A 71,599-nucleotide genomic window follows, 5' to 3' on the forward strand; every position below is an offset into this window, starting at 1 on the left:
ATAAAACACCACATACTTCCTCATGAGCTATAAAACATTGACACAAATGAGAGGTGATAAATTTTGAATTATTTAAAGGTAGCACTCAAGCAATTTACTTTGGAATGGCGGAGAAATACCATGTAGTAGGTAGGTATGGTGGACACAAATGGCATAGTTATTGGCTCAAGGATTTTGGATGCATGAGAAGTATTCCCTCTCGATACAAGGTTTAGGCTAGCAAGGTTATTTGAAACAAACACAAGGATGAACCGGTGCAGCAAAACTCACATAAAAGACATATTGTAAACATTATAAGACTCTACACCGTCTTCCTTGTTGTTCAAAACTCAATACTAGAAATTATCTAGACTTTAGAGAGACCAATTATGCAAACCAAATTTTAGCAAGCTCTATGTATTTCTTCATTAATAGGTGCAAAGCATATGATGCAATAGCTTAAACATGAGCACAACAATTGCCAAGTACCACATTATCCAAGACATTATAGCAATTTACTACATGTATCATTTTCCAATTCCAACCCTATAACAAATTAACGAAGAAGAAACTTCGCCATGAAAATTAAAAGCTAAGAACACATGTGTTCATATGAACCAGCGGAGCGTGTCTCTCTCCCACACAAGCATTTATTCAAACAAAAACAAAAACAAAAGCACACAGACGCTCCAAGTAAAGTGCATAAGATGTGACGGAATAAAAATATAGTTTCAGGGGAGGAACCTGATAATGTTGTCGATGAAGAAGGGGATGCCTTGGGCATCCCCAGGCTTAGACGCTTGAGTCTTCTTAGAATATGCAGGGGTGAACCACCGGGGCATCCCCAAGCTTAGAGCTTTCACTCTTCTTGATCATAGTATATCATCCTCCTCTCTTGACCCTTGAAAACTTCTTCCACACCAAACTCGAAACAACTCATTAGAGGGTTAGTGGACAATAAAAATTAACATGTTCAGAGGTGACACAATAATTCTTAACACTTCTGGACATTGCATAAAGCTACTGGACATTACTGGATCAAAGAAATTCATCCAACATAGCAAAAGAGGCAATGCGAAATAAAAGACAGAATCTGTCAAAACAGAACAGTCCGTAAAGATGGATTTTATTAGGCCACCAGACTTGCTCAAACGAAAATGCTCAAATTGAATGAAAGTTGCGTACATATCTGAGGATCATGCTCGTAAATTGGCTTAATTTTCTGAGCTACCTACAGGGAGATAGACCCAGATTCGTGACAACAAAGAAATCTGGAACTGCGCAGTAATCCAAATCTAGTACTTACTTTACTATCAAAGACTTTACTTGGCACAACAAAGCACAAAACTAAGATAAGGAGAGGTTGCTACAGTAGTAAACAACTTCCAAGACACAAATATAAAACAAAGTACTGTAGCAAAATAACACATGGGTTATCTCCCAAGAAGTTCTTTCTTTATAGCCGTTAAGATGGGCTCAAGCAGTTTTAATGATGCACTCGCAAGAAATAGTAGTTGAAGCAAAAGAGAGCATCAAGAGGCAAATTCAAAACAAATTTAAGTCTAACATGCTTCCTATGCATAGGAATCTTGTAAATAAACAAGTTCATGAAGAGCAAAGTAACAAGCATAGGAAGATAAAACAAGTGTAGCTTCAAAAATTTCAGCACATAGAGAGGCATTTTAGTAACATGAAAATTTCTACAACCATATTTTCCTCTCTCATAATAACTTTCAGTAGCATCATGAGCAAACTCAACAATATAACTATCACATAAAGCATTCTTATCATGAGTCTCATGCATAAAATTATTACTCTCCACATAAGCATAATCAATTTTATTAGTTGTAGTGGGAGCAAATTCAACAAAGTAGCTATCATTATTATTCTCATCAAGTGTAGGAGGCATAGTATAATCACAACAAAATTTACTCTCCATAGTAGGTGGCACCAAAAGACCACTATCATTATAATCATAAATAGGAGGCAAAGTATCATCAAAGAAAATTTTCTCCTCAATGCTTGGGGGACTAAAAATATCATGAAAACCAGCTTCCCCAAGCTTAGAACTTTCTATATCATTATCAACAATGGTGTTCAAACCGTTCATACTAATATTACTACCAGCATGCAAATAAGATTTCATAGGTTTTTTAATTTTCGCATCAAACAATCCATGTTTTAAATCAGGAGATAGAATAAGAAGCTCATTGTTGTCCATTATGCCAAACTAGTGTAAACAAGAAACAAAAAGATGCAATTGCAGGATCTAAAGGAAATAGCTTCGAGCACACACACAACGGCGCCGAGAAAAATACTTTACCCGAGACCGTAGTATGAGAGCCTTTTACCTTTCCTCCCCAGCAACGGCGCCGTAAAAGTGCTTGATGTCTACGGGAGCTTCTATTCTTGTAGACAGTGTTGGGCCTCCAAGAGCAGAGGTTTGTAGAACAGCAGCAAGTTTCCCTTAAGTGGATTACCCAAGGTTTATCGAACTCGGGGAGGAAGAGGTCAAAGATATCCCTCTCATGCAACCCTCGCAACCACAAAGCAAGAAGTCTCTTGTGTCCCCAACACACCTAATAGGTGCACTAGTTCGGCGAAGAGATAGTGAAATACAGGTGGTATGAATAAGTAGTAGCAACGGCACCAGAAAAGTGCTTTGCCCAGGACAGTAAACAAGCAGTAGTAACGCAGAAGTAGTAATGCAGCAGTAGTAACGCAGTAAAACAGTAAACAAGCAGCGATAGCAGTATTTAGGAACAAGGCCTAGGGATTAGACTTTCACTAGTGGACACTCTCAACATTGATCACATAACAGAACATGATAAATGCATACTCTACACTCTTGTTGGATGATGAACACATTGCGTAGGATTACACGAACCCTCAATGCCGGAGTTAACAAGCTCCACAATAATGCTCATATTTTAGTAACCTTTAGTGTAAGATAGATCAAAAGACTAAACCAAGTACTAACATAGCATGCACACTCGTCACCTTCATGCATATGTAGGAGGAATAGATCACATCAATATTATCATAGCAATAGTTAACTTCGCAATCTACAAGAGATCATGATCATAGCATAAACCAAGTACTAACACGGTGCACACACTGTCACCTTTGCACACGTGCAGGAGGAATAAAACTACTTTAATAACACATCACTAGAGTAGCACATAGATAAATTGTGATACAAACACATTGCAATCATAAAGAGATATAAATAAGCACCTCACTATGTCATTCAACAGTGAATAAGTATTCTGTGAAATATAGCCTAAGAGACCCACACGGTGCACACACTGTCACCTTTACACACGTGGGACAAGGAGTCTCCGGAGATCACATAAGTAAAACGCACTTGACTAGCATAATGACATCTAGATTACAAGCATCATCATATGAATCTCAATCATGTAAGGCAGCTCATGAGATTATTGTATTGAAGCACATAGGAGAGAGATGAACCACATAGCTACCGGTACAGCCCCGAGCCTCGATGGAGAACTACTCCCTCCTCATGGGAGCAGCAGCGGTGATGAAGATGGCGGTGGAGATGGCAGCGGTGTCGATGGAGAAGCCTTCCGGGGGCACTTCCCCGCTCCGGCAGGGTGCCGGAACAGAGACTCCTGTCCCCCAGATCTTGGCTTCGCGATGGCGGCGGCTCTGAAAGGTTTTCCGTATCGTGGTTTTTCCGCATCAGGGTTTTCGCGACGGAGGCTTTATATAGGCGAAGAGGCGGCGCAGGAGGGTCGAAGGGGTGGCCACACCATATGGCGGCGCGGCCAGGGCCTGGGCCGCGCCGGCCTATGGTCTGGGGGCCCAGTGCCCCCCTCTGGTCCTTCCCGGGTGTTCTGGATGCTTCCGTTGAAAATAGGAACCTGGGTCTTGATTTCGTCCGATTCCGAGAATATTTCGTTACTAGGATTTCTGAAACCAAAAACAGCAGAAAACAGGAACTGGCACTTCGGCATCTTGTTAATAGGTTAGTTCCAGAAAATGCACGAATATGACATAAAGTGTGCATAAAACATGTAGGTATCATCAATAATATGGCATGGAACATAAGAAATTATCGATACGTCGGAGACGTATCAAAGGGCAGGTAAAGAGGCGGCACGAGGGGCCCACACCACAGGCCGGCGCGGCCAGGGCCTGGGCCGCGCCGCCCTGGTGTATGGCCACCTCGTGGCCCCACTTCGACTCTCCTTCGGTCTTCCGGAAGCTTCGTGGCAAAATAGGACCCCGGGCGTTGATTTCGTCCAATTCCGAGAATATTTCGTTACTAGGATTTCTGAAACCAAAAACAGCGTAAAACAAAGAATCGGCTCTTCGGCATCTTGTTAATATGTTAGTGCCGGAAAATACATAAATACGACATATAATGTGTATAAAACATGTAGATATCATCAATAATGTAGCATGGAACATAAGAAATTATCGATACGTCGGAGACGTATCAGTCGCTCTTGCTGGCCCTGGTCGCCCGCCCATGAAAGATCGATACCCACAGGGGGAAGTAGGGCGGGCAGCCCAAGTAGCACTCGCACAGCGCCACGAACAACGAGATTTGCTGGACGCTGTGCGGCCCGAGGTCGGAGATCTTGATATTATAGAAGGCCAGGAGCTGCCGGAGGAAGTCGGAGGTGGGGAGTGCGAAGCCGCGATCGTGGAAGCTCAGGAAGATCACGAACTCGCCGGGCCTCGGGAGCGGCTCCACCTCGTTCACCGCCGGAACCCTCCACCGCTCCTGCTTGAACTCGGGAATGATCCCTGAGGCGACGTACGGGAGGAGAGACTCCCGCGTAACCTTCGATTTGCCCAGCCTTTCGCCGCCATGGATGCGCGTGGAGCTCGAGATGGAGAGAAAATGAGAGAAGGAGAAAGAGGAATGCGGAGGAATGAGAAGCCCTAATTCCCGGAATGTTCCTTTATACCGACGCACTCGCCCGGGAGAAGGAACGAGATCCGCCCTTCACGTTCGCTCCGAAACCGCCGCCCCGCAATCAACGACTAGGATCTGCGCCGAATTAGGCTGAGTAACCGTTAAACTAGCCGTTTGCGGTCACGTCAAGCCCAACGGTCAACTGCATGCAAATGGCTCGCGCCTCAGTCAACGTGAAATATAGCCGTTGGCTCCTCCACGTGTCTACACGACGACTGGCCAACGCCGACCGTCATACGCCGACTGGCAAACGACGACTGGCCAACGCCGACTGTCATACGCCGACTGGCTGACTAACCTTTTGGCGACTGGAGACTGGAGCTTAAGCGGTGACTTCATTTCTGGGAGCCCGATGGTGACTCACGTTAATCCATCACCGCGCCTCTTCAAGACTCGTCTCGAATCCACGCTTCATCACCACCGCGCTCGGGGACTACTGATGGGGATATGCCCTAAGGGGGTGTGTCGCCAGTCCCACTCGCCATGGAGATGAAGGCCCAAGAAGGCTGCCAGTCGCCCGAGCAACTGGGTGACTAGGCCCTGCAGCGACCGGGTGACTGGGCCCTGTAGTGACTGGGCCGCAATCCCTGGATGAAGATCCGCGCGACTGGAGAAGGGGATTGCTTGCGAGAGGGGTGGCAAATCCCGGATTAGTAGCAACTGATATGATTCGTAGTTATCTTCATGTAACCCTATATCGGGGGTGCCTATATAAACCCCCGAGCTAAAACCCTAGAGGACACATCATCTGAGATCCAATCTCCCCCTGTAAGCTCTTGGCGTAGTCGCCGACTGAGCCCCCCCCCCCCCTCATTGTAATTCTCCACCGAGCAATAGATCTAGCAGGACGTAGGCCTTTTACTCTCCGGAGGGGCTGAACCTGGGTAAACCCTTGCGTACTGTGCACCTCGATCCGCAGATGGCAATGTCTCCTTGCCCCCGTATCAATGAAGTGCTGCCCCCCGTAGCACCTGCCGTGGTCATACCCACGACAATCAAGATTTAAGACTATCAAAAAACTTACTATCAATTCATTGCTTTTCAAGAAAATTCATACAATAGTAATGAGTCCATGCCAAGACTTAGAAGTGATACATTTGGATTCCAACCATATTTTTCAATTAAGAGTCATGAATGACCTTTAGTAATATTTTAGTACTACTCAAGGGTACTAATGGTTGCACACAAGTTGCTAGCTACCCATGTCCTCAACTCAATAGGTGAAACTGGAATTTATTCCGCAAATCATTCATAAGCCAGCGGAGTTGTTAGCATCCCAAGATTATGCACCATAGTTCGTAGACAAGCTGTAAGAAATATCATAGTACTTGATTCAGAACATTACAGCTTGGCATGCATCTCAGTTACCACTAGACTTCAATTAAATAAAAAATTCCTATCAAGAGTGTTATCAAGTCTATCACTAAATCTACGGGGTTAAGTATCTTCAAAGTTAAACCCTTAAGACAATCGGTCATCATAGAAGTCATAATTGTAGACTTCTTATCATTGTACTTGTTTGGCAATATTATTTCCAAGGAAAACTCGGTTAACTAAATGAACTAGAGTAAGAGATATCACAAATAATTAAACACACAAATAAAATCTCTATTCCAATTATTTCAAATCACTCCCGCTAATACCATAGCTTTACAAATATACTAACTAGCATAAGCATTTCAGATTTCCAAAGCGGGAGACATAGGACATACTTCTTATAGGTGGCTTCACATTTCTCTTCCTTCTGATGTGTTCCTTCAAAACTCATAGTAGATCACTCTCATTAATAATATGAAAGCAGATAGACCAATGAAAATTCATTTTTCAAGAACAAGGATAAAAGGAAAAAAATATTTTATATTTTTGTTGATTTGACGTTGAGAGATAAAAATAAAAGGATTGGCGACTAAGTTAGGAAGTAAAAACAAATAAAAAGAAAATGAACTAATAATGAAAGAAAATAAAAGCAAAGTGTTGGAACAAACCAACATGAGTGTTTTAAAGGTCTTCAAAGAGTTGGAAAAAAATTACTTAACACAAATAAAAGTTCTTGAGGAACACATCCCCAAGCTTAGGCTTTTGCAAGCCCTTGTTGAGCTCATTGTGGCGGTGGAGGGTAGTTTCCAAAGTTCCGTTGGCTGCTCCAATGGGTGAATTGGGATGAAAGTTCCCCGGTGGAATCTCGAAGGTTGATGGTGAGGTTTGCTATGTTCTCAATGCTTCCTTCGAGAGCGTACATGTCCTCATAGGTGGTCAAGTCGTGGTGTGGTTGCTGCTCTTTTTTGGGCCATGTGTGTTCTTCTCCAACTTCTTCTTCTCCTTTGGGTTCATCTTGTTGTTGTAGTAGATTTTCCTCAACATGCGCATCATAATGTGAACGCTCATCCTCGATAGAGAATATGCCATTAGGCAAAGGGGCGTGATCAAGTGATCAGCTTCCAGTATGTTGAAGTAATATCCACCATTAGTTTTTCTTACCTTACCACATGCATTCAGAGTAGCAAAACCTACACGGCGAGGTCCTTCCAATGCTTGTAATTTACTTACATTGATGTTAAGTCCTCATGCTAGAAAGGTTATGACTCCCCCTCCGCATATGGAGCCATGAGCTTCAAGTGATTGGTGCTTTAGGTACATCACGAGGAGAGTGCCCAAATGTGGCCTGATGTTGCAGTTTGAGAAAACGGCCTTTGCAAGGATCATCATGTTCGCTTCATTAACTCTTGTGAAATCATCACATGCCTACAAGGTGTATGCAATAACATAGTACAAATAGCTAATAGATGGACACTTAATATTGTTACCTTGAGGGAGTGTATGAGGTACTTTCATTCTACTAAAATAGTTTAGGGGAGATGGATTCATAGCGAAACAATTGAAGCGGTTGGAGGTGGTGCTGTTGTCGAAACCAAAGTGGTGGAACCACTCATCCAGAGTCAAGTAATACTCTGTTCATCAAACGGAAGGATATACGACCGACTCTGGGTTGTTCTTCCTCCGGGATGTGAAAACTTCCCACCGTGTGCTTCAAGGTGCTAAGAAACTCGAGTGTCGAGCGGCGATAGGTGCCGGCTTCCTGAAAGACAAAGTGAGGCAAACCAACATTATTGCAAAGGTTATCAAAATTATGGCGTAGGCCTAGTTGGTTCAGAATATGGGGGAACGCCCATTTAGTAGACTTGATCTCGCAGTTCTTGAGGCGGTTCAAACGATTGAGTTGGCGTGGCTTATCGAATTCGATGTGAAACGCACCAGGGGTGTTCTCATTCGGTGGTGCGTCTTTTGCAACCACGGCGTGTGTGCAGATCCTTGTGTTCATCTAAAATTAATCACTAATTAAGTACCTTTCAATAATAATTTGTTAACTAAACAAAAAAATCTGATCCGATGATAGCAAGCATGGAATGATCCTCTACACATGCTACAAAAGAATCTCCTCAAATTTTAAAGTGTAACATGTCCGTTAAGAGGATGAAATTCATAATAATACTAAGTCTAGATTGATAATGGCAAGAGCTAGGACATGGAATTGTTGAAGATAAGTTGGGGATCGGAGGAGAAACGTACCATGGTTCGAAGGAGTGCGAGGGATCGAATAAAAAACGAGCAGATTTGAAGATCCAATGGAGTTGGTTTGAAGTTGGGTGGAGAAAGAGAGATAATATGAATAAACTAGACCATGAATGCGAGCGTTGCTGCGCCCATCCATTTTTTGAGAGAAGGGCTATAGAAATTCCTAAAAAAAAACTTAGATAATAGAAGCATCTATTTCTACATGACTAAAGTATTCAACTCTAATAGGAACTTCATGTTCTACAGATTTCAACTCTTACATGCATCTCACTTTTGAGAGAAGAGCTATAGAAATCCCTAAAAAAAACTTAGATAATAGAAGCATCTATTTTTACATGACTAAAGTATTCAACTCTAATTGGAACTTCACGTTCTACGGAGTTCAACCCTTACATCCATATAAATGGCTATGCCTTCAAGTTTATATATACTAAACAATCGAATTATAAAGTTTAGCAAGCCTGTATCTGACCAAGGAAAGGGCGGAGAAATCCATCAGCCAACACACCATATTGAATGCCTGCAAAAGCACACACATTTATAAAAGCTGAATCAATGCAAGTATTTAATAACTCAAGAAACGAAATTCATATGAGAAAATGTCCATCAGGAAAGGATGTCGAGATGAACTGATCCAAATCAAGCCCTAGCCTGCTGAAACATGAAGTTTCCTACCAAAGGCAAAACGGTAGCCATTTAGACCTTAAAACTTCTGAATGAGAGGCACCAATAAACTGAGAACATTTATTATATACGCTCAGCTGAACCCTTGTCCTTGAGTAGCTTTCCTTCATCAGTCTAGTCAGATCACAAGTATATAGGTAATATTCATTTTTCTTAAATGATAATGATTTGTGAAGATATATTGATGGTATTGTCATGGTTGCACAAGACAGGGAAAATATACTCCCTCCATCCATAAATACATGCCAAAGATTTGTCTAAATTCAGATGTATCTATACACTAAATCGTGACTAGATACATTCAAATTTAGACAAACTTTTGGCATCTATTTATGGACAGAGGTAGTATAATGAAGTAATAATTCTAGCTAGTAGGACAAATATTATTAGGTTGGCCAAATGTAAATATCTAACTGAATATTTGAAGCATTGCTGAGAACTAATGCATGGCAATATGAAGTGCAATGGTGAAACTACAAAAGTCCAAACATAACACAAACCATCATTTAGAAGTTATTTCTTGGTTTACAGATCTTGCTATTTATAGCAGAGCTACTGCTATCTAATAATATGTAAGAGTCAAGCAACAAAGATAGTAGAATCAAACAATCCATTTTTTAGCACCATGGAAAAATACAAAAAAATAAAGGTAACAATACAGAGGTAGAAGTATAAACAAAGGTGATCAACAAGTACAGAACTGTAAGATCTACTCTTGCGTCAGGAGCAGCACAATACACGTTGTTCTCTGTCCACTCCTGGCCCCGAATAATCCATGGATTTCATATGAACAACACAAATTAAAGTCAAAATCTATTAGTGCTCAGCTGTTTATCCTTCAAGGTAGAACTTTGTCTTTGCAATTTGACGGAGGTTCAATTGCATAAATTTTATAGAAAACCCGTTGTGCGGTGTAAATCACATATAAAACATCTAATTGTACTTCTATTTGTTAAAAAAACAATTACACCATTTCTTCCCCTGTGGATGGCTTGCTCTTTCCCAAATGGAACCTGGCATGCGTGGATACTAATGCATAAATTAACAAGAGCTAATACACAAGTGCTCTATGTTTATCGCATAACACAAAACACAACAAGACGGCCCTAAAGCAGATTGTTCATGGTGATTTAGAATATGCTCATACATAATTAATTAATGGTCTGCAGTGGTGATAGAACTTGTAATAACAACTCAGTTCTAACAAAAAATAAGACTAAATTGATGGCGTAAAAAATTACTCAACTCTCAGCACAAAATGCTAGACAACAGATCACCTCTACACCAGCTCAGTTTGGCCCAAGTCGCAGTTTATTGAGTTGTCAGCAAAGCCTAGATGGCACCAGAAAATGGAAACAAGATGTTGTGAACAAATTGACAGAGGTGCAAAAATGGTTATACTACTAACATAATCATGGCTAGTACATGTAAAAAAAATCACTGCTAGTAGACATCTAGTTTCAGTATTTCACTTATTATTGATGTCGAAACTCGAAACAATCTTAAGAAATAATAACAAAAGATAACCAATTGCTTGACATGTGATGTATGACAATATATAGTATACAACAACCATTATTCAGAAACAAGTGATGGCGTGTAATACTAAAATAGAGCAGAGCTTGGCATCCTAACAGAATCATGGTTAGTACACATGTAGTGCTCTAATTTCAGTATTTCAATTATTCATATAAAGAAATAATCTGAAGAAAAAATGCCAAAAGTAACCACTGGTTTGACATGTGATGCATGGCAACATACAATAACCCTTATTCAGAAGCAAGCAGCCGCATGCGATACTTAAATAGAGCAGACCATATGTAGAATGAAGAAAATTGCTTAAGCGCAGCCTAGCGGTCTCCTCTAAGCCGTGACTTATCAAAAAAAATTCAAATCCAGTCGCTCCTTGAGTTAATATAGAAAATATAGTCATTGTGATCGTCCCATTGGTAGCAAAATAGAAAGTGTAAGTGCGGTGTTCCCACGAGCTAATGAAAAGGAAAGCAAGGGGTAGAATAATTCACACATACTTGTCATACAAGCTGACCATATACTACAAAGAGTGATTATATAGGTACATCTTTCAATTACCTTCTATTTCTATTCTTATGCACAACAATCCAGGAAGATTTGAACCACACCTAGAGTATTGGCTTAGATTTTAGCAGTCACAGCAAATCGGATCTCCTAAATTAAGTGAATCACAAGCATGTGCACACAATCATGAATTGATCCTGCAAAAAGGGGGAGCCAGAATCAATACAATCTCAAGAAACACAATAAATAATATGCGAAAGATTCGCCGTTTTAGTATCTTTCGTCTAGGAAAAGAACAAATAGAAGTATAATTATGGTATACTCCAGGTTAAGTTACCTATTTTTAAAGTCTGGATTTACTTATCATTTCAAAAATGCTTTTTAGATCCTCGTGCCAAAGCTCATCCTTGGAACTGAATATTTAGAATACCATTGAACACAAGTGGACATCATAGAGGTCACCATAGATAAGGTTCTCGATGATCTCTAACATGAACAATGGGGAAATAATGTTAAACGAACAAAAAAACATTCTTTTCAATATTAGTTCCATTAGCAAGTGCTTTCTTCGTACCGTCGCTTTGAACCTTGGGCTCATATATCGATGGTAATGAAGAATAATGTTGAACAGCACGAAGAAAAAGAACTGCACTCTCAGTCCCTAAAAAACCAGGACGATGTCATGTGGCATTACCCAGGAACATTAAAATGATAGAACAAACTCGACTCCATCTGCAAGAATTAGTAAGAAAATACCTTCATCAAGACAAAGCTCCAACATGCACCATCCTCATGGTGTGCGTGGTAACATCCTAAGAAAACACCTACGGATAAATACATCCGTTGATTAAAGTTGAGAGGAAGGAGAAGAAAAAGGGGCTTGCACGACTCGAAATTACCATGATCATTACCGTGCCGGCCGTTTCAGTTACCTCAAGCGAAAGGAGAGCTGTTCGTCCGATGATTGGCCTGGTCCATAGGGGTTAGACGACTCGTAGCCCGTACAGAGGGAGCCCAATCCACAGCCTGCACGGCATACAAGCTTCGCCGGCGCGGGAGAACAAACCAAATAAGGGGTCAGCCTACTCTAAATCCGGCCAAAATAGAAGAAAAAACGGCAAGCTGCAGGCGTTCATACCCTCACGTCGATGTTTCTTCGGGAGTGGGAATCACCTCAAGGGTTTTTTGCTCCTTCGGTGCCTTACTCCTCTGCAGCGCAGGCATAGCAGAAACGGCGGCGCAAGTGTCTCTGGATCCGACATATGAAGGAGCCGACAAAATTGTCCAGATAAAAGTTAAATAAAGTAAACCAAATAGGCGAGGAAACTGCATGGACAGTATCTTTTCTTGATGTGTTAATATCTGAAGAACAAAGTGCGTTTGTCCCGGGACATCTTATTTCGGATAATGTATTACTCGCCCACTATTTGAAGAGGAAGAAAGGGAAGGCTGGGGCTTGTGCTGTGAAGCTTGACATGGCGAAAGCCTATGATCGCGTGGAGTGGTCTTACTTAAGGGCTATTATGAGCAAGTTGGGTTTTGCGGATATATGGATAGACAAAGTTATGAGCAGTGTGGAAACGGTTTCCTTCTCGGTCAGAGTTAATGGAAATTATTCCGAAGCTTTTAAACCATCTAGGGGTATTAGACAGGGCGACCCTTTATCGCCGTATCTTTTTTTGCTGTGTGCAGAAGGATTCTCAAGCATGTTAAAATATTATGGTTCGAGACATCTATCTCGGGTGTCAGAGTAGGCATTCATTGCCCATGGATTTCACATTTTTTTAAATGAGGATCTTCTTTCCGTTCGCATGTCTTCGCTATATTTAGTTTTTGTTATAGTTTGAGTTTTTTTGTGGAGTTTGTTAGTTTAAGTTACATCGGGGATTTTCGCAGACACGTCCACATGGCTTAGTGTTGCACCGCATAATGCGTATAGGACATGGTGTGGGTGCCAAACAAATACACTCTTGCAACAAAACACGCAACACCATGGAAGCGGCGCTAGTTGTAGAAGTAAGACATCAAGAGAGATTGAAAACAAAACAAAATGGATGGAATTATGCTTTATCATTTTCGTTTTCACTTGTATTCGGAAACTCCAGAAGTGAAAATGATTGAAGAAAAATACACGAAATATGATACCAAAACAAACATTGATCGATACCTTGATATTACTCCTTTAAGAATATGTTTGTTTAGGCTTCTGCTTCGTTTTTGGGTTCCAAAGTGGAAGCCTAAACAAACACCCAACAATTGATAAGCGCTGGCAAGAATCACGGCCAGAAAATGAACTAGCATGGCGTCTTGCAGAAAAGCGACGCTGGAGGTGCTTCCTGAATTTTTGCATGCATCCCGCATTGCCAATGACTGAAGTGCCCTCTATACTTCACCATATTAACGGAAAACTTGCCACTCCATATAAAGCAAAGGGTGCATGTGAAACGGAAAGACCCGGACCGGCCCCGACCTCATTTCCCATCGTTCGTCTGCTGGTTAGGGTTAGGGATTGGCCGATGTCGTTCCCCGCCGTCGACCGCCAACGTGCAAGCGAACCTCCTCTACGATGTTCCCGACCCCGCCATCTCCCGTCGTCACCGATTCGACCGGGCGCAGCACGGGGCGCACACCACGGGGCGCGATCGATCCCGTCGGCCGCCGGAGACGGTAGCACCTGGAGGCACCGCCTCGTCCTGCTTCCTCGTCTGACGTCGTCTGTGCGGGCTTCTCCGATGACTCACCGACGTCCTGCTCCGGCCCCGCAAGCTGTTCTTCACCAGCGACCATCTCTGCCTCCCTACGACACCAAGTACATGCAACGGGAAGGTGAGAAACATGATTAGCACCATGTTTATGTGAAATCTGTATGCTTGTTTATGTGAATTGAATTGCATCTGTATGCTTGTTTATGTGAAATATGTATGCATATCTAATTGAATTGCAATACATACATACATTTCATGTCTATGTGAATTGAAATCTGTAGCACTTGAAATCTGTTAAATATATTTTGCCTTATGCTTTTAGATGGAAGATAAGACACCTAAGGCACATTGGGATGCATTGTCTACTACAACATTTTGTGAAATCTGCATGGAGCAAAAGCAAAAAGGAAATAGGCCTACCGCTTTCCTTAGTCCAGAGGGGTACAACAATTCAGGTAGATAATTTGGTATTAGGACGGGGGAAAACTACATCAAGGCACAATTTTTTAAAATGGGATTCAACCAAGGCATTGGTAAGTAACTATTTGAAACTCAATAATTTTGCTTTCTTTCCTTATTTCAGATTGTGTTTCCTATTGCCTTTATGGTTCAGAATGTGCGCGAAGAGATGTATGACTTCTCCCAAGTCCTGAAGTGGGTCTCATAGCAACTTTGCCATAACCTTATTTTCTTGAATCCATTGTGAGTTTAACTGTAGTTTCACACATTTTGACTATGAAAGACAGTGGTAATATGGAGCTACTTTTGTAGCACAATTTGATGGGACTCATAGACGGATAAAAAAAATTCCGCAGTTATGCCATGACATTATTTTTTATTTGACAAGGTACCTTATGGAGCATTCCGAGGTCATGAATTTCAAAAATAAAAATTGCACAAATTTTAGAAGAAAAGGTTTACATTTGGTAGTAATCTGGAGAAAAAAACATTGTTTCACTAGCAAGGCAATAAGTGGTTATTTCGAAAGCTAGAGCCTCCAAAGGAAACAAAAGAGAATACAAGTGTTTAGTCTACCGAAGATTTTAAAAAGTTGATATAGAGTGTTCGAGTTCACATGTCAAGCCCAAGATAAGGTTAGGGCTTCACATTCCCTTAGCGGGGTGGATAATACGAATCAACACAAAATACAAGAAGAATGAATGGGAAGGAAAAGCGCGAAACAGAGTTCAATATTTACTAGATATGTTAGAATGAGCAGAACTAATTAATAGATGTTGGGCTGCTACAATTGCTTTAGCGGGGGCTGTTGTTAGTATTGAAAACGTGTTTAGTTCGTTGATTCATTCTGTGGCCTAAAATTCATCATTAACTAAATAACTATTTGGTTATGCCATTTTAGGCTTTGCCCTTACATAAATTATTGCATTGTTTGCACTAATGATGGTCTTTTTGTTCTTGTTTGTTTTCTGTTCGTACAAAAAGTCACGAGATCAAAAAAAAAAGTGAGAGTGAAAAAAGGAAAATAGCTCTCTATCTTGTTCACAGATTGGGTGTCCTATTCGAGGAATGAATGGTAGCCATCGTCATCATGATCTTTTCCGTTTCTATACATATGGAGGTCCCGTGGCATTTCCACGAATCAATTAATGTTCGGATTTGTTGATCGTAACCTTTGTGCTGAAGTGGGTAGGGAAATAAGTTCTTCATTGAAAGAGTTGGCCGCACCCTACGAGCACGAGGATAATGTTGGCTTTTTCCCCAATACCAACGGCTACTACTTCTAGCGAAGAGAGTGATTTTTTTATTCTTCCACAGCAGACTGAACTTTAGCTTAATTACCTTGGGCCCGTCCACTACCGTTAGTTGGACATGGCCGATCACGCGATGACCAGAAAATTTAAGAGGGTGGTGATGTATGGTCGGTCCGTACAAAGGAGATTCTCTGTGGCACAACGATACGGTATATATGTATTGCGTGTGTTCTTCATTGCAAAATGCAAATGCGAGAGGCACATATATTTTACTGTATGTCCCTTTGACATATCAAGCTGAAGGTTGGTACGGATAGTCAGATAGTGAATTAAAGTATGATCCAGTTGCTCTGCACGGAAATATTTCTATTAACAGGCACAACTGGTGGTTTTCAAGGAAGTTGCTGAAAGGAGAGACCGAGACAGCGCACCTAGTCGTCGCCACTTCTAAATGAAAATATATACAAAGATGCTACAATGACTTGTATGAGTAAAATTGGTGGACTTGCTATGCTACGGGGCACCAGAATATGGAGCAACACTCAAAAAATTTGAACACTTCGAAATATGGTTTTTTTTTTTTGGTAGAGGGAGCATACACACCCGGGAGCCGAATTGAATTTCCGAACGTACATGTTAATCTCTAAAAATGTCGATGTTACTAATTTTACTCTTGTACTATTTATTCATATGCTAAATCTTAAAATTATATTAGTACACTACACTAAACTAAATTCCTTTTTCAAAATTAAACCTAATCTTGAATAATTTACAAGAATGCTAAGTTTGCGTAATTGTTTAACATTCATGCATAAAAGGTGAGAACATTTGATAATACGTATTATCACATGGATTTCTACTTGTTATAAATTTATGCATTCACAAAAAAATACCTTTGTTACTCGACTAGAGTGGCTGCTTTTGAAAACTTATTTCTCAATGTTGATGAATAAACGAAATTTCTTGAATTCCAGGATTCTGAATTTAGGTCACTTGGATAAGCAGGACCACTTTGACTCTGAATCACATGTCGGAAAAAAAATGCTTCATCCAAATGTTGAATTTTTTTGGGGTGAAGTTAAAAGATGTGCATCTATTAGTGGTAGAAATATCATTTCCTTCAAATTTTCGTGCAAAGATGTCACAAAATAAGCATTTCAACTATAGGCAAAAAAAATTTCTTTTTTTCGAAAAGGGGGAAAAATCGCCCAGCTTCTGCATCTAAAGGATGCACACGGTTTTTTATTAGATTATTCGCAAACCTTACGAGAAGCAATACAAAAAATCAACCTCGAAGCCACCTCACTAGACCTACAGTGGGATGAAGAGGGTGACAATACACCAACTCACATCATCCAAAAAACTAAATGCCTACCCAAACCGCCCAATAGCAGGTGAGAAGCACATTCAGTCAAGCAGACTCTCAGCGCACGCCAACGCACACGCCACAGAAGTGCTCTCGGCGTCTTCCTCCACTCCATCTTCAAGAGAGATCATCGCATTAACCTTGCAAGACCCACCGTCGATGTCACCATGACACCAGACGGCTCCACCATCCTGTATGTATACATCATCCCGCATCTGTCGTCGATACCGTGCAGCACCATGCCACTGAGACTCAGCGCCAACAATGTGGTAGATGAACACCACTCCACCAAAAACCGCCAACATCTAGCAGCTGCTCAAAAAACGATGCCCCAAGAGGTAGAACGACGCAGGGCGCGCCGCCATCGTCCGATCCGGGAGACCCGGACCTAGGGTTTCCCGAGCAGCACGAGTGAGAGACCGCGAGACTGCGACGACGATGCCTTCAAGAAGGAAAGCGACGCTTAACGCCGCCATCGCCCGCCAATCATGGCACGGTTTTCACCGACAGCCGCAAGTCCCCTACTCGGCGAGAGCGAATGTAGAGGCCAACAAAGATGATGCCTTCGCAAGGGAACGACGCCAATAGCCGCCGCCATCATCCGCCAAGAACGAAGTCAAGGCTCGGTGTTCACCGGTGGCCCCTTCGCCGCTAACTCGTCGTCAACTAGATCTTCATCACCGGGGTAGAGGGATCTCGTGATCCGCCACCCCAGCAACCAGCCGACCTCCTCCGGCGAAGAAGAAGGCCGCCTCCACCTTCGAACCCGAGGCTAATGCCCCGGGCATCCTCGTACCGCGAGAGGATCCCAAGGTCACCCCCTCGCACCGGCGAGAAGCGGAGGGGATGGCGCATCCCACCACCAGCCGCCACCGGTGTGCCGCCGCCGGGAGGTAGGGGAGGCCGCAGCACAAGGCCATCGTCGCCCCTCCATCCTCCGACCGCCATCGCCCCGCCATCACACGGGAGGCCGGAAGTCCACCGCCGCCGCCCCACCATCACGGGAGGAAGGAGGTCGCCGCCGCTGCTGCATCGAGAAGAGGACCCAGCCGCCGTCCCCACCGTGCCATGAGGGAAGCCCGCCGCCGCCGCCACGCCCCGCGGCCTTTGGCCGGCGGCGCCACCGGCGGCGGCGGCGGGAGGAGCTAGGGTTTCTGGGAGGGAGGGCCAGGAGGGTTGGGAGTAAAACATCTGTCATGGAGTCTGAGCCGCACGTTCATCTAAAGCACACCAGGAAGTATCAATAGCACACCCTAGCCCATTCTTAAGACAATCACCACTCAATTTTGTACACCATATGGTCCAGTTGTGTTTTTCAGTGACAATTGTGTGTGCGTGTGCGTGTGCGTGTCTGCATGTACGAGGACGGTGTTGTGTCCATGCTTAAATGTGGAGACCGCACAATTGTTTTTAGTGTGAACATGTTTTACCCCCTAGTTTATCATGTGACAACAATTAACCCATTTAGCTATAATTCATTCGCATTTCCCATTTAATGAAACTTGTACCAAATTTTACCCCTTGTAAAGTTTGAGAATGTGGTTTGTGTGCCATGTTGGGATTGTTTTAATCGCTAAAGTTGGAGGTGGCTAGATTAATGTTGAGAAACAGGGTTAGCTTTGGTCATAGATTATATGATGTTCTGGCCTTTTCCATGTGAGGAGGATGTAACTGTAAGTTTGTATTATAACTGTGCAGTTAGCACTTTTCCTCGAAATCGAATAGCTTTGGTTCCAACCCATTTATTTTTATCATTAAATATAGGCCTTCTTTTTTTACTGTTCATCCTTAGTAATAGTTTACTATCGATTTTATGAATAGTAAACTTTTTGAAATTAATTCGAAAGCAACTTTCATAGGTTAACTCTTCGCTATGCGTGAAATCATCTATTTGTTTGATAAAGAAGTCAACATATTCTATTGTGTGTTGACCACCGGGAAACGAATGGATTAAGATGAAGACGGACGGTGCAATTAGCGAGCATGGGAAGGCTTGTGGAGGTTTAGCAAGACAAAGGGGATATATGCGTTCTCTCAAGCAGTTAAGAACAAGACCATACTCGAAGTCGAGCTCTTTTGCATCTGAACATGTATTCAAATAGCAGCTGAAAAGGAGTGTCAGAAAAGTTTCCTTAACTCTTTGCGCAGTTTCATCTTTTTTTAATTGCAGTAGTGAACGACTCTTAAACTTAAATAGGTATTATCTCCCCCGTCTCACAAATTGATACAAAACTGTTTGGGGTACAAGGGATATAAATAGTAGAGCCAACCGACTAAGCCTAAAACCCTAGCTTGCGTTACAAGTCTAGCTTAACCGAAACATATAATCTAACATCCCCCGCAGTGTCAACGTGGGGTTCAATCACGTTGAGACTGAAACGAATGTCATGAAACGGCTGTGTCGGCAGTCCCTTGGTAAAGATGTCGGCGAACTGCGCTGTAGTGGGAACATGAAGAACTCGAACTTGGCCCAAAGCAACTTTCTCCCTGACGAAGTGAATATCTATCTCAATATGCTTTGTCCTCCGATGCTGAACTGGATTGCTGGACATGTAAACCGCTAAAATATTATCACAATAAACAATAGTGGCCTCGCTGGATGGGACGATGAAGTTCAGCCAACGATCGCCGTAGCCAAACCGTCTCAAGCAATCGCATGTGCAACAGCTCGATACTCAGCTTCTGCAGACGAGCGTGAAACCGTAACCTGTCGCTTAGAAGACCATGAAAGCAAATTGTTACCCATAAAAACACAGTATCCGGACGTGGACCGACGAGTGTCGGGGCATCCAGCCCAGTCCGCATCAGAGTATGTTGTCAAACTGGTAGGTGAAGTGGTGTTTATGTGAAGGCCATAATCTAATGTTCCTTTTAGATATCTAAGAGTGCGTTTCATGTGATTGTAGTGAGGAACTCGTGGATCATGCATATATAGGCAGGCTTGTTGGACAGAATAAGATATTTCTGGGCGTGTTAGAGTAAGGTATTGCAGTGCACCCGCAATGCTACGGTAGAGAGTTGGGTCTGAGAATGGTTCGCCATCAGCAGAGAGTTTGGCGCTAGTGTCAACAGGTGTACGAGCAGGCTGATAGTCAATCATGCCTGCGCGGTTGAGAAGATCTAGAATGTACCGACGTTGGGAAAGAAAAAGACCATTAGAGTCACGTGTAATAGTTGATGCCAAGAAAATGATGAAGCACACCAAGATCAGTCATAGAGAATTCAGAGTTAAGCAAGTGTAATAATATGATCAAGAAAAGTCTTAGTGGAAGCAGTGAGAATGATATCATCAACATAAAGAAGAAGATAAGCTGTGTGTGTGGAAGTGTGATAGACAAAAAGAGAGGTGTCGGTGAGAGAGGGAGTGAAACCGATTGTTTGAATGTAAGTTGAAAAACGTTGGAACCAAGCCCTAGGGGCTTGTTTGAGACCATAAAGAGATTTTTGAAGGAGACAAACATGATCGGGAGCAGAGGAGTCTTCGAAGCCTAAAGGTTGTTGACAATAAACAGAGCACCATGAAGAAAGGCATTTTTGACATCGAGTTGGTGAATGGGCCAAGAAGGGGAAGTGGCGATGCTAAGAACAGTGCGAATAGTGCTAGGCTTGACAACAGGAGAGAAGGTCTCGTCGTAGTCGATGCCGTGCTGCTGAGAGAAACCACGACAAACCCAGCGAGCCTTGTAGCGAGAGAGAGTTCCGTCGGAGAGAAATTTTTGGCGGAAAACCCATTTGCCGGAAACAATATTTGCACCGACAGTGGCGAGGAACAAGGCGCCATGTATCATTGTGAATGAGAGAAGAAAACTCATCACGCATAGCGGCAGCCCGGCTTAGGATCGAGAAGAGCACTTTTGTAGGTTTTAGGGATGGGGGAGATCGGAGAAGTGGTGGCATGAAGATTGAGACACGGCCTTTTTGGAACGTGAAATCCCGTTTTGGCCCGAGTGCGCATTGTGTGATCATTTGTGGGAGCTTGGGTAGGAACAAGCATGGGGTGGTAGAGGTGGAGTGGGATGAACAACGACGTCAGGCGCAGCGGATGAGTCAGACGTCGAAGATGGTGGAATAGGTGGAGAAGGAGCGGCGGGGGAGATGGGTGTATCGGGTGGAGCTGCGGACGCGGCAGAGGAAGCAGCCGACCCCGCTGTCGCGGCAGTGGAGTCGGCTGAAGGGTCTGCCGCGGCAGGCGAGGAGGGCACTGGGGTGGCGGTAGGAGGCGGATGTATGGGTGTAGTAGGAGCGGTGTAGTGGTGAGGAAACCTAGCGGGGTGAGCTATGGGATGATGTAGGGTAGGCGATGGGTCAATGGGAGTTTGGGAGGGTGTCCGTGTGGAGAAAGGGAAGATATGCTCGGAAAAAGTAACGTGCCGAGAGATGTGGACGCGGCCGGAGACGAGATCCGAGCAGCGATAACCCTTGTGTTCATCGTAGTATCCTAGAAAGACACGAGGAATGGAGCGAGGTGATAGTTTGTTGGTGGAGATGGCGGCAGTGTTTGGAAAACAAAGACAGCCAAAGAAGCGAAGTTCAGAGTAGTTGGGATGACTAAGGTAAAGAGAGTAGAATGGTGTAGAGTTTGGGTTGGACTTGTGAGGCCGGATGTTAAGTAAGTAGGTGGCCGTGCGTAAGGCTTCGGCCCAAAATTTTGGTGGCATTGAGGAGTGGATTAAAAGGGTGCGAATGATGTCGTTTATTGTGCGAAGCGAGCGTTCCGCCTTGCCGTTTTGAGGTGAAGTGTATGGGCATGAAAATCGGAGAAGAATGCCATGTTGAAGAAAGAAGTTTCGGTTTTGAAAGTTATCAAATTCTTTGCCGTTGTCACATTGGATAAGTTTAATGGGAAGAAAGAAGTGTGTGGCGACATAGTTGTGAAACTTAAGGAAAATGGTGTGTACGTCTGATTTGTTGCGTAAAGGAAAAGTCCAGACAAAGTGTGTGAAATCGTCTAGAACGACTAGATAATATTTAAAGCCAGAGACACTAGTATGGGGAGATGTCCATAAATCGCAGTGCAAAAGTTCAAAAGGAAAGGTACTAACAGATAGTAGAGGAACTAAAGGGCAAGCGAACATGTTTTCCTTGCCGACAAGAGGGACACATGGAGGTATTATGACTATCCTTATTACAATTTATTGAAAATTCGCTAAGTATAGAAGACAAGGTAGCGTTGTGGGGGTGGCCGAGACGGTGATGCCAGAGGTCGACGGACGCCGCCATGGAGGTGGGTGGGTCGTGGGTGGCGGCGCCATGGAGAGTGTAGAGGTCGCCGGAGCTATTGAACCGAGCGATCTCCGCTTTGGTCCGGTAGTCCTTCACGGATAAACCAAACGGATCAAATTCCATAGAAACAAGATTGTCACGGGTGAACCGACGAACAGAAATTAAGTTTTTGATTAGCGCGGGTGCAATAAGGACATCACGTAGGAGGAGTTGTTTGGTGGGTGTAGGTATGGTGGTTTGGCCGGTGCAATATATAGGTATAGTAGTGCCGTTTCCTAGGATTATGGATGAAAGTGGTGTGGTGGAAAAATTTGACAGCATATTACTAGAAGCAGACATGTGACTAGAAGCACCGGAATCGAAAATCCAGTCCATACCCGAGTTTCCCTGGGCAGCGAAGTTGTTCATGGCCTGCAAGAACGCAGATTGGTCCCAGCTCGGTGAAGGAGCGGAGGTCGGTTGATGCAGCGGTGCGGTTGGAGCAGGCGGCATGAGGACGAGCGAAGGCTGAAACATCCGGGGGTGCTGATATGGCATGTATGGCATCCCCCGTCGTAGTAGGCCGGGGCGGCGTGGTAGGCGTTCGGCGGGCGCGCTGGCCGAGGAGTCCAGGGGAACCAGTGTGGGGGCGAAGACCCGGCGCCCGAGCACCCGTGTAAGCCGGAGGAGCGCCGATCGGAGAGGGGGCCGCCCGGGGCATGGACCAAGCCTGAACCATGCCGGTCCGGGGATCATGAGGAGGGCGCCGGGTAGGCGGCGCGGCGAGGTGCCGGCGCAGGCGTCGGTGCCGCCGTGGCGGGCGCCAAGCGGGAGGAGCGGCAGGCGCCGGCGCGGGCATCGAGGCGGGCCGGTGGAGTGGCGGATCGCGGCGGCCAGTACATCGGATTCTTGCCCTTGTAGTTGGGGCCGGGACGCCAGCCAGGAGGAGGCTGCCCGGCGGAGGCTGGAAATGGTACCGGGGGTCCTGCCGCGGCAGTGGGCTGGCTCGTCGGGCCTGCCGGTGCAGGAGTAGGCAGCAGGGGCGGCCGGGTGGAGGCGGCGAAGACGTGGGGCCGCGCCTCCCGCCGTGTGCGGTCATCATCGGCGTTCTGCAGCAGGGACCGGATCTCCGCGAAGGAAGGGCGAGGCCGCATGAAGGGAATCATGGCCGCTTGAGTCTTGAACCGGTCGCTGAGCCCTTGGAGAAGGATGTTGATAAGCTGGAGATCAGGCATAGGATCGCCTAGTTCGCGGAGCTCATCCGCCATCGTCTGGATGCGCTGACGGTAGACGCCGAGCGAGGAGTCCCCCGAGGGGTGTTGCGGATCGCGGAGTGGAGGTTGTTGATCCGGGCGTCGGCGTTGTCCCGGAAGAGCCGGCGCAGGGATGCCCGCAGGGCGGCGGCGGTGGCGGCCTCACGGAAAACGAGATTGAAAATCTCCGTGGACACTCGTGTGTAGATCCATTGGATGATGGCGAGATCATCTGTGATCCAGCGAGCGTCGTCAGGACGAGGGGCGGCGTCGGCGGCGACGTGGTGACGGAGGTTGCAGCGCCCGAGGTGAACCTCAAAGAGGTGGCGCCAATGGTAGTAGTTGTGTTGGGCAAGATCTAAAGTAATAGGTATGAAGGGGGTGACATCGTCTATGGTGTCTGTGTAGGAGAGAGGAGTAGCCGTGGGAGGGGTAGAAGAGGCCGAGGCCTCGGCGGCGGCGGCGGCCTTGGCGTGCTGGTCGAAGTAACCAGGCGGCGGCGGCTTAGACGGCGGCGCCATAGGTCAGGATCGATTAGTCTGATACCATTAAGTTTGTATTATGTCTCACAAATTGATACAAAACTGTTTGGGGTACAAGGGATATAAATAGTAGAGCCAACCGACTAAGCCTAAAACCCTAGCTTGCGTTACAAGTCTAGCTTAACCGAAACATATAATCTAACAGTAACATGTTTCAGACTACAGTGGTTGAGCTTTGCCTTAAGCCCACTAGACTGAGAAACAAGTCTAGTATTGGCCATGTTTACTCGTTGATTAGTTTCAACGAATACTAGGTTTTTTATATTGCAAATATCGACATGACACCACATGTATCTAGTTCATATTGTTTTATTGGGAAACGGATGTAGTAGGCCTAGGGAAAAAAGGATTGTAAATGTCTAATGTTCGAATCAACCACAATAGAACAACTCCCTTGCTTTGCAATTGTGTTGACAAACCGTTCGGGATCACCATGTCTAATTACAGTTGATCGGGCAAATACTACTTGCGCTGATAACCCAACTTTTTTTTTGCTAACAAACCTCTAGGGTTACAAGCTTGGGAAATGAAATGGGAAAACACATAATGACACGCTGCATGGACTTGACGACTTGTCCTACCTGAACAAACACTTTTAAAATTCAGAAGAGGTAATTTTGTTCGCAAGTTTCACTAAATAGGGTATGTTGGATGAATTACTGCTAAATGGGGTAGGATTGTCGCAAGTGCACAATACAGAATAAAAAGAATACAATTTACTCTAATTTTTAATACCACATAAAAGAAAAAAAACATAAAGACACAAACAAAAGTACTGCGGACTTGTCCCACCAAGATCTTTAGTTGCAGGAAGAGGGAGCCTTGTCTTCTGTTGCACCGGAGCGATCGCGACCGTGTCCACGCCAACAAACCTCCACCGCACCAAGACTGCAACTCAAGGGGGAACTCAGCGACGGGCCGGCCACCTGGCAGAGCTTGAGGAACCAAAGGAGGGGGGGTCTTGCGGCGACGCCTCCAAGAAGGTGAATGGCGCAAGAGTGCGTCATCGTCGTCGGCAGAGAAGGACCTGCAAAGTTTTCACCCAGACCCGAGAACCACCACCCATGGAGCTCAGGCTAGGTCCAGACCAAACACACAACATCATCCCCCGGCATTGGGATAGGCACACCGGCAAGAGCTGCGACCAGACGCCGACCTAGCAAAGCCCCCCAAGGCGCTAGGAAGGAGATCAGCTACCGCAGCAAACCGTGTAAAAGCAGCCAGGCCGACGTTGTGAGAGGGCTCACCATCGAGAGGTCACACGGTGTTCCACAAGGCACTACCAGAGAAGCTTACACGAAGCGAGGCCTCCAAGAGGAGCAGATTGAGGCGGAGGGATGGAATCCATCATTTCGAACAGGAGGGCCATCATCGGGACGCCTTCAACAAGGGAACGACACCCGCAGGTGACGCCGTCGCCGGCACAGGCCAGAGCCAAGCGCAGCTTTCGCCGAGGTCCAAACCTGGATAGAAAATCCGGACGTCGTCGCGAGGATGTAGAGCGAACAAGGCGGAGATCACTGCCGCGCCTCTAACCTAAGTCGCACTATGAGCAAGCCCCAACTCGACTCATCCGCAGGAAACACGTGCTGGCTGGCGGAGGGTTCGGCCAGACCCTGCTCTAGGCGTCCAAGACCCTAGATTGGCGGCACCACGAAGTCCACCATCCCCAGCGCGGGAGCACACCTACACAAGCACGACCAAATTGGTCGGAGGGAGAACAGACCGCAGCCGCCGGAGAAGCTGCAGTACTGAGCCAGCCCAAGGACCACGTCCCAGGTGGCTAGCAAGGACGTCGCCCCAACGACTCCAGAACGTGGGGACGTCGCCCCAACGACACCCCACCGCCGGGAGCTCAACCGAGCTCCGACAAGCCCGAACGGGCGGATCGCGAAAACCAGCGCTGCCGGTCCAATCCGAGCACGACCACCAGCCGCGACGGAAGGTAGCAGAGGAGGTCCTGCGTGCAGCGCACGAGCAGAAGACCACCCAAAACGGCCAGGCCCGCCAGACCCAGATCTAGGCCCGCGGGCCCAGATCGGCCGCCGCCACCAGGAACAGCACAGCGTCGGCTGACGGAGGCGAAGGGCACCACCGCCGCGAGCGCACGCCTCGCCGCCAACCATGATGGATCCACGCTGGCCTGGGCCGGAGCCGGCGTCCTCCAACGCCGCTCGGTCGGACCCGCCTCGTCGGGCCTCCCGGACGCACGGGAGAGAGGAACCGCCGCCGCCAGACCGCCGGGCTTTGCCCGGCGGCTCCCGCCGGCGGCGGCGGGGGGGAGGAGCGAGGAGGGTGGGGAGAGGGTGGGGAGGGCGGGGACGCCCCGGTCGCCCACGGGAGCGGGGACCCTATGATGCCTATCATAGTTGCACATATAAACCTACACAAAGCATTCAGGAGGATACATAAATGGTCTTCCAGCTCCAAACAGTACCTATTTTTCAACTAAAACACATAATTGTCATGAAGAATGCTGGAAAATGCCAGGACATATGGACAATACACATCTCAACAACGAATTAAAAAAAATCACATTCCTATCTTTTTTCCGAATTTTCGCATTCCTATTATTTTCACTGCTTACGTAACAAAAAGACAAATAACCTGAGAAGTCATCAATACACACACGGAGACGGAGGGAGCATTATTACTAGTATATACTATGTACCATTCACTATCAAATTTGTCAACTTCCCTTCCTGTCTTCTAGAGCCACGAGTTGGAGTTGGAGTATATGTTTTGTCAACGTTGCCATTTTTTTTTAAAGAAGTTACATCGGTATACCGCGTATTACCGCCCGGTTAGAATGCATTATCATCGGTGCCAGCGTGCTGCTTGACCAGGTTTTTGTTTTGTGTTTGTTAGAGCTGGCTTGACCAGGTTGAGGGGCCGCGTGACCAGTCAACTATATGAAAGGGTTCCTGATTACAGCGTTCCGAGAACGTAACCCACTAACCCCTACGATTGTCATTATGGTTATTTGGTTAAGCATACTTTTCAACATGGATAATGAATGTCGTGTATAATTATTGTATTATTAGTACAGGCATTATCAGCTTCGTGTACTTGGCAGTATGTTGCAAATAAAATACCAGGAAAATCGCTGGGTCGAATGGGTTCAGATCATCTGACGTCCAGTGGTCGTGGATAGTACTTGTTATTTTGTTAACCACCAGCGTAGTCATGCTCGCCGACTTGCTCGACAGGCAGGTGCAGTTAAAATACTAATACGGGCTCCATACAAGGAGGAAGAGAGTGTCAAACAAACCTAACCACCACAAAACAAGTACTCCCAAGGAGGAAGATTCCAGGGATTTGACCAGGTAAAACGGGAGCAAAAAAGGCGCAGGAAGCAGCAAGCACGCGTCGCCTACTATAACTTGATTTGATCTCCGACACGGTTCTCTACATTTCAGCATTGGCGAGCTCCGCGTCTTGCTGCCCTTCTTCCTCCAGCTCGGAAAAGCTTCTTCCTGGTTGCAGCAGTCCACCTCCGTCCGCCGCACCGCTTTCCAGGAGCAGAGCAGCAGAGGAATCGAAGCACATCTGTCACCGGGACCAGAAAAGGACCGGTCTTCTGCAGTTTTTGGTTGCCGGCAGGGCAGGGGATGGCCGCTAAGAGGCGGCTCTTCTTCTTGCTGCTCGTCTTGTGCCTCTTCGCCGGGTCGAGGATCGCCGCCGCCGCCACCAACCCACAGGATGGTATGCTACAGCTAGGCTTTTTAATCGACTTCTGTTCTTCTTGGTTCTTGTGGTTTTGTGGGGGCAGTAAGCAGTTCATTTGCAGCAGCTAGCTTGTGGCTTAATTTTAGCTCTTCGTGGTGTCTAATTGCGGCGAAAATATTTTGGAATCTAGCTTAATTGGTTGAGTATAATAGTTTACTTTTGGCACCATCTGGTCTCCGGGTGGACTAGGGATTAGAAATCTTGTAGTTTCAGGGTTTCAGGTTTTTGCTGCTGGAATCATTTGCCCAAGAGATTGTTGTGGTACTTCTCTTGGATCCTGTTGGTGAAGAAATCTATCTGCTAGTAGCAAATTTACCCAGGACATCACCAGAGTCTTAGCTGAAACAGTATCCAGAAGTTGGTCGTAAAGTTGGTTTGACAAGTTGTGTCTCCCTCCTCCCTTTTGCAGCGGCTGCTCTAAAATCCTTGAAGAAGAAATGGTCAAATATGCCTAGAAGCTGGACAAAGAAATCATCTAATGATCCTTGCGGTGACAAATGGGATGGAATTATTTGCAATGGCAACTCTAGGGTTATATCACTGTGAGTAGAATTGATCTCAGCATTTGCTAGGACCTGTCCAAGATTCTGTCTGATTTTGGTTTCCTCTAACTCTCTTCTATCTCGCAGAAACCTATTTGGTATGAACTTGAAAGGCACCCTGAGCGACGACATAGGAAGCCTGACCGAGCTCACGATCTTGTGAGTGCTTCTGTTGTGTGCTCTGTTTTTTTGGCTACGAACTATTCTCAATAAAAATGGCTGTGCACATCTACTGGTGCACTGATGCAGACACGGTGTGTCAACCCTTCTTTTAAAAACAAATCATACGCTTTCCTAGCTTGTGGCAGAGAATTTTCTGTCTTCAGAGCATTGAAAATTAGCTCTATGGACAATCCTATGCGTTTACCTGTTTTGTGTTTGTGCAATAAAGTAATACTAGGACACTTAATCACTTGCCGTGAATGAACTGCAGGGATCTATCCTCGAATAAAGATCTAGGCGGCCCACTTACACCTGCTATTGGGAAGTTGATTCAGCTTACACACTTGTAAGTTGCAGTAGACCTATGAACTATGTAATCTTTTGTTTCCACCTCCGTTGCTGACTTATCATCTTCCTTCGTAACTTGAATGATGTTGTAGAGTATTAATAGGTTGCAGTTTCAGCGGAACTGTTCCAAATGAACTAGGCAACCTGGCACAACTCGAATTCTTGTAAGATTCTTGTTGTTCGTTTCAACAATTCATAGGTATGTTTGTAAGAACTATCTGTCTATTGGATCTCACTCGATGTCCTTCTACAGCGCTCTGAACTCAAACCAATTCACGGGTAGCATCCCACCCTCATTGGGCAAGCTCTCGAAGGTTACATGGCTAGACCTAGCTAATAACAGTTTGACCGGACGCCTACCAAACTCCAGGGACAATGGAACTGGATTGGACCAGCTTCTTAAAGCGGAACACTTGTAAGCGTCAGAAGTAACATTTAGCTTCTTGTTAATCATATTTAACATCTGGTTATCACTCATTCCATTGTCGTTTTGGCCCTTTGTAGCCATCTTAACCAAAATTTGCTAGAGGGTCATATCCCAGAGAATATGTTCAACTCAAACATGAGACTCAAGCATATGTAAGTTCAAATAGTTAAGCCTTGTCTCTAGCATCATTTGCACTGTAACATGTCTGACTACGATTTGTTGCGTCTAGACTTCTGGACAGGAACAGGTTTAGTGGAAATATTCCAGCATCCATTGGGGTAATCCCAACACTTGAAGTACTGTAAGTGTTCAGACAACTAGCTCTAGAATTATTTTGGGGCATTAGGGTTTCTCTCAGTCTATCCCAAGCTGATTATTTTGATGTGATTTTGGAAACACAGCCGTCTAAACGACAATAACTTCACGGGCCAAGTTCCGGCTATGCAAATGCTGACTAAGCTCCATGTTCTGTAAGTTGTTGTACCCACCACTCCAAAATCTTATTAGATGGTGCTCTCGCAAAGATACTTATTTTAATGAGATAAGCACTAATGTGTCACTTGTATTTTTTTTTTTTTTTTGAAAACTCAGAATGCTGTCAAATAACAAGCTGGGTGGACCAATGCCAAATTTGACTGCTATGGATGGTCTTGAAAATGTGTAAGAACTTAGTACAATCTTAATCAGCATTCTTTACAAACTTTCACTCAGTATCACTAACAAGTGATATGGCACTATATGCACAGGGATCTAAGCAACAACAGCTTCACACCTTCTGGTGTTCCAAGTTGGTTTACAGGATTGAAGGGTTTAATGACACTGTAAGTTGCAGTGCTATCTGAATTCAGTACTTAAGAGGAAGTTTAAGAGCAGAAATGACATAAAAACTCTTTTGTTTTGTCGTATAGTACAATGCAGTCAGTTGGGATTTCTGGGAAACTGCCACAGGAGCTTTTCAGCCGGACTAATTTGCAACATGTGTAAGACAATGCAACAACCGTAAAACCTCTACCTTGTGCAGTATGGTTTCAAAATCTACTAACTAGTCAAACATACTGCAGAATATTGAGTCATAATCAACTGAATGGTACGCTTGACATGGGCAATAACATCAGCAAAGATCTAGACCTTGTTGACATCCGGAACAACAGCATTTCCTCTGTTACAGTGTACGGCACCCTCAACTACACAAATCTCAAGTGAGTATCACTGATCGTTTCAAGAATTTTTTTTTTTTGACAAGGCGATGCCTACCATTCACTTCAAACTCTTACTCTCTAATTTCATCTTGCTGCTCTGCTGTTGCCAGGCTTGAAGGAAACCCACTCTGCAGTGACTCTCTTCTGTCAAGCACGACGCTCTGCACGGACCAGCTAACTGAACCTCCAACTGTGTATCCTACCTTTAATGTCCAGTGTGAAAATCCATTTGAGGAAACCATAGAATTCAGATCTCCTTCCTTTGGCAACGTCAACAAGTACATTGGTGAACTGCACCAAAACCTCTCGGATACACTGAAAAAATGTACCCCGAACAACCTAGGCTTAGTACCTGACACCGGCAATGCGTACCTAAAGGTGCAATTTAAGGCTTGCCCAGTAGGTCGGAAGAGGTTCACTTACTCCCAGGTGTTGAACTGCTTCAATCTGACACTTCAGACTTACAAGCCACCAGAGAATTTTGGACCTTACTATGTGGACGCACGTCCTTATCTGTTCCACGACAAAGGTAACTAGTAGATAATTGATCCAGCCCTTCATGTGATGTTTTCTATGCTGCCAAACGGATACCATGGCTGATATTGTGGGTGGTGATGATGCAGTTTCTCGAGCAATTTTGATTGGTGTTGTGACCGGCTCTGTTTTTTTGGTGGTCGGGCTCGCGTTCATTGGGGCTTACGCTGTGCGTCAAAGGAAACGGGCTCGGAAGCTTGTTACCCTCAGCGATCCTTTTGGTACTGCACTGTACCTCATAGATAAGATTCCAGGGTTAACTTCCTTTTCTGCTCTGCCCCACCCCCTGCGCAAAAAAAAAACTTACTTTTCTGCCTTTTGATCTTTATTTTCAGCTTCATGGGGATCAACAACAGAAGATATTGGTGAAGCGCCAAAACTCAAGAGCGCTAGGGTGTTTACACTGGAAGAGCTCAAGATGAGCACAAATGACTTCCGAGAAATCAATGCAATTGGAGCAGGAGGCTACGGAACGGTAAGCAAACAACCCTTTGGAGAAATTAAAGGTTTTATCATATTTGGGACAGGTCTATAAGTGTTCTGTTCTGACCGAATCCAGGTGTACCGAGGAAAACTGATGGATGGCCAGATCATAGCCATCAAGAGGTCCAAGCAAGGGTCCATGCAGGGTGGGCTTGAGTTCAAGACAGAAATCGAGCTCCTTTCGAGGGTGCATCACAAGAACTTGGTCGGGCTAGTTGGTTTCTGCTTCGAGAAGGGTGAAAGGATGCTTGTTTATGAGTTCATTTCCAATGGAACTCTAAGCGAGTCACTATATGGTACGTTAACATGTTCTTCCATCTCATTATCACAATTAAACTTCGAGTTACACAAGACTGATCATGATGTGTCACTGTAGGTATTAAAGGGGTACAGTTGGATTGGAGTTCCAGACTTAAGATAGCCCTGGATTCAGCTAGAGGGCTAGCTTACCTCCATGACCATGCCAATCCTCCAATCATCCACAGGGATGTGAAGTCCACCAACATTCTCCTCGATGCGAAGATGACCGCAAAGGTGGCAGACTTTGGTCTCTCGTTGTTGGTATCAGACAGCGAGGAAGGCGAGCTCTGCACAAACGTCAAGGGAACACTGGTAGGCTTGCACTTCTGTATGGCACTGCAGAGCATGCTTATCATTTCCATCCTAAGCTTTAAAACACTTGTAATGCAGGGGTACCTAGACCCAGAGTACTACATGACACAGCAACTGACGGCGAAGAGCGATGTGTACAGCTTCGGTGTGGTACTACTGGAGCTAATAGTGGCCAAGCCGCCTATATACGAGAAGAAGTACATTGTCCGCGAGGTGAAGACGGCATTAGACATGGAAGACAGCATGTACTGTGGGCTGAAGGATGTGATGGACCCAGTTCTTCTCAAACTGGGAGGGCTCCAGGGCTTCCCAAGGTTCTTGAAGATGGCACTACAGTGCGTGGAAGAGGTGGGACCTGACCGCCCGTCGATGAACAACATCGTGAGGGAGATCGAGATGATAATGCAAGACCACGGGATCACGCCAGGTTCAGTATCGACAAGCTCTTCTTTCAGTGTAGACTCGACGGCAAAGAAGTTTGTGCCGAGGTTCCCGTACTCCAGCACATCGACGTCGTCCACGACCTTTGAGATGGACAGCAGGGCCTTTGAGTACAGTGGGGGGTTCCCTTCTCAGGGAAGCTTGCAGAACAACAGGAACACATAGGAATGAGAACTCCTACAGGATGCAAGGCTTGTAGGCTTTAGCAGAGTTTCACATTGTACAAACTGTGAAAGAGGCATACTTATAGGTATATTTATAGGATTCAGGAATGCACTCAAGGTGCACTGTACAGAGTTCTTGAAATTAACAAAAAAAATTGGTATAAGAGAATAGCTGCTACATTTGTAGTGTTAAAATATACAAATACTACGTTCGGACTTCTTAGATGAGCTGGGCTAGTGCATCAATTCAATATGTTGCTCCTGTATTTTTTTTCTTTCCGGAATGGGGAGTGAAGACTCACCTGCCGATTGCACCTAATATCTGTATCCTCTCGCTCCAATGAATAGCTAACGGTATGGCATGCATAAAAGAGCAAGATTTTGCATTTGCTCTTCGTGTCCTTAATAGCGAAACTTATTAACTCAGGGCTCATTTGATGCCATCGCACTAATTCCTGAATAGACCCCACGTTAATGTCAGGAAAAGCTGCAAAGAAGAGAAAGAGAGAGAAGACGGAGAAAAGGATAGAAGAGAGGTCGATCACGTCAGTACTCTTCCAGGATAGTCAATGAGAGGAAGGGGGTGGAGGAAGGGCTCGAAGCAGCGGTAGTAGCTGAGTGCCGTGCTTTCGACATCACTGATTAGTTCTTGAGTGTGCAAATCCTCTTGCGCAATCAGCCCTCTAGGCGCGAGGCCGCTTGGGTCAACCACTTCGTTTCTTTGTCCTTCCGCACTTTGATCTTGCGCCGAACACCACAGAATAGACAACCGATCTACACTGGCCCGAACAAGGAGAATTGGTTATTTACCCAAAACTTCACCATCCTTGATCATCTAGCCATCTATCTGCACTAAGGGCATCTTCAGCTGCGCGATGCATTTTAGCATCCGGAAATATCCGCGCGCGTCCGTTTGCATCGGCCGAAATGGTCAAAATCGACCGCGCGTCCGTTTGCGTCGGGGTGGCTCCAGCGGCACGACGCATTTGCCGAATCATTTTTTTTAACATGAAAACATGATTTACATAGTTGAACACATGAAAATAAACCCTAAACGTGTGCGCCTACTAATGCTCGTCGTTGCTGTCGAGCACGATGAGCTCCGGTACCGTCCACGGCCAGTTGAAAACCGGGGGAGCGTGCGCCGGGCGCGCCGGTGGTGCTGGAGGTGGAGGCGCCCAGGGCTCTGGCTGTGGCAGCGGTGGAGGCGCTCAGGGATGCGGCTGTGGCGGCAATGGAGGCGCCCAGGGATGCGTGAAAGGACACGGATGTCGCCTAGAGGGGGGGTGAATAGGCGATTTAAAAACTTTTACGAGATGGGCTTAACAAATGCGGAATAAAACTAGCGTTTACTTTGTCAAGCCCAAAGCCTATATACTATGGTTCACCTATGTGCAACAACAACTTATTCTAAGCAAAGGTTCACCAAAGTGCACCAACAACTTATGCTAAACAATACAAGCAAGTATGTGATAGCAAGATATATATAGCTTCAAGCACGATGGCTATCACAAGGTAAAGTGCATAAGTAAAGAGATCGGGTATAGAGATAACCGAGGCACGCGGGAGACGATGATTTATCCCGGAGTTCACACTCTTGCGAGTGCTAATCTCCGGTGGAGAGGTGCGGTTGCTTAGTGCTCCCGAACGCCACAAGAGGCTCACCTTGAGGTGTGGTTGCTCGATGCACACCAACGCCACAAAGGCCTCACCCCAAGATGCGGTACTCACACCACACACCGAACGCCACGAAGGCGCCTCACCTAAATCTCCGGTGACCCTCGCCACAAAGGCCTAGGTCACGGTTCCACTAAGGGATTTCCTTCGAGGCGGAAACCGGGCCTTACACAAAGGTTGGGGCACACATCCACAACTTAATTGGAGGCTCCCAACAAATCGCTACAAAGGCGTAGAATCCGTCTAGGGTTCCAAGAACCCAAGAGTAACAACCTTCTTGCTTTCACCACCACGAATCACCATGGAGAACTCAAACCGATGCACCAAATGCAATGGCAAGAACACCACAAAGATGCTCAAGTCCTTCTCTCTCAAATTCCAACAAAGCTACAAAAGCTATTGGGGGAATAAGAGAGGAAGAACAAAGAGGAGAACACAAAATTCTCCAAGATCTAGATCCCAAAGATTCACTCACAAAGAGGTGATTTGGTTTGGTCAAAGTGTGGATCTAGATCCCCTCAATCTTTCTCTCAAATAGATGCAAGAATCATTGGTTGGGGAAAGAGAGATCAAGCTCACAAAAAGTCAACAACAATGGTGATGAGCTTGAGAGAGAGGAGGAAGAAGAAAGAGCAAGAGATAAAAAAAACAAGAGAGAGAGGGGGCATAAAAGGAGGCCCCAAAATCTGCCCGTTGGAGGCCGGTGCGCGCGTGGGAGGGGGAGGCCGGAGGTACCGGCCAGGTAGGGCCGGTACTACCGGCCATGGTCGAGCAGCGCTGGCCAGGAGAGGCCCGGGGCGCGCGGGCCGGGAGGGAGGCCGGAGCCTCCGGCCGGGTACCGGCCAAGGTACCGCCGGGGCTCCAACCTCCCTGGCACATGTACTGAGCCACAAATGGCTCCCCGGTACCACGGGCGGTACCTAGCCCGGAGGCTCCGGCCATGGTGAGGCCGGTGGTACCGCCCGTGCCTCCGGCGGCTGCCCCTCCTCCCCTTTTTCCTTTCTTTTTACTTTTCTTTCTTTTAAACCCAAATAGAAGACAAACTTCAAAAGATAATATCTAGAGTTTGGAAACTCCGATCAAGACGAAACCAATTTTGTTGGAAAGAGGACAACAAGAGCTACCCAACAAAAAGTGAAAATATGGAAACTAGTTGGGGGTGATTTTATATTATTTTTAGAGGTGCAACACCTCAACATGAGAAACCGAGAAAATCACCAAACTCGAAAACGCAACAAGTGATTTATGCGAAATCTGTTTTCGATGAATTAGAGCTTGTCATGAGAATAAGCACAAGCTCTAAAATATCACATGGATAAGATCCAAGTAACAACCAAGAAAGATGATGCAAGGATGCAAAGGTTTGAGCTCGCTCCGAATGATACGATCGAGTTACTCACTCGAGAGCCCTCTTGATAGTACGGCAACTAATCTATAAACCGGTCTCCAACTACACTATGAGACCGGTGAGAAAGAAACCCTATCAAGAGCAAACCTTAACCTTGCGCATTCCACTTGAGCTTGATGATGACGGTCTTGACCGCAACAAGATGGAACGCCTTTCTTGATTGTGCTAGCTTGATGAAGTCATGCGAAATGCTCCCCCATACTCCACTATGAGAGAGCTTCTTCTTCGGGGCATATTCACATATCCATGATCACCAAACGAATGGCAAGCCCCAAGCATATGATCTCTTCGAGTTGGCTCATCTTGAACTTGCGCTTCATTTCTTCATTCTTCATCATGTTGATGTCTTGAAGTAACTCGAGGGCTCACTTCATCTTCATCTTCAAGACATACTTGACACTTGATATCCTTCATCAATTTCTTCTTATTGCAACCTTGAAGCCAACATATGGTTCAAGCATTGCCTATGGACAACACCTATAAACATAACTCAATGCAAACATTAGTCCATAGGGATTGTCATTAATTACCAAAACCACACATGGGGGCTCCATGCACTTTCAATGCGGCTGTGGCGGCAGAGCCCAGGGGTTGTACGGCGGCGGTTGTGGCGCGACCGAGTCCTGTAGAACCAGTCGAAGGGCTTCATCCTCCGACAGGCCCGGCGGCATAAAGCCGGTGGCGTAGTGGGGCAGCGGCGGCTGCACAGGTGGATCGTTCTCGGAGACGAGGATGCCGAGCTTCGCCATCTTGTCGCCCGTCATGTTCTCGGGGAACTCAAATTTGCGGCCCTCCGCCATGGTCTGCTGCCATTCGTGGAAGACGACCGCGACGTTGTCATCGATGTCGTCCTTGACCTCCTCGTTATGGTACGCCAGCGCCTCGATGTAGTCGTCGTCGTCGTCGTAGTCGCTGTCGTGGTCGTGGTCGTCGTGGTACTGCGCACGCGTCAATGCCTGGTCACGACGCGTCGGCGCCTGCTGTCTTCGTGGACGAGTCGGCGGTGGACAGTCGAAGGGAAAATCCCTGTCGCCCATGAAGCCCGCCCTCCTCCTCCGATCCCTCTCGGTCGAGAGATAGGTACGCCAACTTTCAGAGTCGATGGCGTACGCCGGATCGGCGCGGAGGTCCGGCGGCAGGTACCGCCTCCTTCGCCGGATCTCCGCGGTCCGATCTGGCTCGCGCGCAGGGACGGGAGGGACGGGCCGCCAGCCGCCAGGCAATTGCACGCCCGACTAGGCCTCGCATGGCGTCCAGTTCCCGTGCATCAGCCTCCCCAGCGTGACGGGCAGCGGCACCCTCTGCGTCTGCTCCCCCTTCTTGGTGCTGCTGCCGGACGCCTCGAAGTCGTTCTTCTTCTTCCCCATGGCGCTGCGGCGGTGGTGGTGCGAGTGGAGGTGTGGGCGAAGGAGGAACGGGCCGGTGGACTTTTAAGGCCCGCCGCGCGGGGGATACGATGTCATTGAAGGCGGCGCAGAAGCCCAGCCGCCGCCCACCAGTACGCGCGCGAGAACGGGCAGCCACGCCATTGATGGCGAAGGCCGCGGCGCGTACGCGCGGCGCCGACCGCGGAAAAGCGATGGCTACCGAAGCGATGCCCTCGATGCGATGCAGGCTTGCTGCCAGGCGGGCCCAGTGGAGACGCGAGCGAACACTTTGCGCGTCCGCGCAGCGTCCGTATGCGCCAGGTTTGCGTCTCCGCGGACGGCCTGGTCGCGCCGTTGGAGATGGTGCCAGACGCATTTTCGGTCACGGCGGACCGCAAACGGGCGGAGATGGTGCCAGACGCATTTTCGGTCACGGTGGACCGCAAACGGTCGCTTGTGTCGCGCCGTTGGAGATGCCCTAACGCGGTTTATTCTTTCGCTCATGGTCTTTACCTTCCTAGCGCTTGCAAGCAAGCACCTTGATCTGTACTTCTTTATGCCCTCATAATCCTCGTTTCCCGCTTACCCAGCTCGCCTCTCCGCTCAAGGGTCAGCAGGGCTCTACCTACCAAACGAACAATCTACAGATGCCAGAGGTAGAGGAGGAGCTGGTAGCGCGGGGACGTATCAGGTGGAAACAGCCAGATTCTGCAAATCTGAAAATTTCCATGAGAGCCGTTGGATTGCGTGCGAATGGCTAGATGTTTTGCGCCTTCTCCGCACCGTGCATTTTGTACAAGCACCCCTCGTCCACTTGAGTCCACACCCTTTACTCCTTTAGCCATGTTCTACTACAGAAGCACACTGTATGGATGATATCTTCTTGGCCAGGACCTTTCCCCTAGCGCCTGAACAGTTGCCCCCGCCGGATCTGGTAGGTGCCGTCCTCCCCTCCACTGGTCGCTCCTTGTCCAGCAACTCCATTGGATCAACTCTAGCTGCTTATAGCGGTGGCGGCGCAGATCCGAATTTGACAATTTACTTGCTCCCATGGAGTGTTGTCTCATGTGTGTGGCCAGTCGCCCCGAGTTCCACATGCCATGATTTTTCTTCTCCTCAGATCTAGGTGTATGCAAATAGCCGCAGTGTGTAGGCCTAGTTTTTCGTGTAATCTTGAATTCTTCATGGAGTTATGTTCGATCTAGATACTGAATGTTCTTGGTGAGGCTTTTCGCTGTTGATCTGAATATCTTTTTCAAATGCAAGAAATTAGTTCTGGAACCGGAATGGTAGTACCACAGTATATTAAAGATTCGTTGTTCTGGAGGTTTTAATTGGTGCAGATTTGTGATTCCGATCCAAAATTTATTTTCTCATTAAGGTTTGAAATTTCGTCTGCATAAAGAACTCTCCGTTCTTGAGTATTTTTCTCGTCATGGGAACTCTGAACAGCACCAAGGAGGATAATTCCGAGGATGGAGATCTCAGGAGGGGTTCTGTGCAAATTAGTTGCAGCACCACGGGCGTTCTTTTTGTAAAGTTTGCATGCCAGACGTGGAAGGTGGCTTGCAGGGATCCCAGCCATCGCTACAAGATCTGGCGGCCAGTATACAAAATTTGCAGATTTGCAGAATCTGAACGTTTTCACCTGATATGTTCCCCTGGTAGCGCCATGCACCCTTATAGCAACTGCAATCAACTCTTAAATCTACCACGGTGATCTGCCGCAGCAACTCAGCATCGAAAGCTGCATCGATGATCGGTTCGTCTGAACCTTCCTGCGATTGCTACTGAGAGTGGTGCTGGATTTTCATAAAAAGACAGTCTGGGAAAATATGAGTCCATCATCTGCACACAAAAGAATGCCTCCACACAAAGATACATATTTTGCGCTCACACACCACTGAAGCTAGGTGTAACGTGTTATCGCTGGGACTACACAGTTAGAATTGCCGCTTCGCAGTCGGCAAAAGAATAAGGTTACAACATTTTGCAAGGGCTTTAGATGCATCTGCGTGGCTACTCCGACACAGGCCTTAGCTCTTGCAGCTTTACATTAAGTCTGACTCTATCAGGGTTCAGCGACAGGCTCCACAGGGTCGATGACCGGGGGTACTGCGTCCACCTTGTACCTGAGAGTCTGTCATGGGCAAATGAAACGGACGATCATCAGAACAGAAGGGCTACACAATATCTTCCAATGTCACATGACTTGACCGGTTCCGTTTCTGGTTTACCCACATATTTTCCTTTTAACTATGTTTGCAATTCCTTTCCTTTTGTGTGTGTGCTACCTAAACAATCTTTATGGAGTACCAATGATTTAGGGTTTGCTACCAAACAGTTGGCAGAAACAGGGTTATAACATCACCTTTCATGACAGGTTCCAGCAATAATCCGAAAAACTGAACCTCGTTCCGTTTAGTGCCAATCATGAATCCATGATACTATAAACAATGCCAGTGGTTTTAGTACTAGTTATTACAAAGGAATATATGTTAGCCTTACACATTTTTTTAGTCTAGACAGAAATTCTAGTAATCTTGCAAATGACAGCTGAGATGCTTGCTAATCGGGCACAAGAATAACAGTTTTTCCATGAAAATATAGAAAACAAAAATGGCTTAAAGACATAAAGTCACTGAAATAAACTGTACATGCCGAAGACCAGGATTGCTCGCTTATTGTATAACTTCTACAAATTGCAAAAATACATGCAGGATATGCTCCATTAAATACCTTTCTGAAGAATGTTGAATATGAGTTGTCCCATACAAGCTTGTATGATCCAGCAAAAACAGTGCAAAAGTTACCCTGTGCAGGACAAACAAAATGTTAACCATTCAAAGAGCACATGGGGATTGTACTCTTACATCATACAGCTGCTAAAGGTAAAGCAACCACTCTTATCTACTGTTTTTGTGCAGGGTGTGCTTAAATCATTGTTCCCTAGTCACCCGACTGGGATTTTACGTCTTTTTTTTCTGAAACGGGGGCAAAAGCTTTGCCCCAATCTATTAATTGAGAGTTTTGACAAGAAAGTAAATGCAGTTATTACAAAAGCCTACTCTCCTGGCATCATTTCCCCGAAATGCTTCGCACTCGCGGTTGTACATCTAATACTACCTCCATCCCAAGGCTTAAGGCTTATATTTTTTTGAAAAGTCAAACGAAGTAAAGTTTGACCAATTTTTAGAAGAATCTATGAACAAATATGATATTTTGTAGATACCATATGAAAATATATTTCATTATCTATCTAATGATATTGATTTTGTACTTTTCATGTTAATAATTTTTGATAAAAACTTGGTCAAACTTGACATAGTTTGACTTTCTGAAAAAAAAATATAGGCCTTAAGCTTTGGGATGGAGGTAGTAACTTGTTAACAAAACCAATGTTTGTAAGCTCTGAAATGTCATTGTCAGTGAGTAGCAAAGCAGATGACCTTAACTATAATATAATGATGTTGGGTAGAGGTCTAAATTTGGGTTTGTTGGGTAGCAGTACTCATATCAGCTGTGGTGCTTAACTGCACAGATTTCTGATTGCCTGATGAGGAACCAAAGGACTAGAGCGATTAAGGTGGGTTTTGCACTTCCGATTGGGAGTTACAGTTACATGAATGATACAAATGGCCAACAGACCATGCAGCCCTTTGGCTGCAGTCCATGTTACATTACGGCTGCAGAGTATCTACCTACTGGATAAAAATTGTGGTGCCAACTGCCAAGAAAGCAAGAACATTTCTGTTCCTCCTGTCAGGAAGCTTGACCCTCAGAATCCATTGTGATCGTAAGTCGAACACTTGATAGTAATGTAACTCGTTTCAAATCAAAACAATTGACTGGACCTGAAAAGTAGAATATTCTGAAGCAAACAGAGAATAAGCAATAAAAGTGAGCTCACCTGGTCAGCTTCATAACGTCGGTAGGGAAGAATTAACTGCAAAAATACATACAAATTCATTTGAGAAAACAATGAACACAGATAGATGTTGAAATTAATTTATGGATCGTTGTACATATTGTTTTTTACAGGATCATGCAGACATATCTGACAAAGAAAATACTGGTTTTATAAATCAGTGGCAACCTGTTGATTGCTAGGTAAAAAAAAAAAATGTACTTACGTATGATTTTCTATATTTATCAGTGCAAATAATAAAAGGAATGCACAAACATTTCATACTATAATGTTCTGCACAGTTCAGATATGAGTTTTCTTATATTTGTCTTCCATCATTTTTTCTGGTTTGGTCAGATTCCTGTGCTACATGGACAAACTTCATTAGTTCATGCCCATATACACGGAAAAGATGATTCGACGAAGGAAGCAGTAAGAGGTGTTCTCCAAGGGAAAATTTTGCCATCAGATAGTGCAATAAAGAAACACTCAAGACACAACAGAACTAAGTGTTCTTAAGAAAGTCACAGCACTTCCATCAAGGCAGATTAGGAAAGCAGCTGGCAGCATGTAACAGGGTAAACCTTCTCTTTTTGGTCCAAACATCTGGACCATAGCCAGTAACTAGTAAAACAGCTGTTTTAGTCTGCCTTTGAGTTGACATAATTCTATTATTGTCACCATGGTTTCATTTTGTTTTTATTTTCTTCAATCTCAAGTAACAATTTCCATCTATCTATAGATATTCCATAACGTATCTGTCATAGGAAAATCTGGTTCTTGCTACAGTTGTGAATGTTGTGTAAATTTTGCAATAATGGAGTGATATTGTCATATAACTAGCCAACTAGGTAAGATTTCCAAATAACAACTGCCAGCTGATTGAATAAATCTAATGGATTTGAGGTACAGTTTTGCCAGTCACAGAACAGGTTACCGCCAAAAGGCTAACAATCAGCACTAATCAGCTCTGCAATCCAAGCACCAAACAAACCATAATAGCTACTGTAGTCATGTTACTACCAAATTAATTAACATCAATATCCACAAATGATAAACTATACTAGAGAAGGCATGTGTAGGATATTTCAGTTCCTTTTATGAACAGATATAGTCGCACTGCCAGAAAATAAATGAACTTACAGTTTTCTCCCCTGATGGGCTTATGTACTCCACATGAAAGCCAATATCCTGTCCAGATCAAATATTTAAGTTAAAGCTATAAAAAAAATCCAATAATGAATAATTTCAAGAGACGAATGTAAAACATCAAACTGCTGCAGTCTCGGTGGAGGTGACACCATAATATCCTACTAATTCATTTTTGTAGTACAACTATTAAGTTTGGAATGAATAGAAATACAAGAAACTCTCCCAGAATGCCAGAACAGATAATACTTAAAATTATTTAACTTTTTCTTGCTTATTAGGACTACGGGATGAGTTGTTCCTATTGGGGAGGACCAAACCGATTTAAACATGTATTGTCGCAAGTGCTACAGGAAGGGAAATTGTTGATGTACAAGTACAATGAGTAGTTCCTATTTGGACAGGATGAAGATGACTTGATCATACACAATTACAATTTCCTCGATCCTAAATATCACTCTTTTAGGGTCTAAGGGAGAATTATCATTATTTTAGAGTTGAGCTATTCAGCTGTTCTAGGATAAGGCACTTCTTTTTCTTACAACTAATTTTTCCCTTCAAAGTATCATGCCTGTTAGAATGGAACTGTACATTGAACTGTTCAAATGTGAAACATGTATTGATTTCGTTACATAACATTAAGTAAAACATATACACCTATGATAATAGATTAAAATTGTGCGTCATATGTTGAAGGAAAGTGCACCGGTCCATTGGGAGGCAGCACACAAGGAGCGGGAACCACCCCATAAAGGCAGAATGCATGCAAATCTCCGCAGTTGGGTTGGTTAGATGAATATACTCATACCTGGATACTCGATACAATTTTAATTGATTGGTTACAATATACTATACAAATAAGTTTCATACATTCTCAAAAAAAAAGTTTCATACCAATGCATTAAATTAAATAATAGAATAAGAAAGTCCCCAGTACCCAAATTCATGATCAGCTAAGCTATTGCAAACATGCAGAAGTAGAATCATTGATCGGCACAGCTAAACTCAACTCCAGCTATCGTAGAAAAAATTATGTCCACTCTGAAATAAAAAGGAGAAACTACCTGTATACCTAAGCAAAAAAATGAATATACACAACAGAAAGTGGAGTCCTGTGTTTTTTCAGAACAGAGATTCGACATAGTACCAGTAACGTGCTGAGGGCCCCTTGTGGCAAAGAGAAATCCCATGCAATATATGAGTTGACAGCCTCAACATTTAAAATAACCTGCAGAATATGACAGACAGAACATAAGCATCTTGACACCCCAAAAGCCATAAAAAAAATAAGCTTATAGAAGTTGCAGATTACTACTTGAATACAAAGATACTACAGATGGAATTGCACTTTGTAGGATTTATCAATGAATCGATAAAATAGTTCTGTCCATAAAGATCAGTACCTCATGTGTCTTTCCAGCTGGAATAATAGTTTCTCGGTACTCATCGCTGTTCCTACAAGAATAAGTGTGAAAATAAGTTAATATTTCAGTTATTCATACCTTTTAGAGACTTCCTCTGTGTTTTGTAGTAAGCTAAGTGCTAACTACCTAATGCAAAATGCATCGTCAAACTTGTACTGAAAGGAAATAATACCTTGAATCAGCACCTGCATCCTCAGCAGATATGAAAAATGGGGCATTCACAAAAACCTCCCTGCAGTGGTATCTCTCAGCAGTTAACAGAGGATCAAGACTCAAAATAGAAGTAATCAATTTCTACACAATGTATATTAGGTGTAGGATATAGTCAGGCATGGTAAATCTGCATCACAAGATCATCATCTAGCTGCCTACAGTGAAGATTATACTTCGACATGTTACTTATAGGCTTCATTTAGTTATACTCAAGATGCCACTGCCATTTCCCGAAATATGTAGTCACCACATAGCTCCAATGAAGTAGGACTGACAACCAAGATGTTAGAAATATTACGATTATGGCTTAACAAATGATCAACTCGTGTTTCTCCTCAAAATGGCATACAGCTAAAAGTTAAACAACGCCTCAAACTGTAATGCTTATAGCCAAGGGAATTATATCATGTAACCCGTAAGAATAAGATTGCAAAACACTATGCATCTTCTTTGAATCTAAGCATTGCACTCAATGATATGTGAACAGATGATGATCGCAGGTTAAATATTATAAACGTGTATGTTGAGCGCTAGTCTGGGAATAGCAACAGCCAAATATTATAGATAAAGCTTAATAAATATTAGATAATGTTGATGATGAAATGTAGTTACCCGATGAACACAGTGAACTTGCCAAATTCCTCAGTGTAAAAAACCACAGCCTGCTGCAACGCAGCGATGTCATCTTTCTCTCTGTTAATTTCAAATAGAGGTCAAAGGAGGGTCATGACGAAGATGCAAACAGAGCTAGTAGGAAAATGCAGATTCTTTAAGAAGCTCGCTCACATTTTCATCTGTCCATATCGTGCCAAAGAGAGATGTAGATACAACCGAATTGCAAGCACCAGTTTTGTGAGTGTGTATAGTGCTGGCCCATAACGTTCTCGTTGCACTTCCATAGGTCTGAAGACAAAATTAAATTGAAAGAAAGGGAATCTAAATCATCAGTTTGAGTCCTTTCTTCCATATACACGGGACTGCATGCTAATTTCTGTTTGATAAAAAAGAATTACATACCCATTAGCATCATTTATTTGTCGAATGAAATCCAATAAAACCTGCACGTACAAGAAACTGGGTATTATACTATGTCAATCATTTAATATTGCATTTCAAAAGGAGTAATACATACTTAAGGAAGATTCAACAATTTAATATTTTGATAATAATGTGCCAATATCAGATGGAATTTCAAAGAAGTTTTTAGTAACCCAGTTTAACCACAAATATATAATATTGATGTTCTTGAACAGCATCATCATCATCAATATGGTGAATGTGATTCCAACAATTTAGCTAACCTGTTGAACGCCAACCAAGTACCTAATGTGTGTCTTATATACACCTGATGCAGAACCAAGCTGCTCATTTAATATTGCATTTCAAAAGGAGTAATACATATTTAAGGAACATTCAACAATTTATATTTTGAGAATGATATGTCAATATCGGTGGGATTCCAAAGAAGTTTTTAGTAATCCAGTTTAACCACAAATATATAATATTGATGTTCTTGAACAACATCATTATCATCAATATGGTGAATGTGATTCCAACAATTTAGCTTACCTGTGGAACACCAACCAAGTACCTAACAAGTGTCTTATATACACCTGATGCAGAACCAAGTTGCGCTAATTGCACCCGCCTACAGAACACATAATGGAAAAAAGATTACAAATTTATTGATAATAATGAATATGTATTGACTCATAACTGAAAGGAGAAGAACCTATCCATTTGCTGTTTCCACAGCAATGCGTATCGATCGCGAATGCTTCCACCAGCACTAACTACAGCATCAACCTCCGCTTGCTTATTCCTCTCGGAGCGTTCTCGCTGTTGCCTGATCAGTGTACCCCGGAAGTCTTGTGGCATGTATGTCATAACTGCAACGTAAGTGCATGTCAAATACTAAATGATTCGGTATCAAAATGATGAAAGAAATACTGGTTTGCTATATAAATTTCAGTTGCAGACATCAATACTGCAAAAATGACTGGAAAGCCACATGGTAGCGATATAACACTGAGCATATCATAGTAGGCTATTCCTTCTGAAAAGGATCATAGTAAGCTAGTATGTGGGACTGTGGAATTCACAACTGAGAAAATCTCATAAAACAGTATAGCACTGATGTTATCAACCAGGTAAATTACCATGGAAGGAGATTCAGGTGCCGCCCATAATATTTTTAAGACAATCAGTACAAATTATCAGGTGCTCAATATACAAGATTCACTTGCTTAGTCATGAGAAATGATTCATCAATCGGCAATTGTATTTTTCCCCTATATTTATGAATATATCAGTATAAACAGAAAAAAGGAAGGAGAGAGAGAATGTCAACCTGTATTGAAAACATTATCAGCATTTTTTAACTGAAACTGTTCTAACTTCTTCAACGTATCCTTCAATTTAATTTCAACATCGTCAAGTACAGAAGCTATATCAGCGTCTTCTGGTGTGGACTTCTGTTGAAGCTGTTGCGTGCACATGCCAAATGTTAACTTCAAAATTGGAGGGAAGAATCCATCCTCACAGCAAGATCCAGAGCTAAACTTACTGCAACAGGACGGAGAGATTTATTAAGCAAAAATAGAATCTCTTCCATTTGTTCTCTGTTCTTCCACATGTTCTCATCCATTTTAGGGGCAGGTACACCACTTGCTTCTTGTTCCAGCAGCTCCTCATCTTGGACATGCAAAACAGATCAAATTATCATGTCAGATCAATGCTTGCTTCAGAAAGATCACCATGTATTTAAAGCTCCAGCATTTGAAAAGCCAGAAAAGCATTGTTTAGTGCCCAAACGAAAAGCTAATTCCTTTCTTAGATGCGCCGTACACGAGAAATTCGGGGCCCAGTGTGAAATCAAAACATAGCCTCAGACGAGAAAATTATTAAACTTTTTTATTTATTTATCATGGTAGTACAATTTTTTCAAAATCATGTCCTGTCACAGCCTTTATAATGTGAGCACCCACCATACAAGTACAAGGGATTTTTTACTTTATATATATTTCCATGATTTATTTTTGTTGTCTGCCTTAACTAAAATTATCAAGTGCGGGTTTGTAGCATGGTTTTTTAAGGTGTCGCCTTTAGGGGCACTTAGGCGGTAAGGGGCCCTGGCAGCACCTTGGAAATTTGCCTGCTTTAGGAACTAAGGCGCCTGCTCAGGCGTTAGAGCAGGGATAGAATGCCTTAGGACGCCATACAGCATTGAAAACGATGGTTTGTAGTGTCCCTTAAGTGGCGCACTGTTTCATTTCGTGATCCGTCAGTATCAGTTTGGTTGGATAGTGTCATGATATATCAATCAAATCCTGCTGACAGTTTAATAAGCTTCTAAGACTAAAATCTGAAGTTATCAGTAATTTAGAGGCATTCAGCAACTCATAGCAGCTAACAGCACTCGTTGGCTATGGACCAAAATTCTGCGTAATCAGAGAGAAAAAGAACCGAACTACTAGTACAATGTCCTGATTAGCATAGCATACCCCGCAGTCAGACCCAGTCATTGTCCAGTCAATAACTGATTTTGACTGTTGACCCGACCTGATCCCGCAAAGGTAGGTACACATCGCAAGAAGAAGCGACATCAAATTTGTAGCATGGCCCCGAGCAGCGAACAGTCCCGATTCCAGCGTTTTGGCGTCGTGGTGAGATCAAAGGTAGCATCGGCAGGGTCGAGAAGCTAGCGGATCACAGAGAGATAGCGGCGAGGGCACTCACCGGGGGAGAGGGGAGCGACGGCGGCGAGGTCGGCGGAGAGCGCGCGGAGGCGCGCGGCGAGGGCGGTGACGGCGTCGGGTAGCGGGGCCAGCGGGTACTTGTCGTAGTAGCGCGCGAGGAAGTCCCGCGTGATGGGCACCAGGCCCTCCGTCGCCATCTCCGGCGGAGCGGGGCTGGGGGCAGCGGCGGGGAGGAGCTCGCCGGCGGCGGGCGGAGGTAACGTGGGGGGAGACCGGGAGAGGAAGGACAGGGAGGGGAGGCACGTGAAATGGACGTGCGGTTGGTGCGGTCACCGGCCGGTGGGGTTTAGATAGAGAGAAGAGAGAGGTTGGTGGTCGCAACAGCCGGTGGTTGCTGCCTTCACGCCAGCGGAGACTCGGGGAGAATTCTTTGCCCGTACCTCTTTTCTTTTTCTGAAACTTTGAAAACAAACCACTATTTTTGAAAGACGAACCTTGAGTTGTAATCAGATAAATTTTTAAAATGGTTTGTAATCAGATTAGTTGAGTAGACGTGTTAACTCCAGCTAAGCGTCAGTGTAAGCAATTCGTGTCGGCGGCTTGCATGTGCCGTGACTTGCGTTTGAGTGATCGGCATATACACGTGAGTCCTAGCCCGGTCAACACATCCTAATGTTATTTTAAGTCTCGATGATGATGAACATGTACTGCCTTGGTCCGTTTTAATCGACGCACAGCTAGCTCAATGCATGAACATGATGAAGATGTATCACCGACGACCATGGCTCTGCTGGTGTAACTTGTCGGTCACACCTCACTCATCCGCTCTGTTCGCTCTTGCGAGTGGTAGTGTGAACCTTAGATCGGGCCAACAACAGTTCCTTCTCGCCTCTACCACTCCTCCTCGCCGCTACCAGAGGGCGCCGCAGGTGAAGCTCAAGGGTCGTTGGCGGCGGCGGCCCCTCTTCTCCACATCGCACGGCAGTGGCGCCGCGGGCTGCTGCGTTGGTCGTGGGGCGCGGCGGCATGGTCGCTCGACGGCATGGCGGCTACGTGTACTAGGCCTGCTCGTCGGCGTCTAAAACTTGGGCGACAAGGCAAGATCTCGACGGCCAGCTCGGTGACCCCTAGGTTGGTGGCTCTGCGTGGGTCTGGCCGTGGAAGCTCTAGAGCAGGAAGCGGCATCTCGGAGGACGATGCATGGGCGTTGGCTCCTCTCGGGTGCTGGTTCAGAGGACTCTTCCACGCCCTTTGCTATGCTTGCGTGGTGCTCGTGGATCCACGCCCGGTGAGATGATGCTCGCGGGTGGCGCTGCCCATGCGGTTTTTTGCTGGTTCGAAGGCTTTGGCGCTCGTGGTTTGTTTCGAAGTGATGACGCCAGGGTGCTTGGAAGTCGGGGTGGCGGCCCTGGGTGGTGGGCAGCGTCGACCTTGCCGGCAGGGTGACAGTTGCTAGTGATGTTCCTGATCCTTGTGGCTGCTCGGGTGGCGTGGAGGTACACAGAGTTGGCTCTGGCGGTTGGCGACTACGATGGCCTGACCCTGATCTTGAAGACCTTGGCCTTCGGTAGCGAATTCAGCTCCTCTTCTTCGACTTCTTGTCGCAAAAGAGTAGCTTAAGCTTAATTGGTGGCGGATTTCGATGGCCAGGGGAAACCCTTGGTTGTTTTATTCGACCACGACGGCGGCGGCGCTTCCTAGCCGTCCCTGTTGTGGGTATACTTTATGGGTATATCAACGGCATGACCTAGATCCGGCAAGCCCGGGTGGCCCATAGTTGGTGGTGAGGCATGTGGCCCATCGGGCGGCCCGGTCTTGTAGATCCCGAAGGATGAAGTCCAGCCCGAGAACGGAAGCCGGATCTCTACCGACCTACGAAGGAGGCCGGATCCGTGACGGCCCATGAAGTATCCGGATCCAGCGCGTACTTGGAGGAAGGCGGATCCTTGACGTACACGGTAAGACATTGTACCGTAGTTAGGCAACTTGTATTCCGGCTAGGACTCTCCATGTAAACCCTAGATCCGTGCGCCTTTATAAGCCGGATCCTGGGAGCCCTAGAGGCACAACCACAACTCATTGTAACAACGCGAAAGCGCCCAGATAATTCCAGACAAGCAGCAGTAGGCCCTGTCATCGTGCAGGTGTTCCGAAGCTGGGTAAATTGCGTACCACCGTCCCGTGTGCACTCCGCCCTATGGCCCTTACTTCTTCTCCCCCTCGTGAGGATCCCTCCTCCGAGGTACCGTCGATTAGGCAACGACAGTTGACGCCCACCGTGGGGCTTGCGGCGTCTGGAGGCCGGAACCGGGAGGGTTCCGCCATGGGAAGCTACGATGACACCATCGCTGTGGGGCGTGTCCTCTACGCCGGAAATCTGCCGATCGTCCCTCCGGATGAGTGCTGGATTCCGGCTAAAACCGACCCCGTCAAGCTCTCCATCGTCCCAGTTGGCGGCATACACATCTTCATCGGGGAAACCATCGATTCCGACGGAAACCCACTGGTAAGTAGCGCTGACGCGACCGCCGCGAGCAGGACGCGGTCGCGAAGATCCGATCCGAGACGCAGGAACTTCCTAGCGAAGATTCCGCCTTAGATCCGAAAAAATCAAAACCCACCCAATCCGCCCCGAGCAGGAAATAAAGGTGGAAGACCAATGCGGATCCGCCCGGGTCTCCCGAGTGTTAGAGAAGCAAAGGTGTCACTTCGTGCACTTCTTGGCCCATACCGCCGGAACCGCCCCTCAAGGAGTCGGAGCCGGTCCCGAGCGGGTCGCGGCCCCGGAAAACAACGCCGCTCCGGATCGGCAAGAGGTCTGTCGGAGAAAGCGGAGATCCGGTTGAAGAGTCGATTCCGGGCAACTTAAGCCCAATTTCCGGAGATACCCAATCCATGGACACCGAAGAGTTCGATCGCAAGGTGAAGGAATATGGATACGGTGGTCAGCTCGAAGTTGACTCCGCCCAGCCAAAGCAGGTACTCGCGACTGTAGCGGCGGCGGGGAACATGGATCAGAAGAGGCTAGCACCCAATCCGACCCCCAGCCATCCCATCAAGGATCTCCAATGTCGCGGGAGCGACCCCGCAGGGATTCTTCCTCGGAGGACCTCCTGTCGCCTGAAGAGATGGTCGCACAAGCAAGCATGGATGCGGTTTATCGCTCGGATATTCTTAACAAACCCATCACTCCCGAAGACGTAGAAGCATTAGAAGCTAAGAGAGTGGAGCTGCTGGCCACGGCCCAAGAAATTTAAGGACACCGCAGCCGCCATGCCTGGAGGAAAGGAAGCACGCCGCAGTTTTTGTGGAAGACTTCATCCAGCGCGAGCAGGAGGTGGACGAAGGACTGGCAAAGGTCAAGGAACTCCGTAAGCATTGGGAGGACAAGATCATTGAAGCTCATCATGAGGTCGAAAGAACCCGGCGTGAGTTGATAGCTCCCCGCAGGATCACCTTCGCAACTCCAACGGAGCAGCAGCCGTTCGCAACCCCAAAGGACAATATGACGAAAGCTGCAGAGATCTTGAAGAAAAAGAACGAGGAGATTGACATCGACTACGTTCGCACGCTCGTCGCTTCAGCAGTGAAGCAGCAGAGCAAGGCAGACACTTCGCGCAAGTTGGAATCTAACCCGGAGCATTGCGTCTCCACTGCGCAGAAGGACGCCCACGACAATCGCCATCGAGATGACGAATCGCGAACCGGATCTTCGGAACGCGAAGGAAAGCCGGGGAACACCCAAATCCGATCCCCGTACCATCAAAGACGCCACCGTCAGATCCAAGAAAGGGAAAGGATGCAATGTACTCTGGACGGGACAAGTACCGCAACCCCTCTCCTCCGCCCAATGGTTACCCGTGTCCCTCTCGCCGCCGTAGTCCAGCCGAAAACACCAGGCCTCAGGGGCATGGTGGAATTGTTATCCGCGACAACGTGCCGCCTTCAAGAAACAGAAACAGGGAACGCACGCCGGAACCTCGCCGGAACCAGAACAACGATCGTGAGCCCGAGCCTAGGAGGAGTCGGGATGAGGAGCGCGATCCGGAACCTCGCCGGAGCCGGAACGACCAGGGCAGCCTGCGCCACGGCGAAGGCAGCCGCAGGAGCCGGAGCCAGCACCGGGAAGGCCGGGGAGAATCTGAAGGTGGAAGCAAGAGGTCGGATCGGCCCCCTCGCAGGTCTCCCTCACCACCACCCAGCGGTGGCGGCGGAGGTGGAGGCGGAGGTGGCGGCCGGAGATCTCGCTCTCGCTCACAGTCTCCCCGCAACGGCTCGCGCGACGCACGGGAACGCCTCAACGAATACAGAACCGACTACATCGGACCGAAGTGCTTTGGCAGGATGATTCGAGAGGAACCAAAGCCAAGGATGAACCTCAAGCTACCCGGAAACCTGAAGCACTATGATGGCACCGAAAGGCCGGATACCTGGATTGAGGATTACTATAATGCAGTAACCTTTGCCGGAGGAACCCCTAATATCGCCTGCCGCATGCTCCAGTTGTACCTTGTAGGTCCAGCCCGGATCCGGCTCGGCCGACCTCGAGAAGAAGTCCATCTTTTGCTCGGTTTGACCCGAAGACAGCTTTCGAGAAACACTTCGGAGGCACCTACAAAAGACCTGCCACGGCAAGCGACTCTACAAGCCTCGTATCCGGAAGAAGGGAGAATCCTCAAGAAACTTCCTCACACGATGGTTGGCATGCGAGGAACGAGTGCGAAAACGTCGACCACACCACCGCCATGTACGCCTTCATTGGTGGACTGCAGAGAGGAGGATTGCTGAGGCATAAGCTCACTTGTTTGGCTAACGCAAATAAGCCGACTTTGGATGAAATGATCTCCATTGCCAGTGACCATACTGCCGCCGATGATGACGCAGGCGGTGATATCGCAGCTACAGCAATCCCCCTACACCAACAAAAGAAGAACCGTGATAACGGCAACAGCAGCAACCATAAACGCAAAAACCCTGATGACCAGAAGAGTGGCGGCTCCGAGATGGTCGCCATGGCGTTCCAACGCGGAGATTCAGGAGGCGGAAGAGGACGCGGCCGTGGAGGCGGAGCCGGCAGGGGTCGAGCGACAACGACCGAGGTGACAGGTGGCGGATCCCGCGCCCCGCAAACCTACGAGGAGTACGGAGACATGCCCTGCCCGGCCCACCTGGATCCGGTTACGGGGAAGTCCACTCACACCAACCGCAACCGCAAGTGGGTCAATGATCTAAAGAACGACCGGAAGCGAGGATACAAGCGAGCCCGGAAGCACCGCCCTCGTGGCAAAGGAGGCAAGGGCAAGAACAAAGACAAGGAGGAGGACAGTTCCGAGGCGATGGACGAGGATGATAACTCACCGGATCCCAAAGCCGGATCCGCAGGTAAATCCAACCCCTTCGAGAAAAAGAGCGTGGGTGCGTACCACACCTTCCTCGGAACCCCAACAGTCCGCGCTACCAAGTCAGCTACCCGGATCCTGAACGCCACAGTTCCGGCTGTGCCGCAGTATGTCAGGTGGTCGGAAGTCCCGTGCACGTTTGACAGGGAGGATCACCCCGCCATTGTGCCAAAAGAATGCTACGCCTTGGTTGTAAGTCCTCGCATAGACGGGTATGATTTCTCCAAGTGCCTCATGGATGGCGGAGCCAGCTTGAACATCATGTACCTGGAGACTCTAGAGCGGATGAACCTCACCAGGGAACAGCTCAAACACAGCAACACTGAGTTTCATGGCGTGGTTCCGGGTAAGAAGGCGAATTCCCTCGGCAGCATCACACTTCCCGTGGCCTTCGGCGATGTTCACAATTTCCGCGAAGAGAAGATCACGTTTGAAGTTGTGCCCTTCAAGAGCTCCTACCACGTCATCTTCGGCAGGCCCACCTACCACAAGTTCCACGCAAGAGCGTGCTACATCTACAACAAGCTCAAGATTCCGGGTCCCAATGGTATGATTACCATATTCGGAGACTACAAAAAGGCTCATGAGTGCGAGTTGGGCGAAGCCGCCTTCGCGAGTCTCGTGATATCCGGAGAAGAGCCGAAAGGCTACAGAGCCGCGGTGGATCCGACTGAGATGCAGACCACCAAGAAGCAGATCTCCAAACAGAAAAACTCCTTCAGGGCCGCGATAGAGACCAAGAAAGTCAACTTCAAGGAAGATGACGCTACCAAGCAAGTCTCGATCGGAGCCAACATGGACCCCAAATAGGAAGACGCGCTCGTCGAGTTTCTCCGCGCTAACATGGATATCTTCGCATGGCAACCTTCTCGACATGTCCGGAGTACCAAGGGAACTCGCCGAGCCCTACCTCAACATAAACCCGGGGCTAAACCGGTGAAGCAAGCTATGCGACGCTTTGGAGATAAGAAGCGCCGCGCCATAGGAATGGAATTAGCAAAGTTACTAGAGGCAGGTTTTGTAATAGAAGTAATCCACACCGATTGGGTCGCAAATCCCGTCCTTGTACCCAAAAAGAATACTCGAAATACTAAGAATGTGCATCGATTACTCGGCTTGAACAAACATTGCCCGAAAGATCCGTTTCCCCTGCCGCGCATTGACCAAGTCATTGATTCGACGGCGAGGGCGGAACTTCGTGTTTTCTTGATGCGTATTCCGGGTATCACCGGATCCGGATGAAGGAGTCTGACCAAAAGGCGACCTCATTCATCACCCCGTTTGGCACTTACTGCTATGTTACTATGCCCTTTGGCTTGAAAAACGCAGGTGCCACCTACCAACGTACGATGCAGCGGTGCTTGAAGGACCAGATTGGCTGGAACGTACACGCCTACGTCGACGACATCGCGGTCATGACTCGGAAAGGATCCGACTTGATCAGCGACCTCACAGAGACCTTTGAAAATCTCCGACGGTACAAGATGATGTTAAATCCGCTGAAGTGCGTCTTTGGCGTTCCAGTCGGAAAACTCCTTGGCTTTATCGTCTCTAATAGGGGCATCGAAGTTAACCCGGAGAAAATCAAGGCAATCCTGTGCATCAAAAGGCCAACTTGTCTCAAAGATGTGCAGCGACTAACTGGTTGTGTTGCAGCAATCAGCAGGTTCGTCAGCCGTCTTGGCGAGAAGGCACTACCCCCGTACAAGCTATTGAAGAAAACGGACAAATTTGTTTGGGACGAGGCAGGCGATGCGGCGCTTCAAGGGTTGAAGGAAATACTCACCTCCCCACCCATCTTAGCGGCACCAGGAGAGTCGAGCCTATGCTCCTTTACCCGGCAGCTACCAACAGAGTCATCAGCCTCGTCATCGTGGTGGAGCGACAGGAAGAAGGACACGAGTACGGAGTCCAAAGACCAGTCTACTACATCAGCGAAGTGCTGACGGAATCCAAACAAAGATACCTCACTTTCAAAAGCTAGCATATGGAGTATTCCTGGGCAGCAGGAAGCTGAGACACTACTTCCAGGAGCATCCAGTAACAGTCGTGAGCAAAGCTCCGCTATCAACGATTCTCAATAACGCTGACGCAACAGGACGCACAGCAAAATGGGGCATTGAATTGTCCGCCTTCGACATCAACTACAAAGCCAGGACCGCGGTCAAATCCCAGGTCTTGGCAGATTTCGTTGCAGATTGGACAGAAGCTCCGGATGCAAGTCTGGAGCCGGAACCAGAAACATGGGTCATGCACTTCGATGGATCCAAGCAGCATCAAGACTCAGGAGCCGGAGTCACCCTGAAGTCCCCTACCGGAGAAGAACTGCAATACGTTTTGCAGATCCACTTCGAAGCTACAAACAACATGGCGGAGTACGAGGCTCTACTACACGGACTGCGCATCGCTAAGGAAATAGGGATCAAGCACATTATCTGCTGTGGAGATTCCGACCTGGTGGCACAGCAGGTAGCCGGAACCTGGAACGCCAGAAATTCCTTCATGGCGGCTTACAGAGACGAAGTTGACGAGATCGTCAAGTGCTTTCTAGGATACGAAGTCAAGTACGTCCGGAGAGACGACAACACAGCGGCAGATATGCTATCCAAGCTCGGATCCGGCAGGAAGCCAATTCCGCCTGGAATTTTCCTGGAGCATCTCCGGATACCCTCGGTGAAGGGCGCTAACCCGGAAAACCCGGAGGTGGCGAGTGTCTCCGGCTAAAGAAGTGATGGCTATCATTCCGGCCTGGACGCAGCCTTTCCTGGACTACCTCATCGATCAGAAGTTGCCAAAGGACGAGGTCCTCGCGCGACAGATCATCAGACGAGCAAAATCCTACACAATTGTTGATGGATAGCTCTACAAACGAAGCGCAACAGGGGTATTTCTCAAATGCGTCTCTAATCAAGATGGCATTGAAATCCTCAGAGAGATCCATGCAGGGGATTGCGGGCATCATGCCGCTCCCAGATCACTCGTTGCAAAAGCTTTTCGGCTAGGCTTTTACTGGCTCACAGCTAAAGAAGATGCTGACAAGATAGTCAAGACCTGCCGAGGTTGTCAGTACTACGCTACCCAACCAAACGCTCCAGCCCAAGAGCTAAAGACCATACCTATCACCTGGCCGTTTGCGGCCTGGGGGCTCGATATGGTTGGTAAGTTAAAAAGATCATCTCCCGGCGGTTTTGAATACCTCTTGGTCGCTGTTGACAAGTTCAGCAAATGGATCGAGGCAAAGCCAGTGAGAAAAGCCGATGGTGCTACGGCACTAAAATTTGTCTGCAGCCTCGTGATGAGATTCGGCATCCCACATAGCATAATCACAGATAATGGCACAAACTTCGCACAGGGAGAATTGAAGGATTATTGTGAGACAGTAGGGATTCGACTGGACCTTGCATCTGTGGCTCACCCACAATCCAACGGTCAAGTTGAAAGAGCTAACGACCTAATATTATCAGGAATTAAGCCACGCCTTGAAGAACCGCTACGACGCGCAGCTGGAGCTTGGGCAGAGGAGTTAGACTCCGTCCTGTGGAGTTTACGAACTACCCCCAACAGGTCAACGGGATTCACTCCGTTCTTCCTGGTATACGGATCCGAAGCCGTGCTCCCCTCCGACATCATCCACGATTCACCGCGAGTTTCCGCCTATGATGAAGAAACCGGCCGACGAGGCCGGACAGCTATCTCGTGGACCCGATCGAAGAAGCTCGGAACTTAGCAGACCAACGCTCCACCATTTACCAGCAGAAGCTCCGGCGTTATCATAGCCGTCGAGTTCGGAATCGCTCGTTCATGGCCGGAGACCTGGTTCTCCGCCTTCGCCAGGTGAAAGATCACAAGTTGCAATCTCCATGGGAAGGACCCTTCGTCATTAGCAAAGTGCTTCACAATGGATCGTACTACCTTGTCGACTTCCGAGAGCTAAAGGATAGACCTGCTAACTGGCACCGGAAACGAAAAAGGGAGGATCCGGGTGACATCTACGACGAAACAGAGCGTCCTTGGAACATTGCACAGCTACGTCCTTTCCACACTTAGCGTAGAATTACATACTTTGTAACAATATTATACATGATCAATGAAATAAAGCTTTTGGTTCACTCTATGAGCCATTTACCTCCTTTACTTGTTCATTTTTAGATCGTGTATGTTTTCCGACTAAAACCGCAGAGCTGGATATTTCCGCCTAGGCGTGTATGAAAGTTGTGATTTTCAAAAATCGTCCCTTAGGACGTAAGCTTAAGTTTTCTGGTCGAAATGTTTTCTGTTGCGAATTCGTGGATTCCTAGTAGCGATTTCCGGCACCTTGGCTGGGGGCTTGTTTCCGCGGTTATTGACGGATTGCCATTGGGCTTCGTCGCCGCTGGCGGCGTTTCCGGCTAAAGGTCTTCCGGCTCGCGGAAGGTCAAGCGAGTAAGCCGGAAAACATCAACATCAGCACTTGCTTTCCAACAAAAACGAAACATGCAGAATAATATTAAAGGATAGCAGGATAAGTTGTTTCCGCCCATGCATAGTTGTTTCGTCCCTAGCTACTTAAGAATTTAAAGTCTTATTACAAACCCTCGCTGGGGCCAAAATGATGCATTGTTTTTCCCGCAGGAAGAAAGTTTTCACTCCCCCTTAGCAGGAGAAGTTTTGCCCTTCGGGTCCCCTTCCTCGGCATCCTTTGCCGGAGACGACACGTCCTCGTCACTTTCTTCCGACGAAGCTGCAGCGCCGTCCTTGGGTTCCTCTTGGGGAGCATCCTTGGAGCTGGTCCAGGTAAACTGGGTGCCGGATTCCGCGGGACGCGCCTCCGCGTCACGCTCCTTCCGAAGTTCGGCTTCCGGGGGTTCGTCCGCGGGAAGCACGAACTTGTCGTAGAATTCTTCATGCCGGATCCTGCGCGCGATGCGGGTGTCGTAGCCGTTCATCGCATCTAGGAGCGCATTGACATTCGCGTCCGGAGGAACACCGGTGGTCACCTGGTCAAGATCAAGCTCCGAGTTATGCGCCAAGCACATGGTTAAGGCCATCGCAGCTGCGCCTCGGGCTGATGATGCTTGAAGATCCGTCACCAGCTCCGGAAGAACGTCCATCTTTTGTATAAGCTTGCGAACATTGCAAGTACGACTCCTTTTGATGGATAAGTTGTAGCATATCTTCCGGGAGGCGGAGATGAGGTCTTTGCAATCATCGCCTGCAAGTTGAAGGAGATCGTCTCGGGGGAACAAATTTCGACGCTTTTCCGGATACCCAAGCGGTTCTGCACGAGATAATCGGATATAAGTATGCAGTTTGAGCACACGAAAAAGGTCGGAGCAAGCATTTACATAAGGTTCTAGCATAGTACCCAAGATGTTCTCACTGAGCAAGTCCCAGTGATGCTCCGCGGTTTCCATATATCTTTGGAGCCCAGTGAGTTCTTTCTGCTGCCTCTTGATGGTCTCGCTGTCAGCATTTCTTTTCAATACAAATTCGCCCTTTTCCCTGGCGTGCTCGGAGTTTTTCTCCGCCAGCTGTTTCTCGGCCTGCTCCCTTTTTAGTTCCGCCTCCTTTAGTTTCGTCTCCAATTCTTGGTACGAGGAGCGCAGGTTATCAAGTTCCGAGGAGGCTGTGGCAAGGGACGAGGATGCGCCTATAATAACACAGGTTAAAATCGCAATACGAATTAAGTGATAAGCAAAGGGCGGAAACCAACCTTGGGCTTCCGCCAGTTGTTTGTTTAGTTCTGCATTCGCATCTTTCAGAGTCCGGATATTTTCCGCCTGACTTAAGGTAACGCGGCGCTGAAGGGCAATGTTCTTGTGCAGCTCGTAATGCAGCGCCTGCTGTTCCTGTAAAATTAGACAGAGCAGGAGTAAAAATTCCGCCTGTTTCAGTGGATTCCTTTAAAGCATTATTGCCGGAACTCTTCCGCCATAATGCTTGGGGGCTACTGCATCAACTTAAAAATCTTTCCAGAAGTGATATTTGTCTAAGCATCTAAGCGCTAACGTGCATCTACGTTTCCGCCTACATGCTTGGGGGCTACTGGGGAGTACCTTTTGCTTGCAGACGAGTTTGTCGAGGAACTGGCCGACGTTCTTCTTGAAGTCCTGAATCTCCGATGTGGCGACATCAGGTTTCCCCCAGGCGTTGTTCAGCATGGCGTTGAGCAAGTCTTGTTCAAGTTCCCATTTCTCCGCCTCAGTAAGTTTATTGAAAAACTTAGTTGCGTATGCCTTGGGGGTGTGATGCGTGTAGTTGACACGTCCGTTGGGAACCCCAAGAGGAAGGTGTGATGCGCACAGCGGCAAGTTTCCCTCAGTAAGAAACCAAGGTTTAATCGAACCAGTAGGAGTCAAGAAGCACGTTGAAGGTTGATGGCGGCGGGATGTAGTGCGGCGCAACACCGGAGATTCCGGCGCCAACGTGGAACCTGCACAACACAACCAAAGTACTTTGCCCCAACGAAACGAGTGAGGTTGTCAATCTCACCGGCTTGCTGTAACAAAGGATTAACCGTATTGTGTGGAAGATGATTGTTTGCAGAGAAAACAAGTAAAAACAAGTATTGCAGCAGATTTGTATTTCAGTATTAAAAGAATGGACCGGGGTCCACAGTTCACTAGAGGTGTCTCTCCCATAAGATAAAAGCATGTTGGGTGAACAAATTACAGTCGGGCAATTGACAAATAGAGAGGGCATAACAATGCACATACATGACATGATAAGTATATTGAGATTTAATTGGGCATTACGACAAAGTACATAGACCGCCATCCAACTGCATCTATGCCTAAAAAGTCCACCTTCAGGTTATCATCCGAACCCCCTCCAGTATTAAGTTGCAAAGCAACAGACAATTGCATTAAGTATGGTGCGTAATGTAATCAGCAACTACATCCTCGGACATAGCGCCAATGTTTTATCCCTAGTGGCAACAACACAACACAACCTTAGAACTTTCTGTCACTGTCCCAGGTGTCAATGCGGGCATGAACCCACTATCGAGCATAAATACTCCCTCTTGGAGTTAAAAGTAAAAACTTGGCCGAGCCTCTACTAGTAACGGAGAGCATGCAAGATCATAAACAACACATATGTAATAACTTGATAATTAACATGACATGGTATTCTCTATCCATCGGATCCCGACAAACACAACATAGAGTATTACGGATAGATGATCTTGATCATGTTAGGCAGCTCACAAGATCCAACAATGAAGCACAATGAGGAGAAGACAACCATCTAGCTACTGCTATGGACCCATAGTCCAGGGGTGAACTACTCACTCATCACTCCGGAGGCGACCATGGCGGCGTAGAGTCCTCCGGGAGATGAATCCCCTCTCCGGCAGGGTGCCGGAGGAGATCTCCGAATCCCCCGAGATGGGATCGGCGGCGGCGGCGTCTCGCAAGGTTTTCCGTATCGTGGTTTTTCGCCTTAGGGGTTTCGCGACGGAGGCTTTAAGTAGGCGGAAGGGCGAGTCGGGGGCCGGACGAGGGGGCCACACCATAGGGCGGCGCGGGCCCCCCTAGGCCGCGCCGCCACGTGGTGTCGCCACCTCGTGGCCCCACTTCGTATGTTCTTCGGTCTTCCGGAAGCTCCGTGGAAAAATAGGCCCCCGGGTCTTCGTTTCGTCCAATTCCGAGAATATTTCGTTACTAGGATTTCGAAACCAAAAACAGCAGAAAACGAGAACCGGCACTTCGGCATCTTGTTAATAGGTTAGTTCCAGAAAATGCATGAATATGACATAAAGTGTGCATAAAACATGTAGGTATCATCAATAATATGGCATAGAACATAAGAAATTATCGATACGTCGGAGACGTATCAGGGTGGAAGTGAGGTCAGTCGGATCTCCAAAATTCTTCGGAAATACGACAACATCGCCAGCACCGGCTCCGGTTCTTTCGGAAGAAGTAACCTCAGTTTCTCCTTGACCTTGTACTCCTGCTTCGTCTTGAGCAGGTCCTTTGTCTTTTGGATCTTCTCCGCCCACCTTTTCGCTGCTAATCGGAACAATTTCCGGTGGAGTATTGGCGGCAGGAGGGGGAGAACGATCAGCTTGAGAGGGGGACGCTTGAGGAGCAGTATGAGACGTGCTTGGCGGAGCTGGAGTAGGTGGACCAACAGCCGGAGACTTTTTCATGTATTTGGTGATGGGCTCTTGGTTGGTGGTCCGGGTGGCGGCGGTACTTGGATTCCTACAAGCAAGCGAAGGGGTTCATGTCATAAACAACTTCATCAAAATAGAGATGTACCATACTCGGAAACTTACGGGGCGCCGGGGATGATGGGGCGCGAGCGTTTGCCAGCTGTTGCCAGCATTTTCAAACGTGCTTGCTCCGCTCTCTTCGAATTTAGCGGAGGGGCTTCACGGTTTTTGGCTTCTTGGCGGAGGCCTCGCCGCTGGCTCCGGCTTCTGAGCCGGAAGCTTTGGCGCGGGGACGCTTCGAAGGTCGAGGGGCCGCCTTGCGGGGTGCCCGTTCCTCTTCCTCTTCTTCGTCATCCGGAACCTCCTCCGCCCCGTCGCCGCTGACAGGAACACGAAGAATGGTGCGAAAGTTTTCCGCCGTCAGAGTATCGAGCTGGAGGAAATAAGCATATAAGTTAAGATCAATATCCAAAAACTTGTGAAGTTTGAAGTGACAAAGGAAACTGAGCTTACCGGAGGACACTGGTCGTTTGTGTAGATATCCTTGATCAATTCCGGGACCGGTTGGCCTCGGCCTATCTTCACGAGCGTTTTGATTCTCCTTTTCAGAGAGTCTGCCGGAAGGTCGTGGCGGGTAGCCCGGAGCAGGTCATCCGCCCCGGTGTATGCGCAGATTAATCGCGCATTATGCCGCAGATGGTCGGATCCGCCGGGTAAACCAGCTAAGTGTGAGTTGAGCTCCGGTTAGCCCGTAATGGACTAGCCAAGATATTCTCCGCGCCGCTTTCTCCAAGATCGGAGTTTGAGCGAGTGAGGGAACGAAGCTCCAGCTCGCAAGTTCTTCCGGAGGCTCGTTGACGAATTTGGGCAGGCCGTCATGGACGTTCGGAACTAAAACGTTCTTTTCATAGAACCATCCGGCGTTCCGATGACCGGACGGATTCGTGCGAATCATGAGGTGGATACATGCGTCCAGGTCGGAGCATGAACGTCATGCTCCCACAGTTCACCATTGCTTTGTCCTTCGTTTCTTTCTTCACTCGGAAGAAGAACTGCCATAACTTAACATCCGGTCGGATTCCGAGATGCCCTTCGCAAAGTGTAACAAAGTTGGAGAGGAGGAGGTATGAGTTTGGGCAGATGTTGTGCGGCTGGAGCCCATATGTGCTGAGGATGGAGAGGAAAAACTTTGAGCAGGGGAGCGACAGTCCGCGTTCCACCCAAGCTTTGGTCATAACCACTTCATCGGCTCCGGGCTTGGGGACGTCGGTGTCACGTATGAAGCTCCAGTAGGCGGAGATCATACCCTCGTTCTGGAGCTCTCTAAGCTCCACATCGGTGGTTTCACAGGGCCACCATTGACCCCGTTCTCCTTCGCGGATCCGAGCTTTAGAAGCCCTCTTGTTTTCCGCTTCCCGCACCTTGGTTGCCATCCTCGCTTGACCTTCGAGTTCCTCTTGGAGTTCTTTGAGGGAGGGGATCCGGCCTGGAGTGGTGCTTGGAAGATGCGGAAAATGGTTGAGCTAGCCGGATGTCGGAAACATATGGTGGTAGGAACGCAATGGGATCCGAGCAAATTGGTTCCACGGCACTCGGGATCCGGGTTACTCGGAGAGCTACCAGTACAGTGCGGTGAACCATGCGGCATGCTTCCGGCTGCACCCATGCGAGCTAAATTGAGTATCCGGATCTACACTAAGTTTATCTTCTACGAGGCCGGCGCACGTACCGTTAATGGCGCGGTGGCTCGACGGAGCTCCGGTGGAGTCGAGGTCGCCGGACTTGCAGGGAATCGCCTCGCGTGACCACGAATCGGCGGCGGGAAGGATTTCCCGTTCAACCAAGGGGATCTTGGCGCGAGGAGAGGCTTGGGCCGGCGGCGCGTGAAGCTCACCGTGGCAAAGTTCGCCGGAGATGAGATCTGTCGGGCGGCGCGGCGCGAGGAAGAAGACGACGTGGGTAAGAAGGTGAAAGAATGAGAAGTTACCGCGGGCGAGGGTTATATATAGACCCCGCACGGAGATTCGTGTTTCGGATCTAACGGTAGAAACTGAACAATCACGCCGTTGGATGATCGACACGTGTCTTAGGTCAAAAACGGTAAAATGACGTGGAGGTAACTTAACTGTGCGCTCCCGAAATTTCCGGCTAGAAGATTCGCATCTCCGAAAATTTAGCGCGGGAAAAAAGGAAGTTGTGCGCGGGAAAAGTGGGATTTCCATTACATTACCAAACCAGAAGAAAGGAAGATTTCCGAATAGATGATACCGGAAACAAGTAAAGGTTTTGAAGCTCTTCAAGATTCTCTTCGGATCCGAGCTGAATGAAGTCGGAGGAATGATGAATCTCGGAGAACTTCGGGGGCTACTTGTTGTGGGTATACTTTATGGGTATATCAACGGCATGGCCTAGATCCGGCAAGCCCGGGTGGCCCATAGTTGGTGGTGAGGCATGTGGCCCATCGGGCGGCCCGATTCTTGTAGATCCCGAAGGATGAAGTCCAACCCGAGAACAGGAAGCCGGATCTCTACCGACCTACGAAGGAGGCCGGATCCGTGACGGCCCATGAAGTATCCGGATCCAGCGCGTACTTGGAGGAAGGCGGATCCTTGACGTACACGGCAAGACATTGTACCGTAGTTAGGCAACTTGTATTCCGGCTAGGACTCTCCATGTAAACCCTAGATCCGTGCGCCTTTATAAGCCGGATCCTGGGAGCCCTAGAGGCACAACCACAACTCATTGTAACAACACGAAAGCGCCCAGATAATTCCAGACAAGCAGCAGTAGGCCCTGTCATCGTGCAGGTGTTCCGAAGCTGGGTAAATCGCGTACCACCGTCCCGTGTGCACTCCGCCCTATGGCCCTTACTTCTTCTCCCCCTCGTGAGGATCCCTCCTCCGAGGTACCGTCGATTAGGCAACGACAGTCCCCTTCCTGGAAGCGCTATTGAGGTCTCTCGTCCTCCCCGCCCCTCCTTGCCCGTCAATTTCCGGGTGAAAACCCTAGGCTCTCGTCGGGCAGCGGCGATGCTTCAACGTCGTTTTCCTTCTTGGAGGTGTTGCCTTGGGATGTTAGGGGCTTGGGTGGGCTGGGTTGTCTCTGTGGCGTTGGCGCTTCTCCTCAACAACGATCTTTGGCTTGTTCAATGTGTCCTCTTGGTGGCGCTTGGTTTCTTCGGTGATGCTCAACGTATTTGTAGCCGTAGCTCCGGTGTGTAGAGCGATGGTTGTAAAGTTTATGGGCACCTGTATTGCCCAAACCTGCACTTGTAGCTCTGATGCTCAAGGACCTCTCTATGTCGCCACTTTGCTTGCGACTTTGTACCTTTGTAGTTCTTGTAGCGCTTTGCTAGTTTCTTTAAACATGTTCTAGGATATATTTTTGGTACCTTGTATCCTAGCCGGTTGATGGCTATATTAATTTAATGATGGGCTCTCTGAGCCTTTATGTTTAAACTACACTTTTAGGTCACATGATGTTATTGAATTTTAGTTGCAACTCATATTACAATTTACATTAGTATGAATCACAAAGCAAATCTAACAGTTTCAATGTATTTTTTTAATTTATAACCTTATTTGTGCAACTAAGAAATACCAGTTATAACTGTGTAGGACTCAACCGAAAACTAAGTTAGCAGCTTCTTCATATTCAACCTTCATCGGTTCGGCACAAAGTTGTCGGCGGAGGAAGAGGCGATTAGACGTACAGGCGGTGAGGGGAGAGGCGAGCGAAGATGATAGATCGGCGAGGGCTGGAATATTCGATGGTTTTTCCATTTCTGGATACTTCTTCGTGGTGATAGAATATGGATTCTTTCTCGTATATGCGCCATGTTGACCTCAAGCCTAGTACCGTCAGCACGTCAGCGGAGAAACCGATGGGACTGTTTCTCCTACGGATGGCAACAACACCAAAGCGGCACTTGTCGTTAGTGTACGTTGCCAGCTTGGTCCACATTCCACGCCTACGTCCAACTAAGCAAGTTCAATAGTATAGCCAGCTGATGGCTATAAGCAATATGCCACGTTCTTTATAGCTAATATATAGCTAGCATGTACAATAGTTGGCTCTAAAAATGCAATACTTTATCAATACATGGCCCACTATTTAGTCTCACAAAGTGCCTAGGAGCACGTGTTAGAGCTGGCTATTGCATTAGGCTAGCCATAGTGCTAGTATCATAGCTAGTATCATGCGCATTGGTCCCACAAAAATGCTGATGTGGCAGCTAATTAAGGAGGGGAGAGGAGATTAGAGTAACATAGGTAGATACTGTATCATAGCACATGTCACGAGAAAAATTAATGCCAAACAAATCTTGTGCACAAATTTGCATTGAGATTCTAAAAAGCAATAAATATAGCATGACTATGATACTACTTCATGATACTAACCACTATAGAGATAGTATCATATACAAGTATCATATGCATGATACTACTACATGATACTTACCACTATGACCAGCCTTAGAGCCCACCCACCTTCTCTCTCTTCTTCTCTCTCCTCCAACTAAGCACATAATATTATATTTAAATCTTTATAGTCTGCTGACTAAGTCTTATTGTACTTGCTCTAACTACCAGCCATTGCACATTCAGTTGGTCTCGCTTTTGCTCGCATCAGGTCAGCAATTTTCGATCGTTTGGTTACCTGGCCCCGCTTTGCAGAAATCGGTTCTCAAAGCACCTTCGGGCAGGCCCTGGAGGAACGCCCGGATCGGCGGTTTCTAGCGAGCCACCCTCGTCTCCGTGAAACTTGACAACGCCGCGTTCCCGCAGAGCCACCGCGGAAGATAGCGCGGGACGGCGAAATCTCGGCGGGATGAATTCGGTCACCGTGCTTCAAATTTTGCCAACCTATACAGGGGCAGCTCTCTCACCGCCAAATCCAAATCCCCCATTTTCCCTCATTTCGAGCCCATCTACCCTTCCCAATCTAGTGACATGGCCGGCTCTTCCTCGCCCGCACGGTCGATGAGACTTGCGGCGGCTACGGTGGCTGTGGCGGCGGCTACTGGCCGCGATGGTCGTCTTCTTCCTCTGCGTCGATGACTTCGGTTATGGTAAGCTTATGCAAACCCTAGCCTTAGATCTAGATCTTTTGGGTACACAGGGGGGTTTGAACGGATCCATTGTAGGCCATTCCTTCGTCGCTGATCGAGGTTGTCTAGGTTGTCCAGGTTGCATCTGACTCTACCACGGGGGACGGTTGTCGCCGTGGCATCTGACTCTTCCACTGGGACGTTGGTGTTGCCTGCATCTTCGCCAGGTCCCCTGCTTCCCCGACCTTGGTGTTGAGTGTGGCTCCTCTGACTGTAAGGACGCTCTTTCTTTTCTCGTTATTCATTGATGTGGTAGTGGTAGTTCATTGATGTGCTACTGCTTAAGGATGCGGATGTGGTAGTTGTAGTTCATTGATGTGCTACAGCTTAAGGATGTGGATGTGGTAGTGGTAGTTCATTGAGGTCCTAGTGTTTGTCATGTAGGCGATCATACTATTACGCTCCCCTGATCTTTCTGCTCCTACTGTCAATGCTCACCAATGTCTGATTTCAAGAAAACATGTCATGGTTTGGAAAACTGAACTTTCAGATTTTATGCTCAACCGGTTGGTTTAGCTTGTCCGTAGCGGCGTCTGTTTTAACATGGAATTTAAAAAGGAGCAGATAAAGAAGGTAGCTGCTGATGTTCTTGCATTCGCTGGCATACTTTGAGTGAACCAACCTGAGAAATTTTAAAGTGTCGTAATAGCCCCAAGCATCATGTCGGAAACATTTCCGGCAATGATACTTTGAAAATATCTACACTTGTTTTTTATTGTTATCGAAACTTATCATTTCTGTTGCAGGAACAACAAGCCTTGCACTTCGAGCTTCACAAGAACATCTCCCTCCAATGCCGCGTTACGCTCAAGCAGGCGGATCAAATAGAGGAGGCAAATGAGAAGATTGCGGAGCTGGAGAAGTAACTTGAAGAAGCCCAAGGTATATCTCCGACCATTCCTTTAATTCGTCAATCTTCCGACTTGTTTTTGCTTACAACTTTTTGGTTGGACAGGTGCCTCTACTTCTCTAGCCACTACCTCTTCAGAGCCTGAGAGCTTGCGCTCCGCCCACAATGACCTGAAAGCAAAACTGAAGGTGGCGGAGGAGAAGCAGAAGCTCGCTGAAGACCAACTGGCCGAGAAGAACTCGGAGTTTGTTCGTGAAAAGGCTAATCTGGTGGAGAAGCGCAAGAAGGACAACGCCATGCTGAAAAACCTCCAATGATGTTCAAACACTCCATACCTATAAGCGTCAAGCGGAGCTAGGTTAGGACCTGCTCAACACTGATGTTATGGGTAAGAATCCGAATCCATGATCTATGCCTTTCTCAGTAACTCTAGATTGCACTTTATCCTGAATATTTCCCGTTTACAGACCCGCTTGGATATGATGAAGCCCGGCGCGAGCTATTTGCGTGTGATGATTTGATCAGGCTAGCCGGAGACGATTGCAAGGATCTAATCTCCGCTTGTCGCAAGATCCACCACAACTAGGCAAGACCTATTTTAAGCGCAAGCGAAATGCAACCGGATTGCTAGGATTTAGCGCTTACCAAAATATTTCTGCGATGATGAGGGTGCTTGCCTATGGCATCTCGTCCGACTACGCCACCGAGTATCTCCGTATTGGCGAAGATACTACCATGTCTATGGAACGCCATTTCTTCGAGCCTCTAATGAACAAGACACAGTGAGGTTGATGGCACAGAATGATGCTCACGGTTTGCCGGGAATGTTTGGCAACATAGACTATATGCATTGTAATTGGAAAAACTTCATGAAGGCTTGACAGTGCATCCATTGCGGCAAGAGCCACGATCCAACGAGCTTCCTTGAAGAAGTTGCTTCCGGGTTGCCGGGTTCTCTCAATGATATCAATGTGCTGCATAGGTCTCACCTTCTTGCCTGGCTATCTAAAGGTGATGCTCCGTCCTGCAACTACATCGTCATGACCATGACTACACAATCGGCTACTACCTTACTGATGGCATATGCCCGGAGTGAGCAACATTTGTGAAGACTATCAGGAACCTGGAGAGCCGAGATAAAGTTGAATTTGCAAAGGCACAAAAGGCATGCCGGAAGGACATCGAGCGAGCTTTCGGGATTTTGCAGGCTAGATTTGCAATAGTTTGAGATCCCGGTCGGTTTTGAGACAAAGAAACCCACAATGACATCATGACCACTTGTGTGATTCTTCACAACATGATCATCGACGATGAGAGGAATTGAACTTGGATTTCTTCTTTGACAATGTTGGTACCGGGCGAAGCCATCAAGGAATCCGAACCAAATCGAAGTATTTCTTCAGACATACCGCACCATTGAGAATGCCGGGTCGCACAAGCAGCTTCAACTCGATCTGATTCAGCACCATTGGACGAGGCACGACGGATGGTCAGTAGTGTGTCAGTTCTATTTAATTCTTTTGATTTCATATTGATTGAGGTGTGATTTGAACTATTATTTGTATTCTAGACCATTTTTTTATTTTTTGAATTTAAACTATTGATGTAATTATGATTATTGTTGTATTGTGTGTTGTTTGAAACTATTAAAATTTAGTTTATATTTGCTGTCATAGTTTTACATTTTCGGATACTATGTCATATAAATGTTCTAAAATATGCAAACCCCCCGATTTGCGGTTTAGTTTGGAGATTTGATGCGGTTTTGTGGACCAGACCCCATAGCAAACGGTATAATCAGATATGCGATTATGCCGTTTGCATATGCGGAGTCTAGTATGTGGATGCTTTTTTACCCTCAAATCACGTTTTTCCCAATCTATACGCGCGTGTTTATCGTTTATGATTTAAGAGGTCTAGAGATGCTCTTAACCTTGACAATTGTTTATCTGCTTGTGATGCAATCTGCATAGACACTACCGATTCATTTCACATCTCGTCTGGCCCGAACAATATTGGATGGACTTCGGTAGAATCCGGTATTGTTCATGATCAGCATCTTCAATGGGGCGATGTATATCGGATGTGTAAAAGTGGTCGTGATCGTTCGTTTCCGTCGTCCCGCGGATATATTTTGATCGCGCGTCCGTTTACGTCTGGGTGTGCTCCCAGCAGGATGATCCATTTTTTGTTTGCTTAAAAAGCATAATCTACTACATAGAAACTATACAAACTAGTTGTAGAAACCTAGACTACTTATTGCCCGACGGCCCGGCCCCGTCGTTGCGTCCCTCCCTCGTCTGCTTCTCCGCCGCCTGCCGTGCGACCGCTAGGGCTCGGTGCGCCTCCGCGTCCTCTAGCATGCACCGCCGCAGCGTCTCGTTCGCGGCGTCTTCGGCATTTCTTGAGCATCTCGAAGGAGTCGACGAATACCCTCTGCTCCACCGCCTTCTCCTTCAGGGTAGGCGCATCAAGGTCATCAGAAGACCATGAGATGTCGGAGTCATCGTCCTCTGCGGCCGCCGCCACCCTGCGGCGTTCCATATCGATGTCAAACGCCGCGTGGGCCGCCCGCTCCTCCTCTGCTTTGTTCTCCGCGTCAGTGAGGAACTTGGCGTCCCTGACCGGGTCCAGGAGGTCGTCGGTGCTGTCATCGTCGTCGAACTCCTCGTCGGAGCTCGAGGCCAGGGGAGGTGGAGTCGGAGGTGGAGCTGGAGGCGCGGCCAGCGCTGCTCATGGTGGCAAATGTGGAGGTTGAGCGGCAGCAGCGCTACGGTGGAGATTGTGCGGTGTCTAGGGTTAGTGTGGGAGGAGATGAGATTCGCGCCCCTGTTTATATAGGCCGGGCCACGACACGTGTGGCATCGCCATTACTTCATGCGCAGAGGTAGACGATGTCCGCGCGCCACCCGAGGCATCGCCATTACGCGGCCGCAGAGTGCCGAAGCGACGCCTCGACGCCAGTACTGGCGCGGCTGAGAAGACGCATCGAGCCTGGGTCATTGCCTCACGGGCCCGACAAAACGTCCGCCAGACGCGAGCGGACACTTTGCATCCGAGACGCATATTTGAGCCATGTTTGCGTGGCCCGGTCACTATGCGTGCCCCGCTGGAGCGTGTTCTAGACGCATTTTCAGCTCGGCCGGACGGAAACGGTCGCTGCGTTGGAGATGCCCTTAGCTCATTTTTAATTGTACCATTTTATTATCACTTCTTCAGTTTATAAATAGAGTTTTTTAAATGTATACATTAAATAATTAATTGTTTTTTACATACGTCTAAATTTTCATAAATCTAAGATCTGGTACTACCTCTGTCCATAAATAGATGTCTTAGATTTATCAAATTTTGAATATATATAGACACTATTTAGTGTATAGATTCATCTAAATTTAGATAAATATAAGATATTTATTTATGGACGGAGAATTTTTCTTACATTTACCGGTTTAACTCATGGGCAAACAAAACATACTCCCTGTGACGGGCCGAACATGGGCTAAACCGATACACACCCGAAGCGTCGGAAGAGTCACCGGCGGCGACGCTGGAAATGGCCACCGCGCCATCAGTCTCCTCCCTCATCTCCGAGCTCCACTCGAGATGCCACTCCCTGTCCGCCATAAAGCAGCTCCATGCCCACATCCTCGTACTTGCCTCCCACCACACCCCATTCCCCTACAACCATTTCCTCTCCAAGCTCCTCTCCGTCTCATCTTGCACCGCCACCGCCGCCGCCGCCTCCGATTACGCCCTTCTCCTTCTCACCTCCCACCCCGCCCCCACCGCCTTCTCATTCAATGTCGCGCTCCGCTTCTTCGCCTCCTCCCGCCCACGCACCTCCCTCGAGCTCTTCCTCCGCATGCTCCGCTCTGAGCTCCGCCCGGACACCTACACTCTTCCATTCCTCCTCCTCGCCGCCGCCCGCTGCCCGGCGCCTTCCTTCGCCCTCTCAGCCCACGCGCTTCTTCACAAGCTCGGGCTGCAACACCACGACCACACTGTCCACTCCCTCATCACCATGTACTCCAACCTCGGCGATCCCCGCGCTGCGCGCAGGGTGTTCGACGGAATTCTCCACCGCGACGTCGTCTCCTGGAACGCTACTATAAAAGCGTACGAGCGGGCGGGGATGGCGGCCGACGTGGCGCGGATGTTCCGTGCAATGGTTGCCGAGGGTGCCGTGGCACCCAACGCGGTGACTGTCGCGGTGGTGCTCGCAGCTTGCAGGGATGCAGGGGACTTGGTGCTTGGTAGGTGGTTGGAGGGCTGGGTGAAATCTGCAGGGATCGAGGTCGGATCGCTCGTCGGCTCAGCTCTCGTTGGGATGTACGAGAAGTGCGGAGAGATGGGGGAGGCACGGAGAGTGTTCGATGGCATTGCTGACAAGGATAACGTCGCATGGAATGCCATGATCACTGGGCAAGTATCGACACATCCACTTGTTTCGTTATTTTGAAACAAAAAAAAATCGCTAATGATTGTCCTCTTATCTGGCCTGATCATTTGTGTATGGTATGTCTGATGACGCAGGTACGCGCAGAACGGCATGTCAAACGAAGCCATTTCATTATTTTACAGCATGCGGAAAGCAGGGGCACGCCCAGATAAG

General features: G+C 47.2%; 3 protein-coding genes across 3 annotated transcripts in view; 2 read left to right on the top strand and 1 right to left on the bottom strand.

Annotated features, from left to right (window-relative positions):
- The first annotated feature begins 27,254 nt into the window (after positions 1-27,254).
- On the top strand, positions 27,255-32,856 carry LOC124649783 (leucine-rich repeat receptor protein kinase HPCA1-like). Its single transcript, XM_047189355.1, has 20 exons — positions 27,255-27,330; positions 27,424-27,709; positions 28,143-28,275; positions 28,363-28,434; positions 28,709-28,783; positions 28,878-28,949; positions 29,039-29,200; positions 29,290-29,364; positions 29,442-29,513; positions 29,614-29,682; positions 29,804-29,872; positions 29,959-30,033; positions 30,121-30,192; positions 30,274-30,411; positions 30,522-30,940; positions 31,035-31,166; positions 31,281-31,420; positions 31,505-31,724; positions 31,805-32,040; positions 32,119-32,856. Exons 2-20 carry the CDS (start codon positions 27,616-27,618, stop codon positions 32,644-32,646), a joined length of 2,853 nt encoding a protein of 950 aa, XP_047045311.1. The 5' UTR covers positions 27,255-27,330; positions 27,424-27,615; the 3' UTR covers positions 32,647-32,856.
- Positions 32,857-38,923: 6,067 nt separating this feature from the next.
- LOC124649784 lies at positions 38,924-47,695 on the bottom strand. Its single transcript, XM_047189356.1, has 15 exons — positions 47,529-47,695; positions 46,357-46,484; positions 46,141-46,273; positions 45,523-45,679; positions 45,360-45,438; positions 44,808-44,848; positions 44,577-44,693; positions 44,403-44,483; positions 43,750-43,809; positions 43,557-43,608; positions 43,301-43,381; positions 42,148-42,195; positions 41,008-41,043; positions 39,837-39,911; positions 38,924-39,237 (listed from the first exon to the last, which is right to left on the bottom strand). Exons 1-15 carry the CDS (start codon positions 47,683-47,685, stop codon positions 39,169-39,171), a joined length of 1,314 nt encoding a protein of 437 aa, XP_047045312.1. The 5' UTR covers positions 47,686-47,695; the 3' UTR covers positions 38,924-39,168.
- Positions 47,696-70,529: 22,834 nt separating this feature from the next.
- The window catches only part of LOC124650449 (pentatricopeptide repeat-containing protein At2g34400-like), a 2,069-nt gene continuing 999 nt past the window's right edge, over positions 70,530-71,599 (top strand). Inside the window, exons 1-2 of the mRNA XM_047189971.1 lie at positions 70,530-71,409; positions 71,521-71,599. The exon at positions 71,521-71,599 is cut by the window's right edge and continues 999 nt beyond it. Coding sequence (XP_047045927.1) covers positions 70,541-71,409; positions 71,521-71,599 — 948 coding nt within the window. The 5' untranslated portion in view covers positions 70,530-70,540. The remainder of the gene's footprint in view (positions 71,410-71,520) is intronic.

The sequence above is a fragment of the Lolium rigidum genome, chromosome 4, assembly GCF_022539505.1.
Source record: "Lolium rigidum isolate FL_2022 chromosome 4, APGP_CSIRO_Lrig_0.1, whole genome shotgun sequence".
Lineage (NCBI taxonomy): Eukaryota > Viridiplantae > Streptophyta > Magnoliopsida > Poales > Poaceae > Lolium > Lolium rigidum.

Coding starts and splice junctions, on each gene's coding strand:
- LOC124649784 (XM_047189356.1), bottom strand. CDS start 47,685: ATGGCGACGGAGGGCCTGGTGCCCATCACGCGGGACTTCCTCGCGCGC. Junction 45,680..46,140: donor TGATAATGTTTTCAATACAG/GTTGACATTCTC, acceptor CTTACGTTGCAG/TTATGACATACATGCCACAA. Junction 43,609..43,749: donor GATGCAGGTGCTGATTCAAG/GTATTATTTCCT, acceptor TTATTCTTGTAG/GAACAGCGATGAGTACCGAG.
- LOC124649783 (XM_047189355.1), top strand. CDS start 27,616: ATGGCCGCTAAGAGGCGGCTCTTCTTCTTGCTGCTCGTCTTGTGCCTC. Junction 29,514..29,613: donor ATCCCAACACTTGAAGTACT/GTAAGTGTTCAG, acceptor TTGGAAACACAG/CCGTCTAAACGACAATAACT. Junction 31,725..31,804: donor TCTAAGCGAGTCACTATATG/GTACGTTAACAT, acceptor GTGTCACTGTAG/GTATTAAAGGGGTACAGTTG.